General features: G+C 38.9%; 2 protein-coding genes across 4 annotated transcripts in view; both read left to right on the plus strand.

The window, feature by feature from the left end:
• The window catches only part of CAV2 (caveolin 2), a 7,184-nt gene extending 1,355 nt beyond the window's left edge, over positions 1 to 5,829 (plus strand). For both annotated transcript variants that reach the window (XM_047695180.1, XM_047695179.1), the window contains one exon: positions 5,157 to 5,829. In XM_047695180.1, coding sequence (XP_047551136.1) covers positions 5,157 to 5,345 — 189 coding nt within the window. In that variant the 3' untranslated portion in view covers positions 5,346 to 5,829. The remainder of the gene's footprint in view (positions 1 to 5,156) is intronic.
• Positions 5,830 to 23,888: 18,059 nt separating this feature from the next.
• On the plus strand, positions 23,889 to 60,587 carry CAV1 (caveolin 1). 2 transcript variants are annotated; one of them, XM_047695177.1, is made up of 3 exons: positions 23,889 to 24,047; positions 25,466 to 25,630; positions 58,369 to 60,587. In XM_047695177.1, the coding sequence occupies exons 1-3, from the start codon at positions 24,018 to 24,020 to the stop codon at positions 58,708 to 58,710; spliced, it is 537 nt and encodes a 178-aa protein (XP_047551133.1). In that variant the 5' UTR covers positions 23,889 to 24,017; the 3' UTR covers positions 58,711 to 60,587. The 2 variants fall into 2 exon arrangements, with proteins under 2 accessions (XP_047551133.1, XP_047551134.1); XM_047695178.1 differs by lacking the exon at positions 23,889 to 24,047 and adding an exon at positions 24,488 to 24,757.
• Positions 60,588 to 60,948: the final 361 nt, after the last annotated feature.

The raw sequence follows: 60,948 nt of genomic DNA on the forward strand, positions 1-60,948 counted from the left end.
AAGCCTGCTTGCAAGAACACGCATCAGCTCGCCACAGTAGCAAGAAATGGGAGGCCTTGAAGGGCAGTGTGCTTTTTCGAGAATCATAGGTTGGGTTAGGAGTTTAAACAGAAGTAACGTCCCTCTGCCCTCGGGTGTGATTTTCCTTCTGATGTTAATAAGGCCCCCGCTGACTGTGGAGGTGGAGACCTGGAGGCCATGCTTCCTGCCACAGGCTGTTCTCTTATAGGACAAGTTAGGACTTGTGCCAGTGGTTCTGGGCTAGGCTCTTACTTCTATCATCACCATTTATTCAGTCACTACCTGTGCTTGGGCTAAAACAAAAGTGATCTCTGAGCAGAATGCCAGTGACAGTATAATTCAACAGGGGTATCAGGCCTGGTTAAGAAATGCTATGGAGGGGCTGCTCCAATCCTGACACTAGCAGATGGCAAGAATGTGACCCTGTGTGTGTGCAATTAAGGTGAGGGGCCCCCAGCAGAAATGAATGAAAAGTCAAGCTGCAGGATAATGAAATGAGAAGGCCTCCAAATTACTTTTTCACCTATGAGACAACATAGGGAGTGGCATCAACTTAAAGGGAAATAAGTATGAAACCTCCTGGGCATTAATAGGATGTTTTGAGTAACTTTATTCACACTCAAAGTGCATCATAAAACTTTGGAGAACATTTTAAGCATTAAAAATTTTTAAAGGAAAATGTTACATTGTTTTAAAAGCTATCCACCTTGTCTTGAGGGAAAGAACATTCTGATCATCCCCTGTATTGCAACAGTTGTCAAGATTGTGCTTTAGGGCAGTCCTGGCAAAATGTATAATCCTAAATGCCTCCATGTCTTTCTTAGTCACTTCTTATGGTATTGCCACACCCTAACCCATGTTGTGTTCATTGTTAGAAGTTACAGAATTATTCTCAATTCCCTTTACCTTGTAAATCAGTTCAATTTCTTTTAGTTACTTAGCTAATTAGCTCAACCCGATAAATTTATTGAGTGCTTAGTTTGTGCTGGGCACTGGTCCAAGGATGAGTAAAATGTAGAATCTGCCTTCAGTTTATTCAGCATATCAGGGTAGCAGGGTAGGTACAGAAGTAGATGCTGAGGAAAACTCTGTTAAGTCTATTAAGGAAGAGGGAGGCACTAGGAAGCCTTCATAGAGAAAAAGGAATCTAAAAAATCTCTTAAAGGATAAATAAAAATTCTGGGTACCTGTGTGGCTCAGTTGGTTAAGTGACCAACTTGATTTCAGCTCAGGCCATGATCTCAGGGTCAAGAGATCAAACCTTGCATCAGCCTTGGCACTCAGCAAGGAGTCTGCTTGAGGATTCTTTCTCTCCCTCTTCCTTTGTCCTTTCCCTGGCTTGTAGGCTGGCTCTCAAAAATAAATAAATAAATCTTTTAAAAAAAAAGATAAATAAAAATTCACCAAATAAGTAAAGGACAACACCAATTTAATTTGGTCACTAAAAGGTGCCCCCTTAGCGCAGTAGGCAGCACGTCAGTCTCATAATTTGGTCACTAAAGATGGAAACAACTAAAATATATTGAAAGTGTCAAAAGACTGTTGGAGTAGGGGCGCCTGGGTGGCTCAGTGGGTTAAGCCGCTGCCTTCGGCTCAGGTCATGATCCCAGGTCCTGGGTTCGAGCCCCGCATCGGGCTTTCTGCTCAGCAGGGAGCCTGCTTCCTCCTCTCTCTCTGCCTGCCTCTCTGCTTACTTGTGATTTCTCTATGTCAAATAAATAAATAAAATCTTAAAAAAAAAAAAAAAAGACTGTTGGAGGAATGAAAATCTTTGCCTTTATACATAAGCAAATTCACTAAGGCCAGATATATAGTTTGCTTATAATCTGACATTATTAGCACATGGATTTTTTTAAAAGAGGTGCAAGCCAGCATATAAAGTTTTGGATTCCTAATTAACCAAAACCAATCGTGTAACCTCTTTCAAAAATGTGAAAAACTGAGTGACCACATAGTATGTTGTGAAATGTTGACTGTTAAGCTTTGGAAATACAGAGTGCTGCATTTATAATCAACAAAGCTGGACTTCCTAAAGCACTGGCTGAGGAATTAAAGACAAATGGTTTTCATTTACTAAATGGTGGAAAGATACAAGTAAAGCTACAATTACCCAATGATGCTTCTCTTAACCTGGGTCGCCTGAAAACAGAAGATGTTTTTTGTGTGCAGTGCTTCCAATGGTGAATCATCAAACCATTTCTTTTTCAGACACATAAAATGTATTTAACCTCAGCTTGTTTTTCAAATTACATTCATGTGGGTCATTAATGTTTAACAATCATCCATTCATCATCAGGCAGCTGTGATTGCAAGTAGAGGAGTTACTTCAAACAAAAAAATGCTTAAAAGTTAGCGTGTATCTTGATAAAATAGATTTATCATTAATGGATTACATTCCCTTGACATGATAAGACCAGATCAAGGAGAGGCCCTATAAAAAAACAAACCTATTTGAGTAAACCTTTCTTCTCCATTGTTTCACTTCCCCTTCTTTCCTTTTTTTTTCCCTTTTGGCAGGAAGTAGGGGTTGTTATTACCAAGAGTTTGAGAACCAAAGCTATGAAACTATGCAGAATAGATATTCAACCCACATCACATCATTACAATGGATCTGATTTTAGATTCCTTAAACAAACAAACAACAACAAAACATCCAGAACTCAGTCTGGTGATGTTGGATCCTAGGTCAGAAGTACAGGTCATGAGGGACCAATGGGTTGTTTTGCTACCATACCACATTCAGACTGAGATAACCACCATTTGGGAACAGCAGATTATTGATCATAAGGGGATCATATCAAAGAAATGTGTCTGGAGCACCCTTACCTTTTGTGTTTGTTGGGATGCAATTCAAATAGATAGTCCTACTTCTAGAAATATAGTAGTAGCAATTTCACTTCTAGAAGAAATTTTTATACAGCGAATTGCTATAACAATGCAATCTATATGACACTATAGTTAATACAAAGCTAAGTAAAAGTCTCTGTCCCAAGGGCTTTGTCCAATGGAGGAATGTATAATCTTACAAATTAAAAGATTTCTTTAAGAAGTGTTTGGATCCGGTGCCTGGGGGCTAAGTGGGTTAAGTGCCTTCCTTCAGCTCAGGTCAAGATCCAGGAATCCCTGGACCAAGTTCTGCATCAGGCTCCCTGCTCAGCAGGGAGTCTGCTTCCCCTTCTTGTGCTCCCTTTCTCTCTCCTTTTCTCTCGCCCTTTCTCTCTCTTTCAAATAAATATATAAAACCTTAAAAAAAAAAAAAAGAAGCATTTGAATCATGGATCCTCTGACCCACAGTGAGAGAACAACAACTTAAAGAAAATAAAATGAGTTTACCACATCCTATCAACTGAACTCTCACATGTAAGCAGCCACACTTAGCTGCACTGGAAAGTCCACTTTTGTCCTGTGCTTCATTCCCTTTTAGGATATAGAAATCTAAGAAATTATGAGATAGAAAATGTCTCAACCTATGGAAGAGTGGAAAGTATATTATATTCTCAGTGAAGTAGATTTGGTTAGGAAGCTTTCTGATTTAAACTTTGGTCTTAGAGTACATCAGTTTGAGATCATTTTCTTTATACTATATATTCTGACTTCAAATCGTTCTACTTACAAATGATGATATCATATATACATTATAATGACAGCATCATATAGGCATTTCAAGGGTGCATAGTAAGTGTTAATCCTTATAGCCAATCTTACGAACTCCGGTTCTACTTTCATTTGTAGTGATATGCCCAAGGCCACATATCAAGTGAGAAACATAATGTGATAAGAAATCAGAAGCTGTCATCATTCGGGTTTCTATTGAGCTATTTAGCTTTGAAACACCTAGTAATTAATTTTCTTTAAAAATTTCTTTAAGTCTTTAGTACTTGGAACAAAATATGAGATAAATATAAATGTGTACACATCTAGGAATATTCAGTATTCTGAAAATATCTCAATCAGACAGTTTCCTGATCTTCCCTTCACTGTTAGCTAAGTACAACAGACCGTTATTTAAGTCACATTTTAATAGCAAATCAAGAAAATCAACCTTACTTCCTTGTGCCCATCCAGATAATAATAAAAACCCCATTGAGGCTACCAACAATTCCTGAGAATTCAAAGATACTTCTGTGCTCAAATAGCACTACTACAACAGAGAGCATTATACAGAGGATTATACAGAAAATCAGCCTGAGGAATATGAAGATTTGCAGTTATCTTACAAAAAGACATAAGGAAAAAATAATTTCAGGACAGTCTAGGTTGTTTTGTTTTGTTTTGTCTAAGAGTTCTGACATAATTCAGGGTTCTTTTAACTCTACCACACAGTTCTTTTCAGTGTATGTAATTACCATGAAAGATTAGTAATATTAAGCATGACAATGCTAAATTCACTTCCCCCCAAACCTTTAATAAAGGTCAAGATTGTACTCACTTAAACAGCTTATACTCTAGGGGCATCCGGGTGGCTCAGTTGGTTAAGCGTCTGCCTTCAGCTCAGCTTATGATCTCAGGGTCCTGGGATCGAGCCCTGCATGGGGCTCCCTGCTCACTGGGAGTCTGCTTTTTCCTCTCCCTCTGCCCCTCCCCCTGCTCATGCTCTGAAATAAAATCCTTTAAAAGGGGGAGAGGGGTTTTTATTCAAGTAGGAAAGACAGAAGTATAGCCATGTATTTATGATACCCTTTGATAAATTTAAGGATTAAGAAATTTAGTACTATAGCACAAAAAAGGAGTGTCCAACCCAGCCTAGACCAAGGGGTGGAAGTGGAATAAGGCAACAGGAAAAGGCTACCATCAAGTAGAACTCCAGGGAATTTTGAATAATTAAGCAGGTTAATGTTTAGGGGCAGAGACCAGGTAGATCCATTTACCGTTTTATTTATTTTTTTGTTTTACTGTTTCAGATAGCATGCCATCTATAGAAAGAATACTGGTGTTATCATCTATATGCCTGTTTATTTTTTTAAGCAACATATCTCTGTGCATCTTATCACTATGTGGGTCACTATTTATTTGTTTCAGATGTTCAGATTTAGGTGAATTAGGCCATTATTATATCTTTTCATGTATGTACAAGAGTCACTGGCCTTATTTGGCTACACCAATAATCCTTACACAAATCTCTTCTTCCATTCTAGGATTATAATGCCTTTTGTAAAGACCTGCCTAATGGTCCTGCCTTCGGTGCAGACAATATGGAAGACTATAACAGATGTTGTCATTGCCCCATTGTGTACAAGTGTAGGACGCAGCTTCTCTTCTATCAGCTTGCAACTGAGTCACGACTAAACACTTGGATCCCAGGTCTGGGGATTTGGATACTGTAATACTTCTTGACTGTCATAATGTAAAAGCACTACTGTTCTGTTCTAAGTGTTCCCAACTGTTCTAATTAAGAAAATTTTTAAGATTGGGCAAACACATGTAGAAATGTTTATTGGCAGATCTTTTCAAATAATGCTTTTCTAATTAATAGTCAAGGATTTAATATATAACTTTAGAGCCAGAATTATACAGTAGGTTGGCAACACTTAATTTTAAAGGGAGACAGTTTTTACTTTAGTACAAAAGTATACATTTTATAATGATGAATTTATAAAGATCAAGAGACATTTCTCGAACACTTTAATTTTTTTGCACAACTGCCTATAAAAATATGGAATTTCTTATTTTTTTACTCTGAAAGTAATACTTTTAAAATTACCTTTGCAGATAAAGTCATGGGAATACTTACAGAAAAAAAATACAAAGATCCTAGAAATTATAGTAACAAAAGCATGCAGTGGTGATAGGAGCTATGAAATATAATAGAACAAATAAATGTGAAAATAGATTCATGAACATGTGTACCTTTAAATAAGATATTGTTAACCTACAGATCTATTTAATAAGATGTTTCATTTTACTGTATATTTTGTACTTAATGTAAATTTTGCTCTAATCAGATTGCTTTTAAGTACTTTTATTGTATTTGTTATCTTTTTGAACTAATATATAGAATGTTAAATGTCTCTTTCACGGGGAACTTCTTGGTGAGATTGCACTGTCTTGATAACGTAAGCACATATATCTTGTTTGGGAATAGAATGTAAAAGAGCAATATACAAGGCTTTTCTAACTTTTCCAGGCAAAATCCTAAAATGTTTTATGTCTGAACTTTCCTGGCTGTGACCTTAAAAATAATCCAAATCTAATTGGTATTTCATTTGGGAGATGCTTTCTCTCTTATAGTTAGAAATTAAACTTGCGGGGCGCCTGGGTGGCTCAGTGGGTTAAGCCACTGCCTTGGGCTCAGGTCATGATCTCAGAGTCCTGGGATCCAGCCCCACATCCGGGCTCTCTGCTCAGCAGGGAGCCTGCTTCCTCCTCTCTCTCTGCCTGCCTCTCTGCCTGCTTGTGATCTCTCTGTCAAATAAATAAATAAAATCTTTAAAAAAAAAAAAAAGAAAAAAGAAATTAAACTTGCATTCTGCATTCCTGTTAATGTCTCACTTTACCTTCAAGTAATACTGGTGCTAATTAATAACATTTTACATAAAGGCTATTTCTGACACTCAAGTACTATTTCAACTACAGTGATTCGTGGAGATACACTTATAGGAAAGTTGTCAATTTGTTGGGCCCATGCTATTTAGCTACATAATATATATAAGAGACTAACAGATACAGACTTTCATGATGTAGTTTGATACGGGATTTGTTACACAGTATAAAATTATTCTTACCACTTTTGAGTTGTAGAGTCCTATTTCAATGTTATGAGTCACTGTTATTTTAAAAATCTCATTATTCCAAAATGATAGGCATATACAAAAGATGTCTATGATGTAAGTGGTTACTATAATTTACATATCTTAAGTGTGTAAATGCTCAAATTTTAAGAATTATTATCAGAACCTGAATTAACATTCCTTTAAGTATCTATCTTCGTAGATGAAGGATGATTTAACTGGAATACTCTTGGGGGCCAAAGTAAACAAATGATTAAACTATGAAATTCCTATCCATTTGAAGATAACTACAAAAGAGATTTCAAAATTGGCACTAGGACATTGTAGCATTCTTAGAAAAGATTCTCATGATCATTACCTTAAAACATTATCACTCATTTGACTACACAGATTTATTATGTTACTTAAAAAGATCAATCTCATTACTTTATAGTTATACTATAAACTATACAACTATATAGTTGTATTTAAAGTGTTTTTTAAAATATGTGGATATGCTGATTGACAAAAGTATTTGATTAATAAAATATGCATTTAAATAAGTTATAAGTTTAAATAAATCATATCTTTTCAAATAGCTGTTGATAAGTTTTAAAACCAAAATATATAGCAAACCTTTTAACTTTTAACAAGTGAGACGTATGATTTCCTTATTTCTGAATTGCATTGATTATTCACCAAAATGAATTTTTATTGAGATTTACCATGAACTATTTTATTTCAAAGACTGAAATTTTGTACCAAGTGGATCCAGGTTTCATGTGCAAATATGTTGGTTCTTTTATTTGGGGGTGGGGCAAATAGATGATGAGTATCTATAATAAACTTTCTAAAAACCCATAAAATGTGCTCATTGTTTTTATTACATTAGATATGAAATTGATCAATAAAGAACCTTTTTAAACCTTGTTAAAAACCCATAAGAGAAAAAAATACATGAGTTACTGCTCATTCAGGGATGTACTTATGAAAAATTATAGGATTGGTAATTTAATTATTTCTTTTCCCAGCACTTAAACAGGTTCCCTGTAAATTTTTCTATCATTTGATGAATAGTATACACAATGAATTGCTCACAAGCCCATCATACTTCATCTTCCTCATGAAATGAAAGTCTCTTGCTAATTCTAAATAAACTGATATTTCTGTTTTCAATTTTTTAAATAAGAAAGTAAAATAATATAAATCACATGTACTTGGATATTGGTACCACGAAGCCAGACTAGAGTCCAAAATTATTTTTGGAAAGTGAGTATGTGATGAGTAGTTGCTGATATTGGCATGGATTTTCCCATCAGCTAATCTGGAAAAATGAACAGCCCCTAATAATAAAGCAGGTGTTTGGCTTTCTAAAATGCTTTTTATAGTTTTGAAGAACTTAAAAATCTCCTCTTTTCAAATAGTCATCCACATCCCATTGATTTACTTAGATGTCTTTCCTGGGAAGCTGTTAGAGTGCAGTGAAAAGGGCCCTGCCCTCCTGAGTAGGCATCTGGATTCCAGTCTCAGATCTGCCATTACTGAGGTGTGTCACCTGCAAGGGGTTTAATCTCAGGGTCTCAGTTTTCTTATCCCTTTAATGAAAGAATTGAACTAAAGGATCTCAGGAACTTGCCATTTAATTGCTTTCTGTGACTTCAGTAGGATGAAGACTTGCCTATATATATGCAAGCCAGTCTAGCTGTTCAGACCAAGAATTTTCTAAAAATCACAAACTTTCTATCAATTAGAGGGCCTATGTGCTATAAAGATAGTAATGAATGCATTTACTTTTCGATCTTCAGCTAATTGTGAAAATGAGTAATGTGTCATTGATTCTCCATGACGGGGACTTCAAGGTCTTTAACAATTCTGATTCTTTATTGTTGTTACATTTTCTCTGAAAATAATGTGTTATTCTGTTTCTAATTAATTAAAATATATTTTATTTGAAGATATTTCTACCAAAATCACTGCTGTAAGACCATAATCGTTGCCATTTTCATCTTTTGCCTAGCTAGTTGCCACAGCCTCCTAAGGGGCCTCACTTCCAGCCTTCAAAGATCTCCAATCCATCTTCCTTTTCAAAATATAGAGTGATCTTATCAAAACTCTCGTGACATTCTCCTGCATAAAACGATCAATTGTATGTCATTGTCCTTAGACCAAAATCTAAACTCTTGAGCTATGGATACAAGATATTCACTCTCAACCCATTGCTGTCTTCAGCCAGTGCCTATTCTAGCTCTCACTGAAGTGCCATTCTGCTCTTGTGTGCCCCACCCTCTCCTCTGTTCCCAGGCCAAAATCCCTCCTGGAGGCCTGCCTGCCCCACCCCCATTTCTAAAACCCCTCCACATCAAGTGCCTCTTCCATGTCTTCAGATAAAATCTTGTGCAAACCCCTGTTACCACTTCCCACATGGTAAAACCAACCCTGTTAAAGCCCTCTAGACTACTACATGGTCTTTGAGAACCAAAGACATCATCTTTGTTTCCTAAGATTCTGAAATGGTGCCCAGGAGTCAGTGAGCTCAATCAATATTGTCTGAATGAATGACAATGTGAATAAATAATTGAAGAAAACTAGGAATGACTGCAGAGCTGAGATGGGAATCACATTTCAACTTCATGATTTTCTTTATTTTCAAGAGATGTTTGAAATGTACTGATTCTAGTAATATTTCCTTTCTTACCATCTTCTCACTCATGAATCTTCAAGTTGGGAAAACAAAAATGTATTAAAACATATTAGGTGTATTTCATCCTTTGGGATAATGCTTGTCTTTACTCTCAATTCTCTTACCTAAATGAAATGTATTTTTGCATCTCAGGGGTAGGAAATACCAGCACTTAAAAGCTCATCTGGAAATATATTTTCTGGTATGTTTAAAATATTGCTATTTCTTTTATTATCGTATTTTCCATTTTGAAATCTATAATACTAAAAGATTGTTTTATGGAGTTTTACACTGTCAAAAACACAATCCCTACGTCGTCTCATTTGAACCCCAGGACAAATTAAATAGCATAGTAGAGAAATCATATAAAATAGTGGCTTAGTTTCTTTAGCTTGCAGCTTTGTCATTTTAGAATGTTAAGTTAAGATAACAAGAGCTTAAAGAATGTTAAAAAAAAAAAAAAGGGGGCACCTGGGAGGCTCAGTGGGTTAAAGCCTCTGCCTTCAGCTCAGGTCATGATCCCGCGGTCTTGGGATCGAGCCCCGTATCAAGGCATCGAGGCATCGGGCTCTCTGCTCAGCAGGGAGCCTGCTTCCTCCTCTCTCTCTGCTTGCCTCTCTGCCTACCTGTGACCTCTGTCTGTCAAATAAATAAATAAAATCTTAAAAAAAAAAAAAGAATGTTAAAAAAGCTATACATTAAGAAACCAAAAAAAAAAAAAAAATGTAGGTAGTACTGCAATAAAAAATTACCACCACTAATGCAATTTATCATAAACCAGGATTTGGTATATTTCTTTCCTTCGAGGTATATCTATGTGTATGGGGAAGGACAAGAGAAAGAATTAAAGGAGGAGGAAGCAGAAGATAAAGATATACTAGATATTCAGGCAATAACTTTTAGGAATGAAAACAATTTAGGTTCCCATAATTTAATCATCCCAGTTTCCTCTCCCTGTTCACCCCCAAAGGGCAAAATGAGCAAAGACCCTTTGTTATATTTTTAAGACATTTTTGTACCTCCTCCTCAGCCTTTTTCTTTGGACTATATCTGAAGTACCAACAATGGAACCTTACACTTGGATGTTTGTTTAAATAAAAGATGCCCCTGGGTGGGCTAACATTTCAATCATGAGCAGTCATCCATCACTTATGTGAATGAAGGACCTGAGAAGGGGATACTGAAAACTGCATAAGGGACCTGAAAGTGAGGACCTTAACCTGAGTTCCACATGAGAGTACCGAAGAGGAAGTTGGGACAGAAAAAGGGAAAATAGGAGACTCCTCCAAAGACAATCCTCACCCATCACAGCTCTGCTTTTGGACATTCCTGCCCCCAAACCTCTAGTGAAGGGGACAATGGAAAATGAACAGGGATAAAGGGAGTTGAAGTTATCTACGGACTTCTCTTTTTTCCATAAAAAAGTGTTACTTATGTCTTATTGAAGGAAAAGGGCCCTGGAAGGGGGCATGAATGCTCTGCTACTACCATGTGCCCTAAAGACAATGCTGAAAAGCAAAAGTTGAAGTAAAAATGGAACTATAACTTCTGACTATCTGTCTCTCTCCCACCTTGCCTCTCTGTACTGTTGATTGTTGCCATGTGTCTGTAGCAAAGAAAGAAGACCATGCAGCAGTCAGAGAAATCAGAGGACACCACTTCAACAATTATCCAAAAATAGGACAGAGACACCTATCAGCCTGCACTTGGACATGTTAGGTCACTCAGCTTGGCTGCACGGCTGGAGAAGTGGTTTTTGCCATTATAGGAAAAGGTAGGGGTGGAAAATGATGAGAGAAAGGAAGAGACATGACTCAGAGTAGGAAACAGCACGTAAGCAAGGGCAAATATTTCTCCCAGACATAAATGCAGCAGGAAGAGACTGGAGCAAAAGGTCATCTGTGGAGCATTCTTTTCTATCCCAGCCTCCCAGGCGCTTGTCATCCAGCACCTGCCAGTAACAAAAGGCAAGGGCAAGGCAGTAAGCAGGACCTGCTTCTCTAGCTGAATGGCATACCAGTTCCAACCAGCTGCTAGCTCAGCTAACCGGGACAGTGAAACAAGAAGTTGTTTGGAAAGCTGCAGGGATAAACACACAATTTCCCAGGGAGGCAAGTAGCAAGGATTATCATACTTCTTTTACTGAGGGGGAAACTAGTTGGACTCCTTCATGCGTAGTATCAGCAGGAGAATTCTGATGTCTGGTACGAAAACGAACACTGATATTTGGTGATCATTTATTACCTGTTAGGCATTTATTTAATCTCCATGATAACCCTATGACATGTGTTGTATCATTATCCCCATTTTTCAGAAGAGTAAACTGATGCCCTGCAGTTGAGGGGTTTTCCCAAGATCACAATGGGAATCAGGATTTGAACCAAGAGAACCTGACACCAGAGCCTAGGCTCTTAATCACTACAGAGATGATTTGCTATTTCTAGCATGTGTGCACAGCTATTGTAATGATTTGTTCTCCCTTCCAGACAAATTCTTTTTCATTCGTCATTCAGTCATGTCACATTTCCTGCCCTGAGAAGCACTCTGATCAATGGAGTCAGTTCCAAGTACTCAGTGGTAAGAGCTCCCCTCAAGCTAGTAACTGAGTTCCCTGTACCCTCCTCACTCTGTCCCCTTCTGATCCCTAAGCCCTCCCTGAGCCTCATACCCTGCTCTCCTGAGCACACTCTTTCCTTACCTTTATGATCTGTGCTCTAGGCCCTATACGCTAGTTCAGGGCAGGAAAATATTTTTCAAATACCATTATTCCTATCTGTTGTAAATTTCATAAAATTTCACTATCTTTAACATAGACATCCTTAACATATATCAAAACATGATGATATTTATCTTCAGTACTTGACAGCTTGACATGTAAAATATTAATATTTATAGTAATAATTACTATTGATACAAAGCGTATATATTTTTTTTAAGATTTTTTTTTAATTTATTTGACAGAGAGAGATCACAAGTGGGCAGAGAGGCAGGCAGAGAGAGAGAGAGAGGAGGACAGAGCAGAGCAGAGAGCCCCATGTGGGACTCGATCCCAGGACCCTGAGATCATGACCTGAGCTGAAGGCAGAGGCTTAAGCACTGAGCCACCCAGGTGCCCCAAAGCGTATATTTTTCTAAACAGAGGCCATATTTTGTATCTTTTCTCACTTGGTTGGAAATTTCTTGTCAGTTTGAACATCTTTTAATATGTTATCCAGTCTGATTAACAGTTGTTTAATCTTGGAAATCCCAGGGAAAACCATATCTAGATTTTTCTTTCTCTTATTAGGTAATTTGCTCATGATAAATTTTTCTTTTTTTTTAAGATTTTATTTATTTATTTGAGAGAGGGATATAGCAAGAGGGAGAATACAAGCATGGGGGCGGTAGGGGAGAAGCAGGCTCCCTGCTGAGCAGGGCACCCAACTGGGACTTGATCCCAAGACCCTGGGATCATGACCTGAGCTGAAGGTAGATGCTTAATTGACTGAGCCACCCAGGCGCCCTGCTCATGATAAGTTTTCAAAAGCAGAAAAACTGGATTGAAGTATGCAATCATATTAATGGTGTTTGTATATTGTCATACTGCTTTTCAATGGGCTTATACAATTTAAAATTGCAATCACAGTGTGTGATGGCATTTCTATGTATATATGTATGTTAGTAAAAAGTTATACATATACATATACAATACATATAAGGTATTAGGTGTTATTGTAGAACAACATTATAGTATTTCATTTTATACATATAAAAATGTAATAAACATTTTTATAGTGATAACCACTATTGTTATCCCCATACTCATTTCTCTTCCCGATTCTTCACCCACATCTAAAATAGTAATGCTATCTGTGCTTTGAAATAATAATGATAATGCTAGACCCTATCATAGGGCATGGACTTTCTATTTCCCAGTATTGGCCCAGTGTTGGGCTAGGACTAATCCATCCATTCTCTTCCTTTCTTCTTTCTCCTCCTTCCCTTTTGCAGTCCAATGAACTGAACACTTTAGATGGCTGTGTAGGGCAAAGTTTTACAGAGTTTTCTTTTGAGACAAAGAAAAACTAAATGCCCACAAAATATAATCTTGAAGTCTTTAGAACTCTGTCTTAGATGATCTAACAAAGTTTAATATTCCTTCTGATTAAAACTTTGTAAACTACAATGCACCCAAGTAAAGAAGTTACCAAATGGACATGTCTGCAATGACAAATACTTTTACATACATATTTTCTCACAAAGTGACAGCCACAAACTAATCAATATTAAAATAGGGACCAATATTGAAAATGAGATGTTGCAGCACTGGAATATATAAAATGAAACATAAGATAAACCAAACCCTCCTCTCCAGTTTAGATATGACCTACTCGAGGCTGTCGCAGGAATAGTCCACATTATTTGGGGTTAAATAATATAAGCAAAATGAAAATCTCCACTGAGTATTTAGCATACTCAATCAATTTCATGGGCTCCTTGTACCAGGGCCATGCAGGGGGTAGAAGGGGGATGAAAGGGGCATAACCAAAGCACTGGAAATAAAACACCAGAATTTCATTTTTTACTATGTGGAAGAAACAGGTGAGCAATCAACTGAATTATTTATATACATTTTATTTAGATGAGAGGAAGAATCCTATCATAATTAAAAATTTGAAATAGACTCCTAAAAAAAAAAAGAGCCAGTTTTGGTATTATTTATTCTAAAGGTGATTGGAGGGCCATGTGAAACATGAAAGATTTTGTACAAAGAAACGATTTTATTAAAACTATTCTTTTTTTCTGAGAGGGAGAAAGTCTAAGTGGAATTCTCTTACATGAAAATTTCATTAGAGTAAATACACACAATAAGATTGTGATCATAAATATATTCAAACAAAAGGAAATGACAAAAAGGAGATTATAAAATATTTTTCCTGGAAGAACTTTGGGAATGATAAGCATTAATTTATCTGGGACAGATTAAATGCAGGCAGGTTCTATGCTGCATATTGAACTAGGGGTTCATTTAAAGGTTTTCATGATTTTATAATGCTTAGAGTTGAAGAAATATTCAGAATTGTAAAGGAAAATTTCCCCAGCCTTAAAATCTGCAGTGAAGTCTGCCCAGCATGAAACACTTCATGGTGCAAGATGGGTTTTGGCTACTTTAAGCAGTCCCTAAGAAACTGCTGCGTGTTCTTAATAGTTAACAGGCTAGTGGTGTCTCAAATCTTGCTACAGGCCAATACTTTTTTGGGTGTGGCTAATGGGATAGTTTAATATAGCTCAGGACCTTTCATACCAACAACAAAAAAAAAAAAAAAAAAAAAAAAAAAAAAAAAAAAAACCCTTGGCAGGTTCCCAGTTTGTAATTCTTGATTTCACATTACAAGAAGCCTTCAGTTTATAGAACTGAAAAGAACTGCCAGTTCCCTGCAAGCAACTTGGCCAACTTAGCCTGTAGGATTCCCCCTTAAATGATGGTTCCTTCACTTTGTTTACAAATATTTCCTTAATAGTATGTTTGTTACTTCCTCTTGTGGAGTTGGGATTCCCTGTTAAGTCATCCAGGCTTCAGTTCTACTGCTCTTCCCATCATGTAAAGGATCTTTTTTGCATGTAATTTTATGTGGGGTGGGGGAGAGGGGGTCTTCATTTATAGTTCTTACATTGGAAAGTAGTATTTGCTGGCATAACTCCTGACTTTTAAAATGCTTCAGAAAATGTGCATTCTCAAGTTTCCCCTAGATCACAGCTTCTCAAAGTATAATGTGCATATCAATAACCTAGAACTCTTGTTAAAGAGCAGATTTGGATTCAGTAAATCAGGCACTGGGCCTAAAATTCTGAATTCTAACAAGCTCTCTGGTGATGCTGATGCTGTAGCTCCCTGGACCGCACTTTGAGTAATAAGGCCCTACCTAGTAAAGCTTGAATAAGACATGGAGAGAGATGGCAATGAAGCAGCTGCAGACAGAGAAAAGATGAAACTGACAGATATATTTGTTTGGTCCTATGAAAGGATTCTACGATCTGTCTCATAACCATAATTCGTGATACCTGCTTTTAAAACACATTCACATTTCCTCTGAAGTAAGCTGAATTGATTGAAGGCAAAACCAGGAGTGCAGAGTTAAGCCCATCCTCTAGTATCTACAAAAGCTGATGTGGCAATCACAGATTTTCTCTGAAATTAGTGAAAAAACAAACTCATCAAATGATTATAAGAAAGCAGAGTTCTTATAAAGACGAAACCACTTAATAAATTATCAATATGAACTTACATATATTTTTGAAGAGTGAAGATTAAGCATCCTGGCCTCAAAGGGAGTGGTTGTAGAGATAAATTTCTCCAGGTAAAAGCAACTCCTGGTAAATAGTTTATTTACTAGGGAAAGGGCCAAAAGGAAAGAGAGTTTCCTTTGTTATATAATGGAGCTCTGACTTAAAGCCAGGCTGGTCGGTTACAAAACAAAGAGCTTTTGTAGAGGACTCCTCCCAAATATTTACATTAAGTTAAGAAAAAGTTGGAAGTCTGTATCTCCTTGTAATTTTTGCTGATATTCAGGGGATAATGTTATTTTATTCTTTATCATTTCATTATAGTTAAAATGGAATTTTAAAATTAATTATTTGTTAAGGTGAAAGATGTGATGTTCTAATATGCTGTGTTTTGTTTTGTTTTTTTCTAATATCCTGTTAAAACACTCTGCTGGTAAAAAAAAAATCACTCTACTAGTATATTATAAAATGGTAAATATTGCAAATATGTTACATTACATTATATCATACATATGACATTTTGTTGTCCTATTAGGTTTTCTAAGAGTTAGTCATAGTTTGAATAAGAATTATGGAGTTTTCATAGTTCTAAAGGTAGTCATAATTTTGTTTTGCTTGGGTAGGAGGAAATGCAGTCATTGTCCACATGTCTTTTCTACTTCTCTCAATTAGATAGATGTGATGTAGTAATCTGATTCTGAAAATTGCTATGCCCAAGCCTTATATTAAATATTTTCAAACTTGGATTAGATAAGACTGCAATTATAACTTTTATTATTGATATAAATTTATCTAGATGATAAAATGAGCCAAACATTTATTTACCTCTTATTTCATGCTTTCTGAATGCACTATCCCTAGGTTATATTATTATGTGGCTCTAAGTTTAGACTAAGATTTTCTCTATTAAAGAATGCTAGACCAGGGGCTCCTGGATGGGTTAAAGCATCTGACTCTTGATTTCATCTCAGTCATGATCGCAGGGTATGAGATCATGAGATCCAGCTCACCACTGCGCACCCCCCTCAGCGAGGAGTTTGCTCGGGATTCTGTCTCTGTCTTGGGATTCTCTCTCTTTCTGGGCAGGAAAGGAAGGAAGGAAGGAAGGAAGGAAAAGAGAGAGAAAGGAGAGAAAGAAAGAAACCAAATCTATAAATAAATAAATAAAGATGGACCGGTTATTTTGTTAGGGCTATTATAATCTAGTTATTAAAATAATCAAGGTAGGTAGATAACCCAATTTCAGAGTAGTTAGTTTGATTTCTTATGTCATCATAATGAGATGATAAATTGAACCTGGAATTTTGCATGGATCTAAGCACAAACTAAAAAGAACTCAATGTGATTTGTGTTTGCTTCTCGTTGAGCATTTGCTCAATATTTAAGTTTATATAAGATGACAAACCAGACTGTTTTTATAGTTTAGCTTTTAATATAATACGTAAAAGACAGTATCTCAAAGAAAAATTTTATAGGTAAAAAAATGTAAAGCCATAAGTTTTGAGCGCCTACTTTTAGAGACAATATTTTGCTACATTTTCAAAGAAAGCCACAACTTTCAGCAGAACAACAATAATAGTAATCCAGAACAATAATACAGAATAATAATAATGGAGATGACAATGATAAGATGATGGCCTAATGTTTTGAAAGTAAAATAAATTGTCAACTGTCTGGAAAATCACATTCTGCTTTAAAGCAAGAGAGTGCATCTTTTTTTATATGCATTTTTTTAAGGGTTTTATTTCTTTTTTTTTTTGTCAGAGAGAGAGAGAATAAGAGGAGGAATTACAGGCAGAGGAAGAAGCAGGCACAGTGAGAAGCAGGCTCCTGTCTGAGCAAAAATTTCCCCAAGGAAGACTCAATCCCAGGACCCTGGGATCAAGACCTGAGCAGAAGGCAAATGCTTAACCACTTAACCACTTAACTGACTGAGCCACCCAGGCATCCCAAGAAAGTGCATCCATCTTATCACCTGTCTAGACCCCTCTCGCTGAAGTCTTCTGTCAAGCATCATATGTGAGAATCTTCATATAGAAGTTGGCATTTAAGATTAAGAGATTATTTTTGTTACCAACTATTTAATGGGAAGATTTTAAATATACTATATAAAGCTTTATGAGAATTAAATAAAAGATAGCAAAAGGTTATATCTAACAAAGTAGATTAAAACACAGAAAACTGAAACCAAGAACCAGTCCCTAACAACTAATGCATTTAATGTATATTTGGGAACTTCACATCTTCCTGTATTCACACTCTGCCCTGGTCTCACCATTGATGAAATTCACTCTGCAACCCTTGACTTTGGCCTAGGTCCTGTGACTCGCCTTGGCCCACAGAATGGGGCAGAAGTTAAGTGTGTCATTTCCAGGTCTAGGCTGCTGAGAGCCTATGACATATTTTTCTCTTCCTTTTTTGTAGCTGTTATTTCTTGGATCATGAAAAGAATCTTCCCCAATAGCTTGCTGGTCCAAGGAGGACAGAGACATGGAACAGAGCCAGCACAGACTTGCAGTGAAAAGCAGAGCCGCCCCAGCCATCCTAGCCTACATCAGCCAAGCCCCAGCCCATCCAGTCCATAGAACTGTGTGAACAAATGAACTACGGAGTTTTGTAGTAATTTATTTATGCCAAAATATTATAACAATAACTGATTGATACACCCTAAAATTCAGTTTAAAATGTGCAATGGATAGGGGCACCTGGGTGGCTCAGTGGATTAAGCCTTTGCCTTCCACTAAGGTCATGATCTCAGGGTCTTGGTATGGAGCCCCACATCGCAGGGCTCTCTGCTCAGCAGGGAGCCTGCTTCCCCCACCCCCATGCCTGCCTCTCTGCGTTCTTGTGATCTCTGTCAAGTAGATAAATAAAATCTTTTTTAAAAAATATGCAATGGATAGATGATGACAAAAGAAGTGTTGGTTCATTCACACCATCTTTCACTTTTAACTAGCTATTGTGATATCACTCAGACATAGCCATAAAGCTTCATCTGCACTGATTTAGTACATACAACTGTACTTTTACCAAGTTTAGTTAGGACACTGAAAAGAACTGCACTTTTCTACACATGATTTGTATCCAAACTTTTTTCTCAAGAATTAATCTTATTTCAATCATATTAAATAACTAGTCAGATTGCTTTGGTCTTAGTAACAAAATATTTAATAAGAAAATTATAAAGTAAACTGATATGATAGCTAAAGGCCAGATATATTATTCCACTATCAATATTTTGAGTTAATTAGAAGGATGGAAGCCTTAATGTAAGGCTATCAATGAAATATAAATACTGACAGAAGTTCTCCTATATTTAAAATTTGAATTTAAGGGTTTGTTATCATTCAGAAATACCAGATAGAACTTAAGAAAGATGTTACTGGCAAAACTTGGCAGGATTTGGTTGAAGGGGAAAAAGAAAACTGAATGATGACACTTCTGAAATGTTAACTTCTGTTCTTTTCTAGATGCCCCTGGAGCCCTCCCCTCCCTACCCACCCCCATGCCTAGGGAAGGATCATTACAGCAGAAAAGCAGAGATAAGACTTTTCTTGATTCCAAAAGCCTTGGTGAATGTCCTGGGGGAATTCAGGGCACAGAAAAATTCTTGGGTGATGTATAAGCATGGCTTCCTACACAAGGGAAAAGAAATTGGGGAAGTAAGCAAAATGATTTTTGACATATGTGTGTCTTTAGCTGTGGCCCAGATAAATTAAGAGAATCTAATAGCTGAGATATTTGTGCTTCCTGTTTCTGAGTAGGGCCGGTGGAGATGACAACCCCCTAGAGTTTCTCTGTACCATGGCAGGGCATTTCTTCTCTTCTCCAAAGCAGCTTCACCGTGGATGGATCAGTGCTGCTACGTAAGGCCTGCCCACCCAGATTCAGTAGATATAACTAGAGCCCCAAGAAAAAAACAGAAGTAGCAAAAAAGTGTCTCTAGCCTTAAGGGGTATATTGAAGGAACACGAAGGGACAGAGTAACAGTGCTCTGAATGGACCAATAACTGAGGATGATGATGTAGCTATCAGCAGATCCAAGACGGACAGTTAAGGAAGAGATTCCTCCACAGACCCACCCCGAGATTCCTTGGCAATTCATAAGCACCTGGAATTTAGGTGCAATCCTGACAACATGGTAGAAACTAGAAATGGACTGACCTGAAGTTTCTGTCACCTGAAAGGGTGGGATTTGTGAAAGAAATTAAGCTCAGTTACCAAAAGAGAGGAAGTTACACCTCACAAGGGACTTCAGTAATACACGTTTTCCATTTTTAAAAAATCTAAAACAGGGGCGCCTGGGTGGCTCAGAGGGTTTAGCCTCTGCCTTCAGCTCAAGTCATGATCTCAGGGTCCTGGGATCAAGCCCTGCATTGGGCTCGCTGCTCAGCGGGGAGCCTGCTTCCCCCGCCCCCACTCTGCCTGACTCTCTGCCTACTTGTGATCTCTCTCTGTGTCAAATAAATAAAAATCTAAAAAAAAAAATCTAAAACAAATAAGACAAAATGGTATTATTTGGTCAAGCTTGATGGTGGGAGTTCATTATACTATTTACTGCAACTTGGGGGATTAAACTATTTTACAATAAAAATACTTTAAAGTAAATACATTTATTTCAATTCTGAATCTGTAGGCTGAAATTTGTCCCTAACCCTAGCATCTGTTATGATTTAGGCAATATCCTTTGTGCTTTAAATGCATCACCTCATTAAATGTTCATGGCATCACTATTGGGTAGATGTCAATATGTTTTCCATTTTACAAAGAAGCAGAGTGAGGTTAATTTAAAGAAACAATATGAAAAGAATATTTTCTCATCCATTGTGATCAGGAAGATTTTTGAATGTAGAAATAGGTGTTTGTTTATTATTTTAAGAAAATAAATAGATGGGGCGCCTGGGTGGCTCAGTCGTTAAGCGTCTGCCTTCAGCTCAGGTCATGATCCTGGGATCGAGCCCCACATTGGGCTCTCTGCTCAGAGGGGAGCCTGCTTCTCCCTCTTCCACTCCCCCTGCTTGTGTTCCCTCTCTCTCTCTCTCTTTCTGTCAAATAAAATCTAAAAAAAAAAAAAAAAAGAAAGAAAATAAACAGAAAAAAAGACATTTAAAATACTCAAGATGGAAAGGCCCACAACAAGCAAGAGTCCAATGGGGGCCTTCAAGCCACAAGAGGGATGGAACGGGATCAGATGATGAGGCAGATCTTCATCTAGAAAGCTGTTTCTTTCCATATATAAAATGGAAGTTATAGAAGAAGGTAAGGCAGGTGTGGGAAGGCCTGAATGGAATTCAGTGGAAGGTATGTGAGGTGGTGATGCTGAAAAACGGGATAAATATTCAGCTGAACATACAGCTTGTAAAAATATTGATATTTATGCATGTAAATAGTCAACCTCTGAAATGTTCCCCCTTCCCCTTCTGACCTTCTCCTAAAGGCCCCTAACATCCTAGTGAGCCAACAACTAGCCAGCAGGACTCCAAGACATAGCTCCAGAGCTGTGATCCAAGTTGGGAATGACTGCTGGGCAGCTGTGCCTTGCTGGTTATTATTCTTTTTATATCACACCTAGTGATGGCCACTATTATAATCCAAACTGTAATCACTTTTCTGAGCTCACTGACAAAGTCATATTTGGGTAGTCTTGGGCTTCTGAATATTGACAAATGTTGGAAAACTGCCTGCTTCTTAAAACCACTGATATCATTGTAAGCAGTCAAACCTTAGACTCCTAATCCTAGAGTGGAAATTAGATGAAGCCAGTTTAGCATAAGAGGATTCTAGGCTGGTGGGGACTGGAGAGGTTGCGGGGTGGCAGTTGGTAAGATAAGAGAACACAAAGGGCAACTAACTTCACAATTTTACCATGAGTAGATCCTCCCCAGACTATTTAAGAATCTTATGTCCCAGAAATTGTTAATAGGTGCTCTAGTTATTTATCAACTTTAAAATGTTTCGATACCCGCAAAAATCCATTTTTATATATTTAGACATCAATTTCCACATCTCTAACGCGACTGATTTGGATGAATGGTGTCCCTTTTAGCTCTATATTTTTGGTAACATATAATGTGTGAGCTGACCTTTAAGGCTGCTTATTTAAAAAAAAAAAACACAAGTAAGTTGCCATTCACTCATTTTTTAGTAAATGATTTGGAGAAATTTATTAGCTTGCCTCCAAGCCTAAAGTTATCTGCGGGAGTATCAAAGAAAAAATATATTGCTTTTTATATCATCTGTTCGTTTCAAATCTTATACCCATGCTAACAATGTTCTTCATTTTTATTTCTCGTGAAGTTGGAGCCAATAGTTTAATTCAGCTGTTATAACCAGAATACAATCTGTTTCTTTTTGGTTCTAGCTTCTTGTTGAGGCAGGTTAATGAAAACTGTGGTTTTTCCTCTCATTAGGAATTCATTTTGGCATTGACAACGGTTCAGTGATCATTATGATTCCCTGTGCTGCTGTTGATTTGGCTTCGCCATGGACTTCCCTAAGTTGAGTGCTAGTTAAGCATTCACTCACAGGCCTCCCCAGAAAGTCCATTCCTTGCTGGAATGCAGGACACACACTCTCCCTGTTCCTGTTGACTTTTTTCACAGTCAAGATTACTCATCACAGCTGAAAACTGAATAACAATGGATGGGAAACAGCTTCCACATTTTTCCATAGACCATACCACAACTGCTTTGCAACCAACTTACGAAGGAAGAATTAAATGAAAAGCAACCCTTCAGCAATCACTTAGAGGTAGACTGGGCACCACACAACACACTGACCCTGACACCACTCTTCTGTAGTATATCATGTTTGTTAAGCCACAATTTGTTCAAAAATTTAGAAATGGATTTTGGCAGAAATAAAAAATTAAAAACCCAATTTTTAGAAGATCTTTAGTATTCTAATAACGACTAGTAACCATAATTAATGCCAACACTTGTGACATTTTCCCTGCCATATAATTAAAGCTGATTTTTTTAAAAAATTGTATTGCTTTTTTACTATTAACAATAGCTTGTCCTTTATAGTTCTTTTATATTTTCGTATCTTCTCCCTAACTAGATAATCAACTCCAAGTGTTCCATCCTCTATTCCACCTCTCCTCCCCCTTTTGTGTCCCCACCCCCATGTCAGACTGCCAGTATTTTTTAATGTCATCTATGCCCCTTCATGTATATTCTCAGTTTTTGTTTAATTTCAAGTCATAATTTTACTCTTGATTGTATGTGGAACCTTAGGTAAAATATCCGTTCCGGACAGTGAATTTCTTGACTTATTATAGCCCAAATGGAAGTTTACTGCTTATTGTTTAATTATCTTGTGTTGCTTTATTAAAAAAAATTCCCAAATTCAGCATCCCCAAATTCAGGAATAGATAAACTATTTTAACTGCTAACAATTTCTTAAACTTCTAATCAATTAGAAAAACCGGGTCTCCTCTAACTCACAGGTGAGTACATTAGAAAAAAACTCTGACAAACTTGAAGCTCTAATTAAATATTTCTACAACTGTAAATATTTTACATATTTGTAAATATGACATAACGTGTTGGCATGAATTTCCTTTATTCCAAAAAGATCAGTAAAATTTAACATTTTCATTTATTTCAAAGCGTTGTGAAGAATTTCAGAATTGGTTGGGAAATGTTAAATTCTACATGTCTGCTTCTTCCAGTTTCCATCCCCATCAACTAGATGTAAAGAAGTGTCACCAAAAGCACACCATACACAGGAACCCACACAAATTCCTTCCTTGTGTTTAAATGTGAAATGCACCTAAAGGTTTTAGGTCATTTTTCCTCCCTTCCTCTGTGAAACTGGAAGATAGCTGTGTCTTGGGCAGCGATGGAACGTGGGCAATGAGAAACGGCTTAGAACAAAGCTGAATTCTTTCTGAAGCTCGGGTGCCCACACTGGGCATCTCTGCTTGCGCGCGGGTCCCTTCACTCCCCACCCCTGTGAGAATGATAACACTTCGAAAACATTCGCTCTCCGCAGGACGCCTCTGAGTGGTTCATAACTGGGAAAATCTTGCCCCAGGTTTAAAATATTTGCCCAAGCAACTCAGCGCTGGTGAAACGCTTTCTCATTGCTCTTTGCTCCCTGCGGGCGCTCCCCGCCCTCTGCTGCCAGAACCTTGGGGATGTGCCTAGACCCGGCACCGCGCAAGTCCCGGCCAACCGCTGCAGAACAAACCCTTGGAGGACGGCCAGGAGGCTTCCTCCCAGCCACCGCCCCCCGCCAGCGCCTTTTTCTCCCCCATACAATACAAGATCTTCCTTCCTCAGTTCCCTTAAATAACAGCCCAGGGAAATCTCAGAGCCTTCATCCAGCCACGGGCCAGCATGTCTGGGGGCAAATACGTAGATTCCGAGGTAGGCTTGTGTGGGTGCGCGCCGAGCCCTGCCGAGCGCAAGGAGTGCCTCCTTCTGCTATCTCCCACTCCAAATATTCCGACTGCTTTCCCTGCCCCAGCCCTCTCTCGACTTCAGAACATTTCTCTCGCTCTGGCACCTCTGCGGAATGGGCCTGGGCAGAGAGGTGAAGAGGAGGCAGGAATGTTTTCTGTTTTCCTATTTAGAAAAGGGGCTGGGTGCCCCTATACTAGAGGGAGGCGGAAAGGGGGGTCGGGTCCTGAAATTAGCACTAAGGACGCATTTCTAGGTGGATCCGGGGTGCTGCTTGCTGCTTTATTTCGGGACTCCCACGGTCCAGCCCCTGCCTGCTGAGAGGCGGCGAGATGGAACGCAGGGTGGGAAGTCATTCACCCGCAATCCGGGGGACAGTCCCCGCGGCTCCCTGCCAGGCTCCTGGACGGGTTGGCTTGGGCGGAGAGCGTCCTATTTGCACTTTCCAAAGCTCTTGGGCCACCTCAAGAACTCTTCCTGCATCTTGGCGCCTGGCGGGGGTGTTTGGAGAGGGATGGACCTCTCCTCCCCCCAACTACCACCACCCCTTCCAACCACCCTCCTGTGCTTGGGCTCCGCCCGGGTGTGGAGACCTCGTTTTCTCAAGCGCGGCCGCGGCTCAGCCACCGGCCGGCAGCCTTAGAGTGACCTGAGGGTGGGTCGAGGGCGCTGTGCAGGTGAGAGATCGTTGTTCTAAGGAGTTGGGGGGGGGGGCGGGTAACACATGGTTTGCTCCAGAGATGGGGGCTTTCGGCACTGTGACCACCACGGGGGTGGGGAGAGCAAGGTAGGGACAAAGAGGGCTGAGGGAGGGTGGGGGAGGCGAACAAGTGCGAGGGAGATGCGACCAGAAAGCAATAAAAATGGGGACACTCCGTGGGTCGGGGGCTCAAACTGGATCTGAAAGATAAGCTTGAAGAGCTTATTGAGAGAAGGAATTGGGGCTAGGGGGACGGGAAAAATAAAGCAGGTGAATCATTCGGGGCGAGGATGGCGTAGCAGCAAGGGTGGTTGGACGGAAGTCAGAGATGGGGTCCCCTCTCCTGCTGGGGTCTCCGCAGGGTACAGTGGGCTGGGTGTGCACCGGGCGGGGGCCTAGGCGGACGCTGCGGGGTTTGCCCTGACCCCTGGCGGCGGGCTAGGGAGACCGGAGCTCCCTGCCTGGTACGGAGGGGTGTGGTGTCCTCTCCTCGATCCTCTTAAAAAGCTTGCGGCGCCAAGGAGTTTACTGTGCGCGGAGCCACCACTGCCGAAGCCGTTAGTTCGATTTTGAAACTCGAGGTTGCCCGCCACCAGGCTGACTTCTGATAGCTTGTTTTTCTTTTTGAAATTTTCTTCCCATCTCCCCGGCCACCCTCCCCTTCCTGGACGTCTGCCCTGCACAGGGACATCTCTACACTGTTCCCATCCGGGAACAGGGCAACATCTACAAGCCCAACAACAAGGCCATGGCAGAAGAGATGAACGAGAAGCAAGTGTACGACGCGCACACCAAGGAAATCGACCTGGTCAACCGCGACCCCAAGCATCTCAACGACGATGTGGTCAAGGTAAGGTGAGGCGGCCAGAGTGTAAAGGCCGCCGCCCCTCCGTGCCCCCCGCCCCAGGGATGCTGTCAGGGTTGGGACATCTCTCTCTGGCAAGCAGTCTGTGTATCCTACTGTACCTTTGCCACACATACTGTTTTCTAGGCTTGATAATGTGGGAGCTTCCACAGTTGTCAAAAATGTCACATATTCCCTCCCACCTGGTTAGTTCAGGTGGAATTTAGCTAACTTGAGTTTCATATAACAGCACTTTTCTCCTGGCAAATGAACCTCCAGATCTCTGCAACAGATTGACCCATACTCCTTGGGAAACAGTTGCCTTGCAGTTCACCCTCTGTGTATTCCCAGGCTTAAAAGCTAGCAAAGGGTGGTGCCCCATTGCACACAAAATTAAAGCAGTAAGGTCATTGTGTAAGGTCTTGTGCCGAGATGAGAAAAGTAATACAGAGTGGGCAGGTTCTCCCAGCTCAAATCAAGATAACCCAAAGTTATTTTCTTAAAAATAATAAGGTGGGTAAAATGCTTCAGACTAAAGACAAAGAGTACATATAACATATATTTTATATATATATATATATGTAGAGAGAGAGAGAGAGAGAATTTTAACTGGGAAAAAGTGGTACTTGTGCACAACCAAGCTAATTTACACAATCAAAAATAATGCGCACCTCTTGATTTCTTCCATAGACAACTCTAGTTAAGGTATATAAAGTTTATTCTTTAGTGACTGCCGGGGTCAGGCTTCCCCGAGTTAATGGGACACTCAGGTTGGAGTTCTTTTTTATACTTTCAGAATGTGTTTAGTGATTTAAAAAAAAATAAGTCAATTGAATGAGTTACTGGCCAAACTTAGATTTGAGTCATTGATCAGTTTTTTATTATCATTATATTATTCAACTTTGGCCCTTTTAGCAAATCAAGTCAGAGAAATTTATTGTCTGAACCCATCTGGATTGGGAAATCATGGGCCTGAGCCATTCTTGGCAGAGGGTTTACTTTGAGGGGTAGGGAGGGCCAAGGAAAATCCTGGCCTGGAAGTGTGAAGACCCAGCTCTGTACAACTCCAGAACAGCCAATGGGGCAGATGAGCAATTTCCAGCTACCTAGTCTTCTATCTGTGGACGGGAGGAGCTATAGTTCAGAGACTGTTCACATTTATGAATAATATATTTCAAAAAGGGAAACAATTTAACCTGTAACTGGAAGGAAAATGTAACTGTCAGAATTGACTCTCTTGGCTTGCTGGTAGAGGAAAAAGGAAAATTGGACCATTAGTGGGTTTTTCTACTAGCCAGATTATGGAATATTTAAAAGCTTCAGCAATAACAGAAGTAGCTTATAAACTGGAAATTAGGGTTGCTAGAAACTATTTACTAAAAGCATTACCTTAAAGTGGGGGGAGGACATTTTTGGTTTTTTCCCTTCTCATGTAGCTATAGACAAGAAGAAGAGATGCCAGGAAAAGAGGCAGATTTCAGAAAGGGCTGGCTTTATTGGAGCCTCCCTGTAGTTCCACTGCAGTGTGAGTGGGGTTCCTGGAGCAAGCAAGCCTCCCAGGATGAGTCAGAGAGGCCAGCAGTGTGGATGTGGGTCTCCACACATAGCATGACTAAGCTGAGAAAGAAAGGCTCCACTGGGAAAAGAGACTTCAACTCAGATGGAAAAAAGGCGTAACAGGCTTAAAGGAAATAGCAGTTAACAGAATAGCATTTCAAAAAGCAAGTGTGGGGATCCTCATATAAAAAAAAAAAAAAATTAAAAGGAAGACTTAGAGCAAGCTCCTCCTGGCCTCCCAGTTGCTCCTATGAGCAAAATAAGAGAGAAAAGTCCACCTTGAGAAGAATTTGGTAGGCCCACTTGCTCAGATGCCCAGTTGAGAGAGGATTTTAGAGAATGTCCTACAGAGGGACACTCAGGCTACAAGTACAAATTCTGCCCAAAGGGTGTCATCTTCCAGTAGCCCAGGAAAAGTGGCCTATACCCTGTGGAGACTCCTATTTTAGCAGTGCTTTTCTTTAAGTCCAAAAACAAACATAATGACCAAAACAGGGATGATCCTCTCCATGTTATAAGGCAGTAAATCATAAATTTCTCTACTTTTGACCACATAGACTTCTCTTTTTTTCTATTTTTTGGTTTTGTTTTGTTTTTATATTTTTTTTATTTTTTTAATAAACATATAATGTATTATTAGCCCCAGGGGTACAGGTCTGTGAATTGCCAGGTTTACACACTTTATAGCACTCACCATAGCACATACCCTCCCCAATGTCCATAACCCCACCACCCTCGCCCTCTCCCCTTCCCCCCAGCAACCCTCAGTTTGTTTTGTGAGATTAAGAGTCTCTTATGGTTTGTCTCCCTCCCTATCGCATCTTGTTTCATTTATTCTTTTCCTACCCCCTAAGCCCCCCATGTTGCATCTCCACTTCCTCATATCAGGGAAATCATATGATAGTTGTCTTTCTCCGTTTGACTCATTTCGCTAAGCATAATACCCTCTAGTTCCATCCACGTCGTCACAAATGGCAAGGTTTCATTTCTTTTGATGGCTGCATAGTATTCCATTATATACATATACCACATCTTCTTTATCCATTCATCTGTTGATGGACATCTAGGTTCTTTCCATAGTTTGGCTATTGTGGACATTGCTGCTATAAACATTCGGGTGCATGTGCCCCTTCGGATCACTACATTTGTATCTTTGGGGTAAATACCCAGTAGTGCAACTGCTGGGTCGTACGGTAGCTCTATTTTCAACTTTTTGAGGAACCTCCATGCTGTTTTCCAGAGTGGTTGCACCAGCTTGCATTCCCACCAACAGTGTAGGAGGGTTCCCCTTTCTGCGCATCCTCGCCAGCTTCTGTCATTTCCTGACTTGTTAATTTTAGCCATTCTGACTGGTGTGAGGTGGTATCTCATTGTGGTTTTGATTTGTATTTCCCTGATGCCGACCACATAGACTTCTTAAAATAACAAAAACACACAAAGTTTTACTGTTAATACATGGTACCTTAAAACTTCATGTGATAATGAAGAAACAGTGGTCAAGGTACCCAATCAGGTATGGAAAGTTCTGTTTAAAGGCAAGTAGCTCTGTAAAAGCTGCCTCTGCCAACTCTATAGTCATCAACACTTGTGGTTCTTTCCATTTAAATTTCAAGTAATTAACATCAAGTATAACTTAAAATTCAGTTCCTCAGTCAATACTAGCCACATTCTGAACTCTTAATACCTGAGGTTACTGGCTCCCAAATTGGACAGCACAGGTATAGATTTCCATCATTATGGAAATCGCTTTTGGACAGTGCCAGACTAGTTCCCTCTGTTTTAAAAAGGCTCTTATACCAAGTTTAGAAAAATAGGTTTAGATGGAGAAGAAATGAAACCCTGATGTACAGTGTGAGGAACAGCATGGTGTATCTGCACAGTAACCTTTCAGTCTCATAAAACAGCTCCTTAGGGAGAGAAAGAAGAATCAGGAAATTAGTCTATATAATTTAGTTCCAATAAAATCGGTTTCTTAATCTTATTAAAGGTTTGCTGTACTATATTACATCCATCTGGTCATTTATCCCAAAACAGTAGGCTATGAATGCTTTTTAAAATTTCCTCTGATTAAAGTGATCATAACTTCAGACCTTCATCCTTCCTCTGAGATTTCTATGTCTTCTTTTTATGTTCACGTTTTCATTTGTATGTTCACTATGCCCCTATTTGGAATTTCTATATAAATAAAATAGCTTCAAATTTATGATTCTGATAATTATCACCAATTAATTTATTAAACTCATCATATGTTAGACTACACACTGTACCACATACTACAAAGGATAATTCCTAAAATAAGTCCTAGCAATCACAAAGATTAGAGTTAGAGAGACAAGATGCATATAGATAAAAAGTTTTAAAAAATACACACACCATATCACAATAGTAAGTCACTGCCAAATGGTAACTAATGGGTTCTTTTTTGCTTTGACTACTAGGAAACATATAGTTAGATTTTAAGTTTCATTAATACATGTTATTCCTCTCGGGTGCCTGGGTGGCTCAGTGGGTTAAGCCGCTGCCTTCGGCTCAGGTCATGATCTCAGGGTCCTGGGATCGAGTCCCACATTGGGCTCTCTGCTCAGCAGGGAGCCTGCTTCCCTTCCTCTCTCTCTGCCTGCCTCTCTGCCTACTTGTGATCTCTCTTTCTCAAATAAATAAATAAAATCTTTAAAAAAAAAAATACATGTTATTCCTCTCTCCCACTTTTTGTTCTGTATTTTCACTTTCTTTTTTAACTGACATGCTGTTTTATGTGGCCGCTACTGTAAACCTTCTCATCATCATTTTGGAAATAGATCAGATATATACTGTAAATAAATCAAAAGCAAGCAGCATTGAGTATTGAATAATAAAAAGGTTTTTAAAAAGTGAATGACATTAATTATGTTGATCTTGGTAGATGTATATTAGATCATCATATTGTACACTTTGAATACATACAATTATATTTGTCAACTATTCTTCAATAAAGTTTTTTAAAAAGTGAATGGTATTGATATTTAAGTATCAGGGAGATCCTGTGGATGGGGTCAACAGGGTAAAGGAAAGAAGATGGATTACAGACAGTTTAATAGAGAAGGGCCTGAGGAGTACAATCTGAGTTGGATCATGAAGGACAAACAGAATGCAAATAGCTGAGAAAAACATAGGAGGGTGTTCTAAACAAGTCAGAAATGGAGATGGGAATGTCTCCTACAGGGCATGATGGAAGGTTTAGTAGCCCATTTTGAGTAGGACTAGAGAATTCATGTGGCAGAGTGGTAGATCATAAAAATGAACAGACTGATCATGGCCAGATGGCAGAGTACTTTACTTTAACCAGCTCTCATGGTTAAGTTTGGACTTTATCATCTCAGGAAGACTTTACGTTTGGGTATGGCATGATGACGGTTGGCTTTCTCGAAGATGACTGGTTAAGCTATAGGATGTAATAAAAGGTAGTCAGTGTGCTTGAACAGAGAACAGTTAAGATGTAACTGCATCATCATCTAGACAGGAAATGAGGACAGTATGCAGTGGCACTGGGGATAAAATCAGATAGGCATAAGATGACAGATTCTGAGAACTGGAAGAGAACATAATGGTTACCAGCCCAATTTTCAATTCCTTAAGAGAAGCACAAAGACTATAGAAGTTTAAAATTTTATCCATGTTTTCAAATGGTTACTGTCCAAAACAGATATTTTATTTATTTTTTTTTTAAAAGATTTTATTTAATTATTTGACAGAGAGATCACAGGCAGGCAGAGAGGCAGGCAGAGAGAGAGGAGGAAGCAGGCTCCCTGCTGAGCAGAGAGCCCGATGTGGGGCTCGATCCCAGGACTCTGAGATCATGACCTGAGCCGAAGGCAGCGGCTTAACCCACTGAGCCACCCAGGCGCCCCCAAAACAGATATTTTAAAATAAGGGAAGAATAGACAAGATTATGTGATTCTTATAGACTGTTGCTATGAGGCGATAAATGACTTGAAGATGATTCTGAGATTAGTCCTGAGAAAAATCAGAACATCTGAGAGAAGGCTTTGGTTGGAAAATAAAAATATACATTTATAACTTTCTATCCTAAAACTTGAAGGTAATAATTCTTAAATATGCTCAGACACAAATTTTCTTTAGCAGTCAAAAAAAGTCATAACATGGTAATCAGATTGGTTTTGATTTCAGAATAATGTCCCCATGCCTCCCAAATCCTTCTCAGCTGGAAAGCATTCTAGAGTGATTATTGATTAATCTCAATATAATGGTAATTTCAAATTCTATATTTATTTGATATATAATCAAAGCATAAGATTAAAAAGATCAGATTGTCTCAGAGCACTCAGCACTCTGTTAATATTATCTTCTGTTAGAGTTGGTATTGGTTTTGTTTGTTTATTTGTTTAGGAGATAGCTCCACACAATGGTGATTGATATTCTGCCACATATGAGATCATGCACGCAATTCAGAATCTCCAGCTTGTAAAGGAGCATTATGGTCATTTTTGTTGGGAAATTATTCTCACATCACTGAGCGATACTAAATGGGGGATATTATTCATTCTTAAGCAGCTGAAAACACTTTCAAGTTCAGCCAAAAATGATATATATTTTAAATGATTATTTAAAAAAAGTCTCTTTTTCTTCTCCATCTCCCATCATCAAAAAATAACTTGTTTTTAGCCGAATAAAATTTCATAATTATTTATTAACGTTTAAGACCGGATAGACCAAGTATCTTTGAATTATGGAAAAGCTCATGATGTGGCTTATTCTTCCAATTAATAGTAGTGCTGGCTACATTTGAAAAGGGCTTAAAGTCAGAACAGCTGCAATCGTAAGCAGCCTCTGGGAAGTCCAGTCATTTGAAAAACCACCTGCTTTATGTGTCCTGCCCACTCAAGTCCATAAAGTAATAGACATTTTCATATTTTGAATGAAACTGCTTTTTAGTTTGCCCTACTTTTCAACATAAGATCTCTATGATGAAATGCCCACAGAGAATTAGTCCCTACAAGAACGGGGCTGTGTGCACTGACCTGTGGGGTGCTGGGCCCTTTCATGATCCTTCTGACTGGGTTTGTGTGGGGAAAGGGCAAGGCTGCTGTTTTCATACAAAGATGGTTTATGCCAAGAAACACACACCGTTTCTTCTTCCATACTGTGGACCTTGTATATTATCTCCTTTATAGTACCCTAAGGCCATGGAGAAAAAGATTTGCCTAATATACTTCTTTTAAAAGAAATTCCTAAAAAAGAAACCCTCAGCCCCTAGACAAATGCCTGACATATATCCTGATAGAGTGGAAAGAGTATTGTGCCAAGATAAGAAAAAATATTTTTGTAACTTTCTTCTCTAAAACTTGAATGTAATCATTCTTAAATACACACACAAAATTCTTCTTCTTTAACAGTCAAGGGAAAACATGTACATAGTAATCAGATCAGTTTTGGTTTCAACATAATGGCCTATTGCTTTCATGATCTCTTTCAACTAGAAGGCATCTAGTCCCACTAGTGTGGGACCAAGGAAGGAGTAAAGAATGTCAGAGCCAATAGATTTCTTTCCCTCAGTAGTCCCTAAGAATTAGGTTTATAAATAGGATTGAACTTGTTTGGCTAATAAAAGCTAATAAACACCAACCCTAAAAGTATTTGGGGCAAGCTATTTTGTTTCTATGCTTCAATTTCTCTAACTATAAAGAATGAGAGTCCTTCTCATATAATAGCATTCCCTCCAAAAGCCATCCTTCTTTCTATAAATAATTATTATGCACTATGCCAGTGGCTACCATATGGAATTAGATATGAACACTACTCACACAGAGTTTATAGCTATTTCCTTGCCTCTGTTTATATAGTTTCCTTTGTAAACTTTGCTGGAATTCCTTTACCACATTCCACTGTCTGTTAAAATTTTATAATCTTCAGGGCTTAGTTCAAAAAATGACTCATCTATAATGTCTCAAATTGTTTCTGAGCCAGTAAACAAGGCATAAGAAAAATAAGGAACATATATATTTTTAAACAATTTGCCTCTGTTCTTGTCCTACACAAAATAGAATTAAATTATGGAAAATATTTATGTTCTTTCATATTTTCGCTTCTTGTATTGGCTTTCAACTTCTAATATTCATATTAAAATTTTGAAATTTTTAGCTCTTTAAAAACCCTATAGCCTCTTTACAAACCTAAGAGTGTTTTCAAATATAGCTAGGCATCAGAATCACCAGAGGAATTTTTGAAAACACAGGGACTTGAACTTACTATAGATCTATTAAATTAGAATATCTAGGGCTAGAGTCTAAGGATCTGTATTTTTCAAAGTTCCCTATATAATTACATTGCGAAGTCAGGTTTAGAAAGGTGGTTTAAAGACATACACTCTGGGTGGGTCTATCCTAAGACAATAGAGAACTATACAGTAACACTACATAATTCTAGATGTTCTCCCTGCCAGAAGAATATTTGAAGGTCAGGCCAGTTTAAACCCTGCCAGAGAGTTTTGAAACACCATGAAGGGCTCCCAGATCAACTTTCCTCAGTGGTTCTCCATCTCTTGAGGCCACGTAGGCTTATAGCCAACCATAAGCTTAGCACTGGAGGGTCACCTAGGAGTGGGGTAGCCATATGCTCTAGGTTGTTGCATACAAACAATTTAGTACTGATCAACCCTGAATAACTATTAATAGTGCCCCTTCCATATTTAGAAGTGTCCTAGCTTGGAAGAAAAATTATAAGGTCACAGATGGATTGGTAATGGCCTATAGCCGATTCCTATAACCTGGAATACATTCGAAACCCCAACACACACTAATTTTTAGCAAAATGGGCAAAATTTTCATATGCCAGTCATGACATGCCTTTCTTTCCTCTCTGCTCTCCTGCATAAGCCCACTCTTGCCCGTCATCACAGCCATCGAGCTGCACTATAACTTGAAGGAGGAGCTCTTAAATGCCAATCTACTCCACCCTCAAACCTTAGTTTCTTTCCTTGCAACATAGGGTTAATGAAACTGACATCCTTCCATCACATTTTTTGTCAGCTCCTCCATCAAAGATTAAAATGTTTAAAACAGTTTTAACTATTTTTTCAGTTAGTCCAGGAAACATAAAATGGCATGCTTTCACATGAACCATTGTTTAGGGCAGGGGAAGTGTTTTTAATTTTGTCTTAAAGGAAATCTGCATGATCCATGTACTTTGCAACTACCAGGGGAACTAATTGGTAGAACAGATTTACACCTGCAAGGAATACCTATTTCCTGCCTTTCATGGGAACTATGTTGATGTTTCAGATATAGAATACATCTTGTTTCCTTTATTGAACCTTGAGAAGATGCCTTCTCATTGGTCATGATTTCATGGCAGGGGAAATACATATTCCTAAAGGCACAACCAAGCTTCCCCTTTAGTCATTATCAGCTGTTTAGGTAATTAAGAGCCAGGCATTTTTAATTTGGGGGAGGCTTAAATAAATTGTGATGCTGTGTGTATGTGCTTAATATTCTATCTTATAGCAATTTAAAAGTGAAGTTTTTAAAAATTGTATTCAATTTTCAATTCCTGAACCCAATAAAGACATTACAGTACCAACGGGCATTGATAGAATCTTATGTAAAAAGATAAACTATGTCTAGAGATTGCACTGCATCATCTCCTGTTTGTTGCAGGTATCAAACACAATTACATTTTTTCATTTATAATGAGTGACTAGAAAAGATGCTGATATCTGGACACAAGTAGTGAGAAAGTAGAAGACTGGGAGAAAAAAGAAACAGAGATAAAGAGAACCACAAGGCCCCTTCTCCCTGTCCTGCCACCCACTCTGTGCTGGACTGAGCTTTGCACACATCAACTCCAGGATCCCCACATCCATTTCTTTGTGGGGATCCCCACAATGCTTCCATGTCTGATGACACAGTGTGGCCAGAGCAAGCAGTTCCCAGATAAGCAGGGCCTCCCATGCCCAGCCAAGGCATTTGTCCCTTTATAGGCCACAACATTGCACAGAGGCATTATTAGGCCAGGAAGTCAACTCATGAGATACGGCCTTCACTAATAGAAAGGGTTAACTTCAAGCAATGGGGCCAACCAAAAAATGCTGGAGGTGCAGACGAGAGTAAAATAGGTGATGGGATGCTTCCTCCAACATTCCTACAGGCTAGCTCTGGTGGCACAATTCCTCCTCCAATGACTATGGAAGACTATTATTATCACCATCACACTCAGTTTGCAGATAAGGAAACTCAGGCTTAGCCATTCACTCAGAATTACAAAGGTAAGAAGTAGTTAGTCAGAGTTGCAACCTAGACAGCGAGACTAGAATCAGGTTGTCACCTAGGGCACTCCAGTGCCTCTCTCTCTCTCCAGCAATAGATCATAATCCAAGCAGATGGCAGTATCTCCATAGTGCAGAAAGAGATGGCTGTGTTCTTAGAGTGGGTGGGCAGCATTTGGCAAGGGGGATTCCAGAAGTCCTCTGAGTTGGGAATGACAGGCTTGTAGCTAAGGTCAGTCTCTAGATCCTGGCAGGTATGCTGGGGAAGGAGGGGGAAGGATCAATGTGAAGACTAACATAAAACCTCAGACCTCAAGAAATCTGGATGCTGGGTGAGTTCCCAACAAGCCATGGAGGATCAAGTCTCAAAGACCAGATTTGGGGTACAAAGTAGGGGTGTAGTGTCAGTGATTAGAAGTACAGCACATGCCCAGAACCACACACGCAGTAATGCTGGCTTGTGCTGAATCGCCTGAGTCTTTAAAGCACCTTGACTGCCAAGGGAAGAGCCTGGGGTGTGGCTGATCCTGCCTGGATATGTGGGGAGGAGCAAGTGTGAGAGAATAAAGCAGGTCCTGACAGGCACTCTGAATTTAACAGCTTCATTTAAGGTTCTCGATTTGTCTGTTTGAATTCCAGACACTTATGCTGTTACAGTAATAGATTGTGAAAACACAAACAATTGAGAAAAACCTGAATTGTATGCTAGTGGGAGAAATGCCTCTTTAATCCTGAAAGTAGTTTCTCTGAGACTTCCTCCCTGGTAATTATGTATTTGTTCTCAAAAACAAATGCCAGAAGTAAGGAACAGACTTCATAGGGCATTTTACAAGGCACCATTAATCTCTCAGAAGAACAATTGAAATGTTCCATCAATCATGGCTCACTTGTTGGCCTTGTCTATACGATTAGCAGTAATAATATATAGCTGGAAATAGGTATACCAAAATCCGTCAAGGCAGTAGAATTGCATTCACTGGATTTCACCCCCAATTATTTTGGTTAGGTCAACAGATCTCTTCCTCACTTGACCCTGAGCATCATGTTTTTGAGTAGGGAGAGAAACTGCTTATCTAAAAAAGTTAATAACCACCAATTCACCAATTTATTTTGAGTAAACCCCTCCACTACTCTAGTTATAATTATAGAATGATTCTTATTCTTAGATATTATGCTCCCTGAGGAAGGTCATTCAACAAATACGTAGGAAGCACCTGCTCCACACCAGGCACAGAGCATGTCATGAGTCCTACTGCACGAGTGTCCACCTGGCAGACTACAGCCTTCTGCCAGGGCTCACCTGAAACACAGGGACTTCTGTTAGCCTTTGCTGACCACCCTCTTGGAACTGGTCATCTCTTCCCTTTGCTTCCACCACATCTTATTTTTATCTCTATTCTGGCATATATCGAAGCCCTCTGAGTATTCTGCTTCTCTATCCCCATCCTTCTCTCCCCAACTTTCCTTCCTATTGCATGCCTGTCCTTCAGGGTAGGACAATGGCACCCTGGTGGCCCCAGGACTATGGCTTCCCTGTACCCATCTCAGGGCTCCACACTGAGTCTGTCATCAGCAAATGGATATCAAATTGAATCTGCTGAAAAAAATCTGAAATTCTTCTTTAAGTAACTGAATGTCTCCTGTGAGTGAAAAGACAATAGGATTACATTTCTGAATGTCTTTCTTTGTCCCTTTCCCCAAGAGCAGCCACATTTTAAACCTTCTAAGAAAAAGCATATCCAAATTATGAATAAAGAAATCCAGAAACATTCACTCTATTTACCAAAGTAAAGAAAAAATATGTTTTGTGTATATATTTATTATTAAGAGTTTTATTTTTATCTGTTTGAGGAAGACACAGATGCATCTCTCCTGAGCCTTCAGTAAACAGGCCATGCCACCTGGATGACCTTCTGGGGCCTGGAGGATAAGGCTGAACTCCTAAGTATCTGTCAGGCAGGACAAGCAAATTCCCAGAACACCAAGAGATGCTATCGCAAGTGGTTGGCATTGCCCACTGGGACAGAAATGTGAAGACTGACAAGTGGATCTCAGGCCACATGAGAAATTCCTTGCAAAGAGAGGGGTGGAAGGACTCTCTGTCAGACCATATGCCAATGGACAATGGCAAACATCAAAGAAATGACTAGGTCAGCAGACAGCCCTGAAGAAAAATCTAAACCTTCCATACCTGAGGGAGACAAAAGCTATGAGAAACCCAAGCCTCTTTTTTCTTCTCTTTGGCTTTCTTATTTCTAGATTTCTTAAGTACACAGAGCTCAGAGATTTTACTAGCTGGGAAGGGGTGACCATTAATATCCACTATTCCAACAGCATAGAAATTTCTTTGTACCTCAGAAGTGGTCTTTCATAAATCTCAGAACCCTTCTCAGAAGGAAAAAAAAAATAGACAAAACACACAGATGTCTCTAGAAAGGATCAGACAGCATTCATTTCATTGTTGATGTCTGTACCAAGTGAAATGAATGCTAGCTCCTTTTCCAAATGTGCTTCTTTCTCTCACCTCTTGTGAGAGAAGGTGGATTTACTGTAACATGTAAAAAGTAAAACTTTTCAATTTGACTCCAAATAGTTTCCCTATCAACAAGCTAAATATAGAAAATCAGGATTATTATTCAGTTCAGAATACATAGGACTAGGAAGTAACCATCAAAAAAGGGTGATGATGTGTAATGAGAATTTTAGGTGTGACTGGTATCTAACATACAGCCAGGACCACAGCCCTAGCACATTCAGTATTTTATCAATGACTGGAATGAATAGGTTAAGAAGACTCACAACTTAAAAATGACACCAATCACAATGACCTTGTTAACATCTGTGATAAAAATAACATCAAAGTGATTTTGACAAACACCAATCACCCACAAAAATAAGATTAAGACCTATATACAAAGTGAGATAATGCTAAATGACTAGAAATAATGAACATAGATATTAAGTAGGAAAAAGTGGGTAAATTTATGAAAAATAAGAAAGTACTAGGAAAGGGTTATCATTTTTGTGGGAGCTTGTGATATGGAAAACCAAGATGGTTGGTGAGTATAATGGATAAGCTCATAATACCACAGTCCCCAAGGGACAAAGATCTCCAGGGTGATAATCACTTTGTAAATGTGCCCTTAAATGAATTTACTATGCTCCACTCCCCTTGGGCAATAGGGGATAGAAACTAAGGCTACCAGTTGTTCATAAACATTAAACATCTCAATAATTTAATGATAGTTTAAAGGAAGTATAATGAGGGTGGGTGGCTCAGTCAGTTAAGCGTCTGCCTTTGGCTCAGGTCATGACCCAAGGGTCCTGGGACTGAGTCCCACATCAGGTTCCCCACTCAGCAGAGAATCTGCTTCTCCTTCTACCGTCCCCCGCTGCTTGTGATATATATCTCTCTCTCTCAAGTTCTCTCTCAATAAATAAATAAAATCTTTTTAAAAATAAAGGAAGTATAAAGGATGGAAACAAAAGGACAGTGTAATCAGAAGAAATGTCACCTACAAGATTCTCTGCCTCACTTGCTATTTGTCAGACTTATTAAGAATGGGTTCCTATTTTGATCTTTTGAGGGAAGTAGTGATGCTACAAAGATCCTAAGGAGGAACAAAAGGAAAGAGATAAGGGATGAAGAGACACCCTCAGTTTGGCTGAGGAGGGACTGCTTTGTCTGGAAAATCTTTTAGAAAAGCTGAAGGGAACATGAAATGACAGTTGTCTTTAGGTGTGCCAGGTTATTAAGAGACTTACAAGAAAAATACTGCTTGGACACAATCACCATTCAGGACAAGGGGAAAGGGGGAAGGGTTGTACCCTTCATTAAAAAAAAAAAAAAAATATATTAGGTTAGCTGGGAGAAAGAATTCCAAGTAATAAGAGTGGTTAATCCCAGGAATGTATCACAGTTGTTTTAAAATGATTGTGTGTTAAATTCCTTGTCTATGTAACTTCTCAAATCCCTCTACCTCTACAATTACAATTAGGTGTATAAAAACACTGACATATAATCAATCTCATAATTAAACGCTAGCATACATACAAGCACTTTCCTCTATTCCAGGATACCTGGTGTATTTGGAGGCAAAGAGGGGTCAGTATGGCATTGTTTTAAACAGTGGTTGAGAATGCAAGTGGTAAACATCTAAAAGTAGAACACTGCAAAATGCATGCATTGTCTGTACCAAAAGGTCAGTATGAAACATTATCTTTATGGCAAGCCTGCCCATCCACTCCCTCCTACACATTGTATATTCATACAATTTCTCAGCTTGTATAAACCCCCATTGTGATTTAAACTCATGAGAGAGAATGACTTCTGCAAAGGGTGTCTGTTTTATGACTTTTGACCAGAAGTTCTTTACCCAAGCTGTAGATTATCTGAGGAACATTTTGAAATACTGTTGTGACTATCCCATCCCTAAAAATTCTAATTGAACTGATCTATGAGGGGACCCAGGCCTATGTACTATGCTTTGTTTTGTTTTGTTTCATTTTTTAAAGCTCCCCAGGTGATGCTAATGTAAGAGCTGGAATTGAATCTGGTTTAGACTCTCAGTTAGAATTTCTTAATAATAAAAGCATGTACTGTGATAAAACTTTCAGGACCATAAGGGCCACAGTGGGGAAATTATTACTTCTTTAGGTCCTCATTTGGGGAGTCTTAGCATTTAATTGGAATATGATATTATCTCTCAAATTCCTATTACAAAAAAATACTTTCTGCAACTCTACTATAGCAACTACAAAAGACAGACTCTGTATGTGGGATAAAACTCATGTGATTTATGTAATCCAGCCCTATTGTTTCCCCTTTCTTTTGCTTGTTCTTTCTATTCTCCCCAAGAGGAAGATCATCTGGTTGGAGTGTCATCCCTATCCCCCCTTTTTCTACATGGGTTCATGGCTCAGACATACTAAGAATGGAGATAATGACATGCACTGGTTTTTCTCCTAATGGTGCAGAGGCCACAGGAAGCTTCAGTGGACCTAGGGACAGGCAGGTCTCCTTCATTTCTCCAGTGCCTGGCACAGAGAAGAGACCTCAAGTCACTAAGAAGTGCTTTACTGATGCCAATCACTCTTCGGAGCAGATGGGGAAACTGAGCCTCAAAAGAAATCTGAATTCTAGCCCTCTTTTGGACATTCAGCTCAAGTGGTAACTTGGGCCTCAGAAAAGTCACTTGGACCCATGGACAGCAGCTTCTTCACCTATAGCAATCAAGAAGTGACTACTAGATGGTCCCTAAGTTGCCTCCATTTCTAAAATTCTGTGATCTGTTTAACCATTATTCATCAAAGAGTAGAATCTTGTAAAGATGCATGAAGTCCATTCAGAGAGAATGGTGGAAGATCTCTCATCTAAACTAGGTTTACTACCTTCTTCCTAGATTTTACCAATGGTCAATCTCATTCTTAATATTCAGGCTGTGGGATTTAGCTGAGTCATCTTTGAAATACTGAGCTATCAAAGGATAGCATGCAAATGCAAATATACCACAAATAAATATTTGGGATGAAAGAGATCAAGAGCTGGAGTTCATTTCCCCTTCTCAACTGTGCTCATAACTGTGTGGTACCTTTTATTGCCCTTGCCTCAAAAATGGGATTTTTGTGTTCCAAGATAGACCAGAAAATCATTTCTAAAATAGGTTACAAACATTCAGGAATCTTTTTTGTAACCAGTAAATTCCTCTTCGTTCACATAATAGAGTGCATCATTACTTACAACTTTAGTTAGAGCAATGGTCTTAAAAAGGTCTAGCTAAATAAAAAATGCTCAGACTGTCCAAGTGCTGACAATTGTCAAATCGCCGAGTTCATGTAGCTACATTTCTGAAGATCTTTCAACAGCCTATCTCTGAGGAATTGGATCAAATGACTAAGAACTACAGAGCAGAAGCACTATTACTTTGAGTCAGATTTTCCCATTAGCCAACTATAGTTTATTTCTTTCTGATCCATAAAAAATTTCAAATTTAGGGCCCTGTGTGATTTTAATCCCATCACGTAGCACCCAAGCTGTATGATTCCGAAGGTAAACATGAAGTTGTCTGAATTCCAGGCCACCTGAACATTCTTCAGGAATTCATCAGCTCCCTAAGCAAAACTGTGTCTGCATCTGTAGGTTTGAACCCAAATTTCATGAGAAGCAAAAACTAAATTGATTTTATTTCATTGTCATTAGTCACCTTTGATCACTCTTTTATCAAAGTTACTGTGACTGGGTTAGAATAAATTAATGCAATTACTAACCCTTGGACAGGATAAGACATTCAGAACTTCTTTCCTAAAGGAGATTATATCAGATTATTGCTCTTGTAAATAGAAGAAAGAGAGAAATATAACGTAGCAAATACCAGCATTCACTAAATTCATTAATTAATGGAGCAAATATTAACTTAGTACTTATTATATTCCAGGGAGCTTATAGTCTAGTAACGGAAATAATCTCTCCCCACCCCCCGTCACACACACACACACACACACACACACACACACACACACACACACACACAAACCATTAAATAAATGTCAGATATGCTGGATGATAAAAGCATCCAGGTGAGAAAAGGCGTGGGGACCAGAAAGAAGTCTCCAAAGAAAGAACATTTAGGTTAACACATGACCAATAACTTAGAGTTAGTCAGGTGAAAAGTGATGGAAGGAGTTTTCCAAGCAAAACCAACAGCAGGTAGAAGGGCTCTAAAGCAGGGACAGGCTTGGACCATTGTCCTGAAAGAAAGTATTCAAAATTCCAGTGTACACTCAATGATTACTGATTTGGGAAGGGGCAAGAAAATTAGTTCCTCTCCCTCAACAGTTAAGGTAGTGCATCACAGAAGGATAGCACCTCTCCTTCTTAATGATTCCTGAGGAGCTTGAGCAGCCAGAGGCCATCTCTATTTCATTTGCACTGCTCCCTTTTCGGTGACCCATAACCAGCTCATCAACCCTATTCTGGCTCTGTTTCCTTGTTTAACTTGTTCCATCCTCAAAAGGTAGGTGCTTCATAAATATTGAACGAATGAATGAATTCACAAGGCCACCGTACTATAAACCAAAAGTTCCTGCAATAAATACACAAGCATTCTAGCCTATAAATATTTCTAAAATTCGAGCCCTATCTCATCACATCAATTCTGATTTTCTAGAGCAGTGGTTTTCAACCAGGAATAATTCCCCACCCACCCACCGCTAGGAGACATTTGGCAATATTTGCAGTTATTTTCAGTTGTCACAGCTTAGGGAGTACTACTCTGGCATCTAATGGGTAGAGGACAGGGATACTGATAATCACTCTACAGTGCACAGGACAGCATGTCTACATTCACCCCAACAACAAAGAATTATCCAGTCCAAAACGCCAACAGTGCTCAGAAAAACCCCATAGTAGAGGTCAGGGGTTGTGTCTTGGGAGCCACATATGGGCTATGATTATCCTTGCTTAGACCTGATAAGAACTTTAGTTTAGATCCTTTTCTTCACTTGCCTAGCAATGTTCAAACCTGCAGAGATTTATTTTATCCATTTTCTATTTGTTTAATAAACAGACTCCAAGCACTGGAGGGAAAAATATTCCAGCAGTGAGGTAAGATGAAAGCTATTAGTAGCCCTAGTTTGACTTGACTGAATGGTAGGAAAAAACCTCTGCCATCAGGAAGTGAATTAAAGAAACTGAAAAGAAGTTGAGACTGTTTAAAAAGCTCTGGTTCAAACAAATGTCTATGCAAACCAATGGGTAGTCTGAAAATGGTGAAGACATTTCCATTTCTTATGTCTTTGTTAGAATGGAAAGAGCTTTTGTTTTGTTTAGTGTGGTAATCATTCATATTTGTCCCATGACACACCCAGAAGTTTAAAAGAATAACAAACTCCCAAGTGTAAACACAGAATTCAGTGAGCAAGTGAGGCTTGCTCACTAAAGTGAGTGAATCCTTATAATTGCCTGTTTGGATAGAATGGGATTTCCATGCATTAACCAATGCAGGATTTTTCTATTAGGAAAGAGAACTTCCACCACTTCCAAGGGCTGAAGTTACTTCTCCTCAAGGATGGCACACACAAACAAGCCCCCAAGGTATTACTCCTTCCTGTTCAAGTTCAGTGTTTCAGTCTCAAGGCTCCTATCACTAGCCCTTGCATGGCCTATTTTTACGCTGTTCACTATTGCATGTCATTCATATGGTGACACTCAACATCAACAACTGCCACCAAATCGATACCAGAAGCCTGGAGATTTAAATAAGGAATCAAAAGATATGCAACCTACTTTGTACTGAGCTATCTGCAGCTAGGCACCTTTTGTGATCATAAAAATGTGAGGCCACGTGGACCGAAGAGATGGTTCCGGGTTCCTGAAGAAGGTTCAAAACCAGCTGGCTGCAGGTACACTGAAGGTGGCTTGAGATTTCTACTTGGGATCTCAGAAAAAAAAGGGTGGACAGCCTACTCAAGGAAAAAAACGCTCTGGAACCCGGAAATCATCTCATCATGAAGAATAGTTTTTAGCAATTTTTCAAAGGGATGTATAATGATTTCCTGGAGCTACCTTAGCATGTATCACAAACTGGGTGGCTTAAAACAATAGAACTTTATAGTCTCATAGTTCTGGAGGCTAGATGCCCAAAATTAAGATGTCACCAGGGCCATGCTCCCTCTGAAACCTATATGGGAATCCTTCTTTGTCTCTTCTTAGTTTCTGGTGGTTTGCTAGCAATCTTTGGCATTCCTTGGCTTGCAGCTACATCACCCCAATCACAGGGCCTTCTCCCTGTATGTCTCTTCATTACCATCTTCTTATAAGGATGCTAACCATATTGGATGAAGGGCTCACCCCATTCCAGTATGATCTCATCCTAATTACATCCATAAGACCCTGTCTCCAAATACGGTCACATTCTGAAGTACTAGGGATTAAGATTTCAACATATCTTTTTGAAGGGACACAATTCAATCCACAACAGGATGTAAACTAGGAATATATATCTTTGTTATCAAAACAGGGAAATTTAACTTAAATTTTCAAACTATAATACAAACCCTAGAGTAATTCATACTCTCTCTTAAGAACAAAAGATGGAGAAACCTGTTGGTTACTTTCAAATGAATGAAAAAGAAAAGGAAGGCAAAAAGGAATTAATCTAAAGCAAAGAGGGTCCCATTACTTCATGTTGGTGTCACTTTCTGACAAATCCAGGAGCTCAGTCACCTGGGACATTTTTATCCCAAGGGCCTATTTGGTTGCCGTGTGCCTCATGTTTATAATAAACTCTAGAAGGTTGATGCATTTGCAGAATGCAAAATAAGCACTCACCTGCCTGAAATGATTTCACAAATGCCAAGAGGTTCTACTTTTCCAAAATATCTCCTCCATTCTCCCAACACTGTTAATGAAATCCCTGACACTTCCCTCTTCTCCTGGTTGGAGTGGCTGGGCCAGAAGTTCCTGGTGTAGCACTCACCATTGCCCAGGAACTGTCCCAAACATTTTGCATAATTTAAATGTTTTAGTACATGGAATAATCCTGCGAAGTAAGTACTATTTTACCAGCAATTTACAGATGAGAAACTAAGACTGAGCGGCTTAGTAGCTTATGTGAGATAGCATAGCAGAGTTGAGAGTCAAACCAAGCCCTGGTGCTATCAACCAGAGGACAGTACTGCCTCTCAAAAGTAGGGGGCAACACAGTAACTAAACTACTCTTATGCCCACTCAGAAATGAATGTCAGATTTTTCAGAGCCTCTTACCTAGCATAGAGTGAAGCCTAAGGCAGCCTTTGTTTCTCAAAGTCTTCTCCCCAGACTACTTGCATCAAAATGGGTGGGGAGAGGGTACAGATATCTGAACCCCACCCTTGAACCACTGATTCAGAATCCCAAGGCCCAGGAATCTGCATTTTAACAAGCATCCCCAGAAACTTCTTGAGTGGACTAATGTTGGATAACCACTGGCCCTACAGAAATGGAGTAAGATATAATGTTATGGTAAATCTAGAAAAACCAGAGAGAGATGACAAGGTAATGGGGACCTGGTAACCAATGGTCAGTCAAATGACCCAGGGATCCTGGCTATAGAGGAGCTTGGTTGCTGGGGAATGAGAGTAATGCTGAGCATGGAGGTTTGACAGCAGGACAGCCACATCCTCTGACTTGGATCACTTGCTCTGTCCTGGTGAACATCATTACTTGCTGAGTCAGGAAGGCATGTTCTATCAGTTTGGATGGGAAGCATGGGTGCAGGCAAGAAAGAGCAATCAGAACGTGTGGATTCAGAAATTCCCATGTGACTCCATCTGAATGAGCAGGGTTGCAAAAACAGAATGAGAATTTTGGTGTGAGGTTAAAGAGATGTAATAGAGGGTGAAGTGAATGAAGATCTGAGAGACACAAGTCCTGTATTTGGTCCAGTCACTGATTACAACCTCCCTGAGGCTCAGTCTCCTAGTCTGTAAAATAGGGAAGACAACTCCTGCCTTGCCACTCCTCATACACATACAGGATGTGATGTCAACCCAGTGAGGCATATAGTGTTCCATAACACTACTGTTATTGCAAGGTCTCTGTGAAAGTCTGCTGCCTCAGAATATACAGTTGACCCTTGAACTAATGGCACCCTTGTGTAGTCAAAAATCCATGTATAACTTTTGACTCCCCCAAAACTTAACTACTAAGAGCCTACTGTTGACCAGGAGCTTTACCGATAACACAAATAGTCGATTAACACATATGTTGATTGTTTTATGTATTATGTACTATATTCTTAAAATAAAGTAAGCTAGAGAAAAGACAATGCTATTAAGAAAACCATAAGAGGGACGCCTGGGTGGCTCAATGGGTTAAAGCCTCTGCCTTCGGCTCAGGTCATGATCTCAGGGTCCTGGGATTGAGCCCCACATCGGGCTCTCTGCTGAGCAGGGAGCCTGTTTCCTCCTCTCTCTCTCTCTGCCTGCCTCTCTGCCTGCTTGTGATTTCTCTGTGTGTGTGTCAAATAAATAAAATCTTAAAAAAAAAAAAAAAAAGAAAACCATAAGGAAGAGAAAACACATTTACAGTACTGTACTGTATTTATCAGAAAAATCTGTGTATAACTGGGCCCACACAATTCAAACCCATGCTGCTGAAGGGTCAACTGTATCTACCACCCTAATACTCTGCCTTTCTCTCCACCTCTTCTTATGCTTCCTCCAGGAAAGTAAACGCAGTCAGCTATATTCATTCTGAACTACAAATTACTCGTAAGCCTCCTTTCCTGCACTGGGAAAACACACACAGACACACACACACACACACCAGGAAAACGTGGGGGGAAAAAAACAAGTATATTCCCTCACCCTGTCCATTCCCCACTGGGGTGTTCTGCTGATAGCCTCCTTTCCTGCACTGGGGAAAACACACACACACACACACACACACACACACACACACACCCCAGGAAAACGTGGGGGGAAAAAAACAAGTTTATTCCCTCACCCTGTCCATTCCCCACTGGGGTGTTCTGCTGATCCCCTGCTTCCTTTCCGAGAGTTCATCTCACCCTCTTTTTAGGTCAGGTTTACACAATTGTATTCAGATCACTGAGGGCAAAACCCAACCAAGCAAAAGAGTCCTTTAATCAATATTTTCTAAATCATCTCTCCTTAAAGGTGAAGACTTCTGAGCTTGGATTGCCCCTTTCTGTGGTGCCCAAGTCACTTAAACAATAACCAACCCTCCACTTCATTTTGATCAGAATGGTCATGGCATTGTAGGGCTATGGTAAATAAGAACATCATTTTGAATAAAATGGGATACAAAAAAAATAGATAAATAAAAATGCACTTATGATAGCAGGCAAAGAATTCATAGGAGATAATATGATGGTTAGTGAAATGTTATATATATGCCTATATCCTTCTGATGTACATTTATAGCTCTTTAAAAAAAGTATACTTACTGAAGAAATATTTATTTCTAATTAATGTGTGCATAGTACTATTAGGTATCATGGAAGATACCAAGATGGGTGCAACAGACCCAGACCTCCCTTAAGTCCTAGTTTGATCCAGTCATTTATAGTAAAGTGACCTCTTTTTAGTGGGGAAAATGAAAGACAATTTTCCATTCTTATTATGAAGATAACCTAGAACTTTATAAGTTTATAAAGAGAAGTAGATGTGTGAAGTTGGGCACTATAAATGTGAAGTATCATTATTCTGAGGCTTCTGTAATGTTTGGAAAGCAGAAAGAGGAAGGTCAGTCTAAAGGAAGAGACTCAAGGGTCCCAGCTAGAGGCCCAGGTCAGAGATGACAGATTTCCTCTGAATTCCTCCCCTTGTACCCCAGCCCTCTCCTCTCACTCAGAGAGGTAGATAAATACCCCCATTTTATCCTCTTCCAGCTTGAAACCCGCATTAGTAATACAGACATCTATCTCCCCTCCTCCCCCAGGAGGCAAACCTGTATTCTTAAGCAAGGTGAAGTTGCCTAGTACCTGCCACCCCAAGGCAGCCCAAATCACCTCAGTGTTCCCGCCCCAGATTTACATTTTTCTTAGGGCTACACAGGGATCCTCTGGGAATCCAAGTAATTGCAGGCATTTACACAATCCAGGCCTCCTCTTTTTAGTTGGTGTTGCAAGAACACTGCAGTCTTTTCCCTCAGTGGTGCTAATTTGGCCCAGTAAACACATGGGTATTGGCCCTTGCCCCTGAGAAAACACACTGACATTAGGGCAAAGTTCCTGTGTTCTGGTAACATTTAATTGTGCTAGTTCTCAACCCCCTCTCTACACCCACACATTCATGCACATTTATTCTGTTGACTTCAAAAGCTACTCAACATGTTGGAAATATGTGTGAGAACAATGAAGGGAGCTTGTAATTAGTCTAAACCTTCTTTCTGGATGACTGGGTTTGGTACATATGTGAAAATTTTAGAAGTACATATTTGATATTTTTAAATATACTTTTGTTTATACTGGGTTTAGAATCATGAAAATAAATCAGGATTTCTATTGCCAGTTAGTGTGTTTTCATAATAAATAAGTCATTCATCTTTGTCCAATAATACATATTTAATAGGTTTAAATTAGGAAAAGCTTTTCAGAGGGAATTTCCATTCATTATCCACCAACATCCAGATGCCATCCAGCATATGAGGAACTTCCAGAGAGAAGCAGGAAGCAAACCAGGGCTTCAAGGCACGGAGGGAAAAGAGTAGCATAGACAAAAAGGAGTTCTTACTAGATCCAAAGGTGCAGGCAAAACTCTGATTTAGTCTTTTGCATGAGAAAAGAGGAGAAATCTTGTTAAAAATAGATTCCCCAGGTCCTGCCCCAGAGAATCTGATCTGAGAATAAAATGGGGCTGAGTTTTGCATTTTAACAAGCATCCTCTCCAGCTGATTCCTTTGCCACATGGTCCATTCTGAGAACCCCTGGGAACTGGGACCCCTATGCTAGTTCACTCATAAGTATGAAGTGTAAGAGTCCATAATTGGTGATGGACCTTCTATATGGAGCTGGCTCTTAGTCTTTGGTACATATTATAAATCCAGGCCACTTTAAGGTAAATAAATGATTGCACCATAAGTAGCCTAAAACTTTTCTAACATTCTGTTTGACATGAATTGAAGAAAGTTGAAAATGCTCTTTCCTTTTTATATATTTCTGAATTTTGCCCCAAGACTGAAGTCTAGGATATTTATTTTGTTGTTGTTATTGTTTATATAAATTCAATTAATTAACATCTAATGTATTCTTAGTTTTCGAGGTAGAGGTCAGTGATTCATCAGTCTCAGTGCTCATTACATCACATTCCCTCCTTAATGTCCATCACCCTGTCACCCCATCCCCTCACCTCCCTCCTCTCCAGCAACCTTCAGTTTGTTTCCTATGATTAAGAGTCTCTTATAGTTTGTCTCCCTCCCTGATTTCATCTTATTTTATTTTTCCCTCCCTTTTCCTATGATCTTGTTTTGTTTCTAAAATTCCAAATGTGAGTGAGATCATAATTGTCTTTCTCTGATTGATTTATTTCACTTAGCATAACACCCTCTAGTTCCATCCATGTCATTGCAAATGGCAATATTTCATCCTTTTTTTTTTTAAAGATTTTATTTATTTGACAGACAGAAATCATAAGTAGGCAGAGAGGCAGGCAGAGAGAGAGAAGGTGGGAAGCAGGCTCCCCGCTGAGCACAGAGCCCGATGTGGGGCTCGATCCCAGGACCCTGGGATCATGACCTGAGCTGAAGGCAGAGGCTTTAAACCACTGAGCCACCCAGGTGCCCCAAATATTTCATCCTTTTTGATGGCTGAGTAATATTCCTTTATATACACAACACACCACTTCTTTATCCATTCATCTGTTGATGGATATCTGGGCTCTTTCCTTAGTTTGACTATTTTTGGACATTGCTGCTATAAAGTTGGGGTGCACATGCCCCTTCAGATCACTATATTTGTATCTTTGGGGTAAATACCCAGTAGTACAATTGCTGGGTCATAGGGTTGCTCTATTTTCAACTTTTGGAGGAAACTCCATACTGTTTTCCAGAGTGGCTGCACCAGCTTGCATTCCCACCAACAGTATAAGAGGGTTCCACTTTCTCGACATTTTCACCAACATCTGTCATCTGACTGGTGTGAGATAGTATCTCATGGGAATTTTGATTTGTATTTCCCTGATGCTGAGTGATGTTGAGCATTTTTTCATGTGTCTGTTGGCCGTTTGTACGTCTTCTCTGGAGAAATGTCAGTTCATGTCTTCTGCCCATTTCTTGATTGGATTATTTGTTCTTTGAGTGTTGAGTTTGAGAAGTTCTTTATAGATTTGGGATACTAGCCCTTTATCTGATAAGACATTTGCAAATGTCTTCTCCCATTCTTTGGTTGTCTTTTGGTTTTGTCAACTGTTTCCTTTGCTGTGAGAAATGAAGTCCCAATAGTTCATTTTTGCCTTTGTTTCCCTTGTCTTTGGAGACATGTCCAACAAGAAGTTGTTGTGACTGAGGTCACAAAGGTTGCTGGCTGTGTTCTCCTCTAGGATTTTGATGGATTCCTGTCACACTGAGGTCTTTCATCCATTTTGAGTCTATTTTTGTGTATGATGTAAGGAAATGGTCCAGTTTCATTTTTCTGCATGTGGATGTCCAATTTTCCCAACACCATTTGTTGAAGAAACTATCTTTTTTCCATTGGATATCCTTTCCTGCTTTGTCAAAGATTAGTTGACCATAGATTTGAGGGTTCTATTCTGGGTTCTCTATTCTATTCCACTGATCTATGTGTCTGTTTTTGTGCAGTCCTGAGGATTATAGTTTTGTAATAGAGATTGACCAGGATATTTATATACATTCACTATATATAATTTTCTATAAGCATGAGAATTGAATTATCTAACAGAGAAGAGAAATGAAATAGAACATAAGAAAAAAATACCTTGAAAAAAATACCTCTTTTCAATACCTTGAAAAAAAATAACAAATGATAATCAAGATAAAGATGATTTGTTTGGGGATTGTTTTAATTATCCCTGGTGGCATTAACAAATCACCCCAAAATTCAGTGGCCTATAACAACAAATGTTTATTATCTTGTGGTATGTCAGAATTCCAAGTGTGGCTTAGCTTAGTAATTCTGGCTCAGGGCCTCTCAAGGCTGCAACCAAGGTATCAGAGCTAGAATCACTTCAAGGCTCAACTGGGAAAGGACCTACTTCCAAGCCACTCACATGGCTGGTAGCAGAATTCAGTTCCTCCCAAGCTGTTGGACTATGGGCCTCAATTTCTCAATGATTGTTGGCCAGTGCCCCCCATCAGTTCCTTACACACAGACCTCTCCATAAGGCAACTCACAATATGGCACTGGCTTCTAGCAGGGTAAGCAAACGTGAGAGTAAGAAAGGAAGCAAGGCAGATGCCACACTCTTTTGTAACCTAATTTTGGAAGTGACACCCCATCACTCTTGCCATGTTTTATTATTTAGAATCACATCTCTAACTCCAGCCCACAGTGAAGGGAGTATATTACATGGGGCAAGAATACCAGGAAATAGGGGAGAAGGAATCATTGGGAGCCATCCTAGATGTTACTTATCACAAATATGTGTCTTTCATAATAAATTTATCATCCTATTTATGCTTTACTAAAATTAAATGTTAACGTAAAGCAAACATTTTGTGATACAGGTTAGAAGCATATTCTGGGAATAGAGTCTACTAGTGCTAAAAAGATACATTGAGGTTAGAAATTGAACTCAGATCTCTAAATGCGGAGATATACAACTACTATGTCAACCAACAGAAAAGACTATTAGTTATTGTATCACTTAGGAATGTTTTCTGCTGTAGGTAACTGAAAATCTGAATAGCTGTGGCTTAAAAATAAGTGTATATATGTGTTACCCAAGAAGCCCAGAGATGGACAGCTACTGGCATTGTTTTTATAGGTTGACAATGGCAAAAGCACTATCTTTTATATTCTTGGCCTTTAAAACATGCATGTCACCTCCTTGTCACATGATGACTTCCCTACATCAAGGCAATACATAATTTAAGCAGGATAAAAGGGCAAAGGGCCACATCAAGCACCTCTGTCTCTTTTCATAAGGAAGATAAAGTTTTCCTGGAAGTCCCACCCAGCAGACTTCCATTTAGGGAGAACTGAGCCACATGTCTTCCTTAAACAAATCTCTTGCCAAGGAGACTAACACTATCCTCACAAGTCTAAACCAACCTAACTTATCTGTGAGATCAAAGGATTATTTCCATTACCTGAATAAATCAGAATTCTGTGGATGTTGGGCAGACAACACACAAGGTTTCAGTAAACACCTTGTATATTGTTAGTTATGTGTTCTATATATCTAATACATTCACAATTTCTACTAAGAGTCTAAAAAGATATTTCCACATATAAACAGAATATGCAAGCTTCATATTCTTTGAGATTCTAGTACTTTAAGTTTTCTTCTTCAAAAATAAAATGTCCAGATTTTAGGACAAAAAAATGACCCTGAAAACAAACAAACAAAAAACCCAAAAAACAAAAACAAACAAACAAAAAAATGACCCTGTATTTTATAAATCCTGTGTACATATAAAAAATGTTTTAAATATGGTTATGACATACTTTTAACAAGATTAAACCTTTTTAGATTTATTACCTTAGTAAAGTATTATCAAAACACAAGACAGATTGCTTTTCTTGATGTCTGTTGCTAGATTTTTGTTGATTTATGTTTCTGAAATTATAGCATCATAAGTCAATGCTGCATAAAGGAATTTAATGTTATTTATAAAAATCTAGTAATATAAACTGTTGATTCCTTATAAAGCATCTATTAAGACATAGAAATATCACTGAAACACATTCATGCCTTTGATCTTGAGGTCTGCATAAGGATTCTTGCCAGAAGGGCAACTTGTTCCATGGATTACAGAACAGAAAATCAATTCTTGCAGACACAGGTCAACCTCGTCTGAGACATCTCATTTTAAGAAAATAAATAACACCTGCATCTCTTGGTGTTTGTTTTTGTTTTAAATCAAATCTCTAATTCCTCTTCTGCTCCAAATCTAAGTGAGCAGATAAAGTTCCTGTCTAGGTAAGACATACTCATTAAGGAGTAAGAGGAATAAGTTCCTGAAGAAATGTGACTCCAGAGTGACAGTTTTAATGAGGGATAAATCAGCCAATGATGGATGTGAACAATGAACACACTAGGGATTGTCAGAGAGAGGCACCATCACTTACTCAGCAGTAGCCCTATGGGACCTCTTGAGAGCAAGATGATGTTCAAGTTCCAATGCAAACCTCTCTGTCTTTTGCAGCAGCTACAGCAGCTAGACTGACAGGGGATGTGTAGCAGACAGGAGCAGAAGAGCCCAGTAGAGTTCCTAAGCCTGAATTCTTTTTTTTTTTTTTTTTAAGATTTTATTTATTTATTTGACAGAGAGAGATCACAAGCAGGCAGAGAGGCAGGTAGAGAGAGAGGAGGAAGCAGGCTCCCTGCTGAGCAGAGAGCCCGATGCGGGGCTCGATCCCAGGACCCTGAGATCATGACACGAGCCGAAGGCAGTGGCTTAACCCACTGAGCCACCCAGGCGCCCCCTAAGCCTGAATTCTAATCCTGTGTCTGCCATACCTGGGAAGGTACCCTTGGATCCAGTCATCTGACAACCTTGGCCATTAATTTCTAAGGATTCCTTTAGCTTTAAACATCTAAGAAAATGCTGAATCGGGGCGCCTGGGTGGCTCAATGGGTTAAGCCGCTGCCTTCGGCTCAGGTCATGATCCCAGGTCCTGGGTTCGAGCCCCACATCGGGCTTTCTGCTCAGCGGGGAGCCTGCTTCCTCCTCTCTCTCTCTGCCTGCCTCTCTGCCTACTTGTGATTTCTCTCTGTCAAATAAATAAATAAAATCTTTAAAAAAAAAAGAAAAAAAAAAAGAAAATGCTGAATCAACTGTGCTTTAGGTGATGGGGAATTCTGACCTAACGCTATATGGAATGACTGATTATCTAGCAGAACTCTGTTGAGTTCAGTGCATTACCAATACATATCAAAATGTGAAACAAAGATTTTTTTTGGAATATTCCTTCCTGTTTTCTTCACCCCAGGTAGATATTCAGAAATGTTCACGTTCATACTATAAAAAGGACATTTCTTCTAACTTCAAATAGAAGTAACCTTCAAGTCAATGCCTTAGAAGGTAATGAGAGACTTACAGGAGACCTGGAGATATGATTGGGGTAAATGGAGAAGGGATATGGTAAGAAAGATATAAGTTCCTAAAGATACAGTGTTGAGCACAGAGCTAGACCTAGGCCTGGGAATCAGAAGTTAGAGTTCTAATTTCAGCTTTTCCACTGGTTCATTTGGGACCTTGAGAATGTCTGGCCCATTTTAAACCTTCTGTGCCTCAGTTTCCTTATTTGCCAGTTAGAGTGAGAGTTCTTGGCTGAGTGCCCAGGATTGTGAGAACACACTGTGCAGGGCCAAGAAAATACAATCAGTACCAAAAATCCAAAACATCCTAGTTACTAGATGTCCTAATTTAAAATGGAAAAACTATCAACAGTAATTCCTTTAATAATCAAAATGGGAATGTTTTAGGAAACATATCTATGTGGGTCAAAATTAAGCAAGTATGACTATTATAGGGGCTTGTAACCCCAGGTATACAAAAACAAAATGAGCTCACAATTCGGGTTGAACAAGTTTCAGCTTTGCCACTTAACATTTGTGTAACCTTGAGCAATTTTTTAACTTCAAACACCACCCTCATCTATAAAATAGAAATAATGTCATGCATCTCAGAGAATTGTGGTGAAGATTGTTACAGGTGGAAATTAGTTCTTTTGAGCCATTGGTGCTTTGTGGTTGATAGTTTCTATTAAAATTCCCAATTAAAAAGCTTAGTCACCCACAGCAAGGAATTTTTAAAGCTACTATTTATTGAGCATTTACTATATTGTAATGCTCTATACCCATGTTAAGCACTTTACATAAATTATGTCCTATACTCTTCAGAAAAACCTACTACTATTACTGTTACAGAAATGGAAGTAGAAAGTAAGCTTTATTTCTGGTTCCAATGTGTTTCCTTTACATGCCTTACTTTCTTTTGCTCAGCTGCATCTAATGGGCTATACTTTTAGTAATCTCTAGCCATCTTAAATTTTCAGTACTAAAACAGCAACCAACTAACTGAATATATTTATGTAACATGTTATTTTCGTCATGTTGTTGTCCACCCCTAGAGACCTGCTCTAAATTTACTTGAAGGCAGTTAAGAATTTCCAATATGTTCGTTGAAAAAATGCATTTATAGTTACACTTAAAAAAATAAAGTTGTGATCAAGAAATCTCACCCACATTCATATGTCCACAGATCTTCATTAAGGACCAAATTGTATATATGATATACATAACCTCATTGCAACATTGTCCTTAGAGACCGTGTTTTGAGAGTTCTTACTGTTATAAGAAAAGTAAAATTCAGCAAATTCTTTTTTGTTAATATGGTTTTTAATTGTGAAATAGTAAAGTTGTCTTGGAGAAAATCTGAAAAATATTTTTCTAAAGTGATGTGGTATTGAAGAAAAAGTCAGTATCTTTCAGACCAGATTCAAAACTCAAATCCACCTCTTATCTATCTGGACAATTTATTAACCTTTCTGAACCTTGAATTTTTCCTGTAAAGTGGGAGTAATCTATGAAGAGTTGATGTGAGTTAAATGAGAACAGTGTCTGATCATAATAGCAAGTCAACAAATGTTAGTAACTATCCCTCCCTAGGAAATGCATCTCAAGGCAGGCATAATTCATGTTCTGCTTTGTAAAGAGGTAGGAATACCCTAACTCCAATAATGTGCTCCCTGCCCTCCTTTGATAGTAGACTACCTTTACTTTTTAATAAAAGTGAGGTACCCTCTCCCATTGTGCACTCAGAATGAATGTTCCCATTAAAGGGCATTCATGGACCAGGACTGCTCTTCTTTTGTCTGCTCTAGTGTATTACTTTTGGCTTCACCAAATATTTTTACATAATAAGGTCATCTTTAAAAAAAAAAAAACACCACTATTGGGTATCTTGAAATTGGATGAAGAAAAACCACAGGCTTTTATTCTTAATAGCTTTGGGAAAATACAGTGTCAGTACAAAACCCCATAGTGGACAATTAAGTAAAGTGCACAGAAATATCATTAAAGGATTGATCTGACTTGCCACATATTTCATGCAACCTTTTAAAACACACAAGTAAATGTTTTTCTCTGAGTCTAGATCTAAATAGGCAAAGAAAAGAGTTGGAATGACAATAAATCTGTTTTAAAAATGAAGTTAATTATGTAAATGAAGTATATGTAAATGAAATTACAATCATCATGCAAATGAAACATAATAGCAGAAATACCATTTTTTACATACTACCTTATTAAGGCATTGGACAATAGATCAAGAAACAGAATGTTCTAGAAAATAAACTTTTAATTATTAGTAAGCATCATGTACTTTTTCCAAAAGAAGTTTTATTGTGTTGAATCAAAGGTGGCATACTGGCACTGAGAAGCTCCACGGTCACCCAAGCAAGACCTCATCCCCTAATCCTGAGCTTGCCTGGATTCCTGATGATGTTGGCAGTCATCAACTTGTCTAGATTTCAAACTACATTAGATCCCTTCATATAGCTGCCTTTGCCAAGCAGATGAGCTGGCTCTGTCCTACTGTTCTATTGGTAATTTTTTAAATCCGTGCTTCAGTTGAGATTGTATAAATCCTTCTAGAAAGATAAAAGCTCTTGCGAATTCACTGTTTAGGTAGCAGGTACTGCGGAAGAGAATGCTCTAGGGAAATGTGTCAAGTTTGCATTCTGGTCCCACCACTGCTGTTTGCTTCCTGTTAGCAAATCACCTTCACCTCTCTAAACTTCTGTACCTTCTTTTGTAAAGGTATAACAACCCATCTTCTCAGATTGGTTTGAAATCCCAGATCATATAGAGACAATGCATGCAGAAGCACTTGGTTACTGTTAACTGCTTTGTACTGCAAATTCATTTATTTGATTACTTCCTTATGGCCACCCAAAGGAACTATTACAGGATTCACTGGTGTGGACCACTGATATTTGTATCTGTCTTTATATTCAAAACTTTACTCTGGGGGCGCCTGGGTGGCTCAGTGGGTTAAGCCGCTGCTTTCGGCTCAGGTCATGATGTCAGGGTCCTGGGATCGAGTCCCACGTCGGGCTCTCTGCTCAGCAGGGAACCTGCTTCCTCCTCTCTCTCTGCCTGCCTCTCTGCCTGCTTGTGATCTCTGTCTGTCAAATAAATAAATAAAATTAAAAAAAAAAAAACTTTACTCCGTTCGTTTAATTCAAAAATGAAGCTCTCCCTTAACGTGTTTTTAACTGCCTTCCTTTGTAACTTTCTTCTTGCTGTTAATGTCACCTCCGCTTTCCTTAGCTGGCAAATCAGAATCTCAAAGCTCATCTCAGGCTTTTCTCTCTCCCTAATCCTGAAGTAACCAAATCCTGTGGGGTCTTCCTTTAACATCCCTGAAATTCATTCTTTTATTTTCTTTTTCCTGGCCACAATTCCAGTTTGGGCCCGGTACCAAACTTGGGATATAACAACAGTCTCTTTGCCTTGAGTTTCTTTTCTCCAGCCTATATACTGCTGTCAAATTCATCTTGATAAATGACCACATTGAGTGTGGCTGCATTCCCCCACTCTACTATCTTCAATAGACCTTCCACTGTATGCAAAATAAAATTGAGACTGGCTTCAATCAGTCTTACTAGCTGTGCCCACACAGGTCTCGCTGCCTGCGAGACTCACTGTATCACCCTTCCTTGTTCCTGGGATCTTGCTCATGCCATTTCCAAAGTACCCTCTTCCTTCTTCTCCAAATCATACCCCATTTTCCAAGCCCTGCCCAAGTCCCACCACCCCATGAAGACTTCTTGAGTCCTCACAGCTCACAGTGATCTAATTTGCTGAAGAAAGTCTACCCGTGGAGTGTTCGGAGAGTCAGCAATCAACTATGCACTAATTACCCCTCAACACCATTTGTGTAGTTGTGTTGGAATACAATTAGCTTAGGTCATGTCATTTACATTTCACTGAGCGCCTAGTCTATTTATCCATGTTGCCAGGTTTTACTTAAATGCAGGAAGTTTGAAGAAACATGTGGAGAACATGTTAGAAATTCTCCTGGATTCCACCCCCAGAGATGCAGTAAGGAAGGTCCAGGTGAAGCCCAAATACCTGTTTCCAGCAAGTTCAGAGTGATGTTGATGCTACTGAGTACTTTCAAGCACCTCACACAGAACCCGTACATTAAAGCTAATATGTATTTATGGATACTCAGTAGTGTTTTTTCCTCTTTTCTTCTACTGTAAGCTCACATTCTGTCCCTTCTTCCTTTTAGATTGATTTTGAAGATGTGATAGCGGAACCAGAAGGAACACACAGTTTTGATGGTATCTGGAAGGCCAGCTTCACCACCTTCACTGTGACAAAATACTGGTTTTACCGCTTGCTGTCTGCCCTCTTTGGCATCCCAATGGCACTCATATGGGGCATTTACTTTGCCATTCTTTCTTTCCTGCACATCTGGGCAGTTGTACCGTGCATTAAGAGTTTCCTGATTGAGATTCAGTGCGTCAGCCGTGTGTATTCCATCTACGTCCACACCTTCTGTGACCCGTTCTTTGAGGCTGTTGGCAAAATATTCAGCAGTATTCGCATCAACATGCAGAAAGAAATATAAATGACATTTTAAGGATAGAAGTATACCTGATTCTTTTTTTTTTTTCCTTTTAATTTTCTTGGTGCCAATTTCAAGTTTCAAGTTGCTGGTACAGCAACAGTATATGAATGAATTTTCTTGGTTCAGAACAAAGAAATCACTCAGTTTTCATAACCATTATTTGTGTCTTCTGAGCTATTTCACCTATTTTCTTTTTTTGGTGGTCTTGATTTTTAAAACCCATTTAAAATTTTTTTCCTTACATTCTTATTTGCATGTGGACCATTGTTTTATTGGCTGAGATATGGACCTATTGTTGAAAGGTAACTTGAGAGAAATATGAAGAACTGAGGAGGGAAAAAAAAAAGAACAAACAATCTCAAGTGCCTATTCTAAAATGTTGATCATTTTATGGTAAGGGAAGAATTCCTGGCTAAGACCATTAAGTGTACAGGTATGTGGGCAGGTTTTAAGCAAACTCTTCCCCCACCATCTGAAGCATTAATAGACTGTTGCCATTCACTTTAATGATCCATCTGGATCTTTATCAAGTTAGAAAACATAATCTGCATTCACATGTTCCAACTAATGCCTTACACTTTTTGAAATTTTAACCTGTGATTCTTTCTGTGCCTGAATATTTGTTATATAGATAATGAGACCTAAGTGCCTTCCTGTTCTTCACGTTTTCCTTTTCAAATAGGGTCCAACTCATCAACTTTTATTAGGTCCAGCAGCCTTCCTGAAGACCAAAATTAGAAGATCCATTCTCCACGCTTCTTTCTAGCTCTCAGAAACAGAGTTGGATGAAGTTCACATCTGCACTTGATCACACAGCATCTTTATCAATATCAAGTATGGTGTACATCAACCCCATGAAACAAATTAAGGTGGACAAATGGGACTGAGCCCTCTCTGGGCTGACAGGAGTGGAAGCCAACTTTCCCTGCCTCTCATCAGCTGAATGAGGTCAGCATGTCTATTCAGCTTCGTTTATTTTCAAGAATAATCACGCTTTCCTGACTCCAAACTAATCCATCACTGGGGTGGTTTAGTGGCTGAACATTGTGTTCCCTTTTCAGCTGATCAGTGGGCCTCCGGGGAAGGGCTCATAAAATGGAGGCCATTGTGAGACTGTCAGAGTTGTTGCAAATGTGACCCCCTTCAAAGTAAAGCACTTGTAACTGTCTGTTATGCTGTGACACACAGCCCCTCCCCCTGCCAGGAGCTTTGGACCTAATCCAAGCATCACTTTGCTCAGAAAGAAGACGGGGAGGAGGCAGTAATAAAAGATTGAGGTAATTTTGCTGGAATAAATCAAATTCTTCTGAACTCAAACTGAGGAATTTCACCTGTAAACCTGAGTCATACAGAAAGCTGCCTGGTACATCTAAAAGCTTTTTATTCCTCCTGCTCATATTAAGAGTCTGACCTTGGGGACATTACTTTTAACCTTCAGTTATATGCTTTTATTTTTATTTTCATACACCTATTGGAACTCTGCTTGATTTTATTTTTCATCTCTTCTAGATTTCCTGACACTTTAATTATCAACCTGTTACCTACGTTTAAGTTTTGCATTTAAAACAGACACTGGCATGGACATAGTTTTACTTTTAAACTGTGTACCTAACTAAAAATATAGTATATTTGCATACTTCTTAAGTGTAAAGATATTTTTATCTTTATATGAGGAAAATCACTTGGGAAATTGCTGTGTGATTCAATCTGTAAACTCTATATCCCAAGACATGTCTGTTCTATTCCCTCATGCAAATCAACTGCTGGTCTAAAGATTGCTGAACTTTTATATGCTTACTGATATACTTTACACTTTTTTATCTTGCATGTCCTGTAAAGGTTACAACCCTGCACAATAAAAATGTTTAACAGTTCAACAGTCAGCTTCATTATTTTACCCTAGAACTGGTGTGTATGTCAGTGTCTGTGTTTGGGTGTGGTGAGCACGTACATAGTGTGTGTATGTATTTGTAGTATGGTTGTGGGAGGTAATGGTCTTACACTTGTCAGTTATTGCAAAGTGGGATTAGGTGGGATCTTTGTTCTAAGGCCATCACCATGCATATTACCTCAGATAAAAGTTATAATTAATAAGAATTTATTTAACAGTTTACCCAATGCTTTATTTAAGTTTTTATTTAAATTCCAGTAAGTTAATATACAATGTAATATTAGTTTCAGGTGTATGACACAGTGATTCAACACCTGCATATAACACCCAGTGTTAATCACAACAAG

The sequence above is a fragment of the Lutra lutra genome, chromosome 11 (genome assembly GCF_902655055.1).
Source record: "Lutra lutra chromosome 11, mLutLut1.2, whole genome shotgun sequence".
In the NCBI taxonomy this organism is placed as follows: domain Eukaryota; kingdom Metazoa; phylum Chordata; class Mammalia; order Carnivora; family Mustelidae; genus Lutra; species Lutra lutra.

Excerpts from the sequence above, each read along its gene's own strand:
- CAV1 (XM_047695177.1), top strand. The coding sequence starts at position 24,018 with ATGTCTGGGGGCAAATACGTAGATTCCGAG. Across the intron at positions 24,048-25,465 it reads GCAAATACGTAGATTCCGAG|GGACATCTCTACACTGTTCC; the intron begins GTAGGCTTGTGT and ends TGCCCTGCACAG. Across the intron at positions 25,631-58,368 it reads TCAACGACGATGTGGTCAAG|ATTGATTTTGAAGATGTGAT; the intron begins GTAAGGTGAGGC and ends TCTTCCTTTTAG.